Source organism: Erpetoichthys calabaricus, chromosome 4, assembly GCF_900747795.2.
Source record: "Erpetoichthys calabaricus chromosome 4, fErpCal1.3, whole genome shotgun sequence".
Lineage (NCBI taxonomy): Eukaryota > Metazoa > Chordata > Cladistia > Polypteriformes > Polypteridae > Erpetoichthys > Erpetoichthys calabaricus.
This window is the reverse complement of record NC_041397.2, coordinates 171639058-171704057: the sequence shown is the minus strand read 5'-3', so window position 1 is coordinate 171704057 and position 65000 is coordinate 171639058. Positions and strand designations below refer to the sequence as shown.

At 38.3% G+C, this 65000-nt stretch overlaps 1 protein-coding gene across 1 annotated transcript; it reads right to left on the bottom strand.

Moving 5' to 3' along the window:
• Window positions 1-24417: 24417 nt before the first annotated feature.
• LOC114650364 (PEST proteolytic signal-containing nuclear protein-like) lies at window positions 24418-50031 on the bottom strand. Its single transcript, XM_028799944.2, has 5 exons — window positions 49910-50031; window positions 44169-44389; window positions 39427-39501; window positions 36701-36756; window positions 24418-24818 (listed from the first exon to the last, which is right to left on the bottom strand). The coding sequence occupies exons 1-5, from the start codon at window positions 49953-49955 to the stop codon at window positions 24698-24700; spliced, it is 519 nt and encodes a 172-aa protein (XP_028655777.1). The 5' UTR covers window positions 49956-50031; the 3' UTR covers window positions 24418-24697.
• Window positions 50032-65000: the final 14969 nt, after the last annotated feature.

Below are 65000 nucleotides of genomic sequence, written 5' to 3'. Positions count from 1 at the left end.
GTGGCTGTACAGAAATCCACAATCGGTTTCATATTGTGAATTTCCCATTGGGATTAATAAAGTATCTATCTATTGTTTTCGTACTTTATCAATTGTGAAATGTGTTTTTTGAATAGGTTTGATTCATTGAAGTGATCACTCCTACTGTGTTCAGTCACTTCACGTGAGCCGCTGTCTTGTGTGATGTTGCGATGTCCACGGGTTTATTTAATGTTAGCTAAGATCCGGCAGTTAAAAGTTTCTGGCCACAGCAATTTTAACTCTGTCCCAAAGTGATCCAAACTGTCGTTTATACCTCGTGTCTTGTCATTAAACTTGTATCTCGCGAATATGGCATTGCAAACGGCAGCGGGTCAGTTCACGTGCTTACATGGGAGGCGTGATGACGCGATATATTTTGATATATATCAAAATACCCGCGCTTTGCAGCGGCGAAGTACCGCTTTAAAATTTTTATTAAGAAGAAAAGTAAACCTTTTTAAACTGAGGGAAAATGAATCAATAATTATTTCTTAAGGATCTCTTTGTATACCATATTGTCAGTTCACCCTTCCGGTTGTAATATAACCAAGCTGTGTGCTGAGCTTACTCTTGAGCATGAAATCTAACGTGGTTTGTGCCCTTCAGAATGAAAACAGCATTTACCTTTTTAATAAAAGGCGAGCTTTTAAGCCTGAGAAATCACCCTGTAAATGCACACGTTTAATTGCACATCAGTTAATATGTATGCTTACACAGTATTAAAAGACACTCAACAATTAACGTCATTTACCTTTGTTCCCGCGTTTGACTCGTAAAATCTCTTCCTTGTTTTCACTTCATGTGATCACGTAGGAGGCGTAATACGTGATGACGTGATACGTGACTCCGCCTCCTCCATTAGAGTATATGGACAAAAAACAGGTTCCAGTTATGACCATTACGCGTAGAATTTCGAAATGAAACCTGCCTAACTTTTGTAAGTAAGCTGTAAGGAATGCGCCTGCCAAATTTCAGCCTTCTACCTACACGGGAAGTTGGAGAATTAGTGATGAGTGAATCAGTCAGTCAGTCAGTCAGTCAGTCAGTCAGTGAGTCAGTGAGGGCTTTGCCTTTTATTAGTATAGATGAGCAGGATTTTAAAGTCAATCCTGAATGACACAGGTAACCAGTGTAGTGACATCAAAACTGGAGAGATGTGCTCGGATTTTCTTTTCCTGGTTAGGATTCTAGCAGCTGCATTCTGCACTAACTGCAAACGATTTATGTCTTTTTTGGGTAGTCCTGAGAGGAGTGCGTTACAGTAATCTAGTCAGCTGAAAACAAACGCGCAAACTAATTTCTCAGCATCTTTCAATGATATAAGAGGTCTAACTTTTGCTATGTTTCCTAAGTGAAAAAATGCTGTCCTAGTGATCTGATTAATATGCGATTTAAAATTCAGATTACAGTCAACAGTTACCCCTAAGCTTTTTACCTCCGTTTTGACTTTTAATCCTAATGCATCAAGTTTATTTCTAATAGCCTCATTGTATCCATTATTGCCAATCACTAAGATTTCAGTTTTCTCTTTATTTAACTTGAGAAATTACTATTCATCCATTCTGAGATACAAGTTAGACATTGTGTTAGTGAATCAAAAGAATCAGGGTCATCAGGTGCAATTGATAAATACAGCTGTGTGTCATCAGCATAGCTGTGGTAGCTCACGTTGTGCCCCGAGATAATCTGACCTAATGGATACTGATAATGGATAATGATACATTATCATCTGTATTGCTTGATTCAACCAATAGTTCAGTTTCAGTTTGTTCTATAACTGGCCCTACAGCTTTTTTTCTTTACATGTTATTTTGTGCTTTGATTGAAGACTCCACCCCTCTCTTGAATATCAAAGAGTTATCATACAGTGGTAGATCATGACTTTTTTGCAGCATGATGTTATTCTTTCCACAAGGTGGCAGCAGAATGGTGTCCCAAGTGATGTTCGGGCCTAGCACTTTACATTGGATCATAACAGCTCACCCTGAAAGAATCTCGAGCTTTACCATTTTTACCTAGAAATGCTCAGCTTTAACACCAAGGAGGTTAATAATTGTCATACAGTAGCACCATCAAACAGTGCTGCCGGTGCTGTCCCATGTTAATACAGAATCCTGCAGCAATATCCACGTATCCATAATCACCCCCTGCTGGGGGCAGTTTTTCAAATTTATCTATGATCTTCATCACATAGAGTGAAAGCCCATGAGTGATTGTAAGTGTAACATTTTTGATGATTATTGTCTAATTGTGTAGTTGAGATGGCAAGTCGCTTATTGGCATCATCAATCAATAAGGTGTTGGAGATGATTTTTCAAGGTGAAGAATACACGGTAGAAAAATCAACACCCGAGAAAAGCAGTGAGGTGAAGCACTCAGGCAATCTTCTTTTGAAATGGCTGAATCTCATAGAACTGTTCTGCTTAAAACAACTTGGACATGTTTTATGATATGTGTGCAATCTCAAGACGCAGATTCATACTCCAAACTCTTGGCTTGATAGGAATGGATGTAATCAGTAAGTTTTAATGCTTTTTTTTCACATTTGGACCTTTGCCTCTTGGACCCCTTTAAATTTCAAGGACGGGCATGATTTTTGTTTATTAAAAAATGCACAAATTTATGGGACAAATTGATATATACCATGATTGTGAGGAAAATTAACTTAGACATGAAAATTACTGAAGTCATCCTTTAATGCTAAGCAGGAAACGTGGCAGCAGTCCAACACAGGACATACCTGACCAGTTTATTTAGAAATTCTTTAAACTTATATCATGTAGTTTAGTTTGAGGAAGAAAAAAACATTATTAACTGTAATGATTTTAAGTATTTAACTCAAGGACTGTATTTTGTATTAGTCATGCTGCAGAGAGCTATATGATTTTTACTTCTATATGAATTTGTTCTTCAAGCTTGTGCACAGTTTAAAGGACTAACTTGCATTCTTTTAATGAGAAAATGCTGCCCTTTTTATACTAACAGAACAAACTGTGATATTATAAATCAATGTGATAGTTTCTGAATTCTTACTTAAAACCGTAAGAAACATGGCCCTTATGGATTAATAAATAAGGATTTATTAATCTAACCAAACAAAATCTAATGAAGATATTAAAACTATAAGAATGTAATTTCTTTATAAGTAATGTACTATTAGAAACTGCTTTAAACTGGTCTTATGTGTGTGTGCTGATAAGAGCGTATTTCTTAGGAACGTGAGTGCCCTAATAGCTCTTTATTTGGATAATAAATTCTGTGCACTTGTGCATGTAATAATCAGGATGTAACCCTAATTTACAGCAATTTATGTATGACCTTAAAAGGAACTGTCATGTGTTTTTCTCTTTGACTAATGAATAAGCTAGATAATAAAAAGAAAAGAATTTTTCTTTCAGGAGACTGTCTGTCCTGACCAGCCAGTGGCACTGAGCTGTGGGGGGGTGGGCTCCAGTCTCTTTGGAGGCATGGGGGGGCAGCAGTCTCTCTAACTCGCCAAGAATAAAGAAATTGCTTTTATTTTAAATTGGTGTTTTTGTCTCCCATCGTTTTTGGAATTCAGTGTCCACAAGTTCAAGGGCGATCAAAGATGCCAACTTGTCCTCATCACTAGCCCTGTTCCGAAATTCAGAAGGCCCATGACCTTGCTGGCTCCCAGCTGTTGGCAGATATTACATCTAAAAAGGCGCTATATGCATTTGAATTCTGTTGTTAGAGCAGAACCTTGTGTGCCAATGCAAGACTAAGTGAGCAAGGCAAAGTCCACTTGATCCTTCAACAAACAACCACAACAATGTAGCTTTAGGATAATAAAGTGTAGATCATTAAGGAAACTCTTCAGCCAAAAGCTCATCCGGGTGCTGCCTTGGTTTATTGAACTACTATGGGTGTTTCTCCTGACATTTTCCCAAGTGTTTGTTCCAGTTCCTCCAGTACACAAGAGTGAGGTCAAGAGGCACTGGGTGGCTGCTCTAGTGGTCTTCTCCTCACAGCTTACTTTGATTTGAATGATCCTTGACTACCCTTTGTGGTCATGGTCATTGACCTGAGCTGGGCTCAGTGCTGGAGGTCTTCCCAGTCAAAAAGCATTAAAACTAATTCTTCTGTGATAAGTTTAACAAATCCCAAAAAGAAAGAGAGCTACTGTGTATGAAATGGTTTTAAAGTTTGACAAGATACCCCGTCTTATGACAGCCCTAATACCTAAAATACCCAATAACTCTCCAGGGATGGTGCAGCTCACAAAGGAGAAGGAAAAACAAAAGCACACACAAAAGTTACAGCTTATGGCCTGGAATAAAACGAAACGCAGAATTTTTTTTGATCTTGCATGAAATCCAAAAGTGGAAATTGCTTTTATAAATACAAGGAACATAACTCATGGTTTGTTTTTTTTTGAAAACCAAAAAGCCTTACATTAACTGAACCAGTGGTGGAGCCCATATTGTTTTCATATAGGGCCCACAGACATAACAAAATATACATTAACTATTCAACGACATTCTGGTGCATCCTATAAAAATTACGTGTAGTAGTGAGGCACACAAGACATATGGTCTTAAAATAAATGTGGTTTGTATACAGCGAGCTGAAGTTTTCTATGTTGGCAACACCATCTTTTGTTTTCACCATTAAAAACATACGGTATGACGCTGATCACATTGATGATATGTTTGTAAGCAGTGCTCTTCAAACAAACATCGGTCTAAGGATGAAGTTTTGAGTATATAACGGCCAAACTTTTCAATTTTAGCAACACATGTTTATTTTCAGCATTAAAAAAATACAGCGTGGCATTGATCACATTGCTAATGTAACTTTGCTAGGTAGTGATCTTTAAAGAAACATCGATGTAAGAATGTAAAAGCAATGCTTACATATGGTCGGAAGTTTCACGATTGTGCATTTCTGAGTGTAAAAACCAAGTTAAAGCTAAGCATGTTGTGTTAAGACTGTAAAGTAAGAAGGCTTGATATAAGTAAGAGTAAACTTTTGACCAGTTGTTTACAAATATATGAAGTCCTGCTTCCTTCTGGATTCAAAACATAAATGTGACAATCGCATGCATTTCTTCGTCATTCTTCCATTCTGCATACCGTACAGGCCACATTTGACTATTGCATGCATTTCTTCATCTTTGTTGTTCTTGGATTCTGTATCCCACACTTGACAAATATCATGAGCACATGGATTTCTTCATCTTGGTAATTCTAGGTTTCTGTATGCCACACTTGAGGCAGTTGATGATCGCATGCATTTCTTCGTTTTTGTTGTTCTTGCATTCTGTATCCCACATTTCACAATTGCATGCAATTCTGTGTTTGTCGTTCCTGCAAATTGTTTCTTGCAGTTGATGGTCAGAGTATGGCACTGAGCTTCTTCTTCTTCTTTCTATTACTAGGGGGCTCCGCCCCCTGCTCGCTTCGCTTGCCAACCCCTGGTGTTGGGAATGACAAAGAGCGTGATGTATGAATGAGATATAGAATAGTGTGACGGTGTAGATGATGCAAATAGAAAGCAAACAATAAAGTGTGTGGCACAGTGTAAAGGTTTATTGGAAAATGTCTTTTTACACGCCGTTTAAGTGTAAAAGGTAATTTCAGCTCAGAACTTGTAAGGTCATTTAAGATGGTTATTGTTGTGATGAGAGTCAAGTTTGTCAGAGCTTAGAAAGAGTTGTGTCTCTCCAGGAAGTAATGGAATGACTTGGGTATTTATGTTTTCCACATTAATATTTTTTGGACATAATATAGTGCGTTGTGTTAAAAGGGGCATTTGGTCTAATGAGATTGCTGTTCCAAATGTCTCTGTAACTAAGTCGTCGCAGATAAAGGCTTGAGGAATTGTAATAATATGTGGCTGAAGTCCATCTGTATTGGTGAGTGTACCATCTCTCAGTTGTAATAAGCAATTGTTATGATCTGGTTCTGGACATCGTATCTTTTTTACTAACTGTATCTTTTGAAAGCAATGCCAATTGTCTGCGTATTTTAAGGTGCACTGAACAATAGCTGAGTGCATGGCATCTGGAAGAATAGCTAATCACTGTCTAAAATCTCCTCCTAATAAAAGTACCTTTCCTCCAAATCGAATATTATTATTCATAAACGTTTGTAGAAGTTTATGAATGGTGTTGAGTAAGTGACTTCATGCCATTGAACATTCATCAATAAACAACATTTTTTGAAGACGGATGTCACGTGCAGTGCCACCGTTAATGTTCATAGTGGATACCGATTTGTAGGATCTAATGCAGTTGATAAAGATTTCACTTTCAGGTACATCGTCAGTTAGAATCTTCTGTAGATATTCAGTATATGAATGTAAAGAAGGCAGTCTAATTTGACCCTTTTGACAACAACGTGTAAATGTATAACTTGTATTGCCAGTTGTTTCTTCAGGGAAGTGAACTGAATGACAATGATTGCAAATGACATTCATTAATCCGAATGAATTTTCCTGGTGTATATTTTTCTTGTGCCGTTTGAGAGGCGCGTTGTTGTATGTGTATTATTTGGGACGTGTTGTTTTGGAGCTGTAGTCGATTCGCCTGTGCTGTGTGAGAAGCCCGTTGTAGCCTTCGCTGCCATTAACGTATGTCTGAGACGGGAGGTGTTTCGTTTTGAATCCGTGCCTGTTGTGATGCAGCACTTTGATTGATAGTTTGCGTCATGTGGATCTAGGATGTAGATTTGTGCATATTTGCGTTGTTGATTTGTTTCAGGGTGCACTGTTCCAATGCGATGCAGTATTTGTGCACATATGGGAAAGCAGTATGGGCCATTGCCTTTTGGTGGCCTGATATTTACTAAAAGCAAATGAACTATTGTAGGATCTAACGCAGTTCATAAAGTTTTTACTTTTAGGTACATCGTTAGTTAGAAGCTTTAGTTGAGCTTTGCGTTTTTGGAGTCGAGACATTTTTTCTTTTAGAAATATGGATAAGTAATAAGGAGTATTGCACTCACTGTTAATATGGAGCCTTTTCTGCGGTTGAACGGTTAATAGTGCCTTATTGTAATGAGATCCACCTATGCTGCATAGCCGTCTATTTTGTTGTTTCTTTCGTGTTCGTGTGTTTGTTCCTGTTATCCTTTCCTTTTCGTTTTGTACCCGTGACCGTGTATTCATGACTTGTTTCTTTCTCAGCATCCGAAATATGGATAAGTAATAAGGAGGATCGCAGTCACTGTTAATATGTTTCCTTTTCTGCAGTTGAACGGTTAATAGTGCTTTATTGTAAGGAGATCCACCAATGCTGACACCTATGCTGTCTAGTGTGAAGGTGCTGACGTTCACTTTAGAATATGTGGCTTTGGGTGTCACTTCTTATGGATGTGTGGGGGGGGGATTTTGAGGATTGTTGTCACGCGAGCGTCTTCTTTCTTTTTGTGTTCCTGTGTCTTGTTGAATCCCCCTCTTTGTGTGTGTCCCGTCCCTTGCTTGTAGGGTCTGTGGGGTGGTTTTGTGTTCTTTTTTTTGTGTTCCATGGGCTTGTTGAATCCCCCTCTTGGTGTGTGTCCCGTCCGGTGCCTGTAGGGGGGGGGGGGCCTTGCTGTTGTGCGCGAGCCTCTTTTTTTTTTTTTTCGGGTCTAGTTTCGTGTGCAATGTGTTTTGTGCTTTTCCTGTGTTTGACTTTGCGCCTCATTTCTCCTTTTTGTATGTGCTCACTCCTTTTTTCTGTGGTCTTGTCCGCCACTCGCGGCCCCTCATCCGCATTTGTCGCCCTCTTTTGTCCGCCTTACTCCGATTCTCGCGGACTCTTTTTGCGCCTGCGCCTCTCGCGGCCCCTCATCCGCCTCTCTCGCCCTCTTTTGTCCACCTTTCTCGGCTCCTCAGCCGACTCTCGCGGACTCTTTTTGCGCCTGCGCAGTATGTCTTTTTGCAGCTACGGCCCATGGCCGGATGTGCCTGCGTCCATCATCCGGTTTAGCATTCTCAGTTAGTAATATGGATATGGATAGTGCTCTTTGTCACATCATCAGGTTCCACAATCTATTTGATGCTCAGCACATGACACTGGTGTTGTTTTTCTTTCGGCTATGTCATGTAGCGGGGCCACATAGTTAGTGTTGTTAAATGTCAGTTCTGAGTGCGTCTCGTTTCATTGTCCCGTTTGCTGTTTGTATGTATATCAGTTAATGCCGTCCCCGTAAAGGTTGACGGATGATGGAAGGAGACCACAGCCGCTAACCTGGAAAACACCTGTTCACGATTAATCAATTACCGCCGTCACAGGACTATTTAAGCCAGCAGGAGGAGAAAGAGAGAAGAGGAAGGAGAGAAGGAGATTTTTCACATTCACGACCACGAGCCATCTGTACCTGTTATATTCCACATCGCTCATTTCCATCCAGTTTGTTTTTCTATCCGCTGGACTTGCTTCAAGAACCTCATCACAAGAGACCCCAGGGTCGGAATTAATCATCCACCACGCACCGAGGATTCACGGTGAGGCTGCTCCATTTTGTCCGGGGAAAATCAAACGACTCATTTTTCGCTAGTTCAGTCAACCGCATTCAGGACAGTTTTTTATAACCGGACTCAAGTTCACATTCATTTCCGTATCTCATTCAATTTTTGTTATTCGTGTTGTGTGTTTATATATTACAGGGGCAAGGGAGGGTTTTTGTTGTATTTATATTTGGTGGTGTCTTGTTGCTGGGGTGGAGGGATATTTATATTTATATCTGTTTTCTATTTTTTGCATATCTTGTTGTTTCATTTAATACATTTATTCAGTTTAATTTTACATCCTGCTTTTGTGTACTTATATTTACACCGTCGATTGTGGGGAAAAGTTTAATTGGTTAGAAGTACGGCTTGAGAGTTAGATTCAGTCTCAGTAAATTATCCAGGCCACAGGTCTTGGAGGTGTAGCTGCTGGCCGGGTAAAGGGGTCGGCCGTTACAAGTTTGCCAACTACTTTTTTTGTAATAATCTCTTCAGCAGAGGTCATTGTCTGAGGTTGCTGCCTCTTCAAATTTGTTTGCAGTTCCAGTACATGTCTGATCATAAGCTTTAGATCAAGACCAAGATCAGGGTTCTAGACCCAGTAGTTTGCAAGTAATTGAGTGATGGGCGGGCAGACCTTAGTGTTTTATAGATATAGATTACAGAAGTTTAAAACGGGTTTAAGAAGATTGATTGTGTAAGCACATATCAGGTACTTTGGAGTGCAAGGAACTGTGTGAAAGAGCTGTCTTTACTTCATCTTCAATTGTACTCACACACTTATTGCTTCATGCTAACCAACACGTGCACCTGCTGAAAGCTACAATGACATGGCATGAAAAAGAGCAAAGGGGAAAGAGATGAAGAAAACAACTGCAGAAATACCACAGAAAGCCATGAGAGGAAGGATGGAGACAAAGAGCAAATAAGTGACCTTGAAAACAGTGCAATAAACACAGATAATGTGAGTGACAACTGTCACACACACGCACATCAGAGACAACAGCAGGGTCTAGTTACTGTTAAAAGAGCCACACAGGACTGATTATGTGCACTAATACCTTCTCTCATTCTTTGCAGGAACAATTAAGAACGCCACTTCCTATTTCAGCATTAGACAACCCCTGGAATGATGTCACTTCCCATTGATGACCCGCCTCTTCCTCCCTCTCCACCATATAAACCTGACAATCCTCCTGTTCTTCAGTCTGATATATGACTCAGCCTGAAATGATTACTCTCTTTGCTAATCAGACATATTTTGCCTTACAGCAACCCAGACAATATACAGGGTGGATCCATACCCCAAACCTGACCTTTATCTTGTTCCCTTTGTTTTCTTACACAATCAATCTGCAAGAGATAAACAAAATGTCAGCTCCCTCATTTAGGCTTAAACAACACTTGGAGAAGCCAACCCACCGGTCTGCTCTGGATTCAAAAATCAGACGTTCACCCCAATGTCATAAGAGCTTTCATCAACTGTGTGCTTAATGTTTTAAATGTATGTGCGTGTCACATTGGGTGTGCTTTAGAATTCTGGGGTGAGGGGATCCACTTGCATAATGCCTGAGTTCAATAGCCCTGCTCCCTCAGCGCTTGGAACAAACAATTCTGTTCTCTGTTTATTTGTCTTGTATACCTTCTGTCGTCTGTTGTGTTCATGGAGTAGCAGTTATCCTATAGGCAGGTAAGAAAAGTGATATTTGTTTCTTAAAATCATTCTTGATAGATGATAACCAGGAATCCCAATCCACAGGGAAAGGTTTGGGAAAGTAACACAGGAGTCTCCATGTTTTGGCTTTATGAAACATGAAGTGGCTAATTCATTACTAAATAAAATATCCACATTTCCTAAAATCTCAGACTGAGATGGGGATTACTTTTCTAGGATGTGTGAGAGATCTCTGTTTCATCTTCCAGCCAGGACATCAGAGTTACAATGAGATTTGTATAATTTATGAAGAAAAGCATAACAACAAACAGCACAAAACATACACTTATGTTAGCTTAGTCAAACTCTTTTCTCCAATAGAAGAAGACACAAAACTTATGAATTCTGATCTTTCAAATAAATATGGTCAAGATGGATAAGTTCTTCAGCTAGTATTTAACTTTGCATCTGCACCATGAACGTGATGTTGATTTGCTCAAAGCTCCTCTGTGTGTTTGTGTTTGTGAAGTTGCTTTGACCTTTCTTACCAAATTTAGGAAGAGAATCTTGTATTAGCTAAAAACGTATCCACAAAGATTATTACTTTTCTGTTACAGTTAGAACCAATTGACAGAGTCCATTAGCTGGCTTTATTCTAACTACAAATTTAAATTAATAGTTCTTGGGACCACAGTAGGCGTACTTATGGTTTGGTTCTTCCTGACTGCAGGTGCTGGTTGTTGTTTTGTTCCAATCCTTCGGAGATGGTTTTCTTCAGCACACATGGATGGGTGTTCAGCGTGGTTGTTCTTTTTTTGTCTTCTCTTTCTTCACCTTAGTCGCACTTTCTGGATCTGGTGGTACAGCAGTTTTCTCCAAGGTTGCTCACACTGTATCCTTGTTTGCTAGCATACAATTTTATATCTACTGGGTTGCTGGTGATCAGTCTACTAGCGTCTTCAGCAAGATGACCATGTGGCTTTTACCTAGGTCACTCTTGCTCATGTATCTTGCTTTACTTTAGCAATTTTTGCACTAGTGGCTCCCTTATCCAACTCCTTTATGTAGGGTCTTCCACTCTTCTAATCCAGCACCAGTTTGCCCTTTGGAGCAAAAGAGATCACTCCAGCCTTCTTTGCAGCCACACTCTGGGTACGACCAGGCTGAGAGCAAAGAAAGCATATTGAGAGCACCGATCTGGTGCTTGCAATGGGTTAGGAAGTAAGGAGTTTATGTTTGTCATTGGTTTCTTAGGTGCACATTAGCGCAACCTTATGGTTGACAATTGTGTAAAACAGACGATCAAGATGAAGTTCGGAGTGTCTGACATCTACTTCTTAAGCAAAGGACATGTGTGCCAAAGTAAACAAAATGAGTGATGCCAGTTCTACACTTGATGCACACCACTACTGACTACTTAGCTGTGCTTTTGCCCACATCCTTCCCACTTTTCACCACATATTACCTGCCCTTGCCATCTAAACCGTGTCAAAACAGCACATAAGCTGTGACTTACCCTTTATAATGTGTCTGGTTCAAGATGAAGGCCTCATTCTCCACTTTCCAGTTCAGTCACCTCAGGCTGAAGATGTTATTGTATCTCTAAACCCCTTTAGAGCTCTGGGCTAATATGAGTGCTTTGTAAGATGGCTCCATGACCTTGGAAAAGATGTCACCTCATTCACTCACCAAGAAGATCATTGGCTTCAACACTAAGGTGGACCTGCTAAGTGTGAAGCTGTAAGAGGTGGAGGACTGCCAGTGCTGCAATAGCTTGAGACTAGTCGATATAAAGGTTGGCCAGAAAGGAAACAATATATTGGCATTTCCATGCCCCCTTTGGCTGCTTATATTTCTTGTCCTTTCTTATTTCCCACCCTGCACATAAATTAGGTGCTTGACAAGGATAACAGTTCATGCCCTCTACAATTATAATGTGATTTATTGTTTATCGAGATCACCAGAAAGTGTCACACGAGTCATGTAAGATTCAAGACTTCTCCTTTGAAGGAAATAACATTCATTTTTATCAATACTTTATTGCCAATAAACAAATGAATGACCTGTTAGGGTCATCAAGTATAAAAGCAGCTTACTCTTGGAAGCGTGCATAAGTCATTTTTTACACAAAAGTCAGGATTTATAAAAAAACACAAACTTGGCACAGAAATTGGTCGTTCACAGTCCTACGCAGACTTGTTTCGTGTTGACGTTTTAGCAACTCCAGGCAGCAGAACAATGAAGTGAATAGAAAATCTCATTTCACTGCACATTTTAATGATGCATCAATCACATTCCAATGTTCTTGAACTAATTAGATCACAGTTGACTGGCATGTGCTCTCAGTACAGCCTTCTGACATTTGCTTGGCAAAATGATTTCGTTTTTTTACAAGTTCAGTAAGAAAGTCCTTAATATCTCACAGTTCTGTGCATACAGCCTGCATTACTTCACACTGTGAATTGCTATTGCTCTCCCCACTCAGCTGCTCCCACTCTTATTTTATTTTTTTCTTTTCATTTGCAACTCCCACAGAAACCATTTTTGTGATTCTCCACTCAGTAATACATCAAGTTCACATTCATTAGAGTTTCATTTTGTGTTCTCCAATGGTTTGCAGTAAATAACTCACTCTGGAACATGGACAAAGTGAGAGGAAAGGACTGGGCGAGAGAGCATGAACAGGGCATTATCTCCCCAGGAGCTCTACATGACACATCTCAGGTGAGGGGACGCTGGCGCACGCATGTTGTTGCCGCTCCTCCCTGTAAACAACACTTTTCGCAAAATTCGCCTAATTCTACACTTTCTTACGTTGTTTTATTTCTTTTATTGTACGTATAGTTCGTGGATACAGCTGACTCGAATTGTATGGATTTGGCTTATATTTACAGATTTTATGGACTCTACTTTGACTGGGAACAGCTGAGTCTGTGGATCACGGGATGAGAACCTTCAAGCATTTCTTTGTGCCTGGCAATCTAGGACTTCGGGATGATCTGTCTCCGTGATTATATTAAATTCGCTTTGCTGATCTGCTCCCGTTTCATCTTACAGTACTCTACGACTGGGAACTGATCTGATGTTCTTATTAACCTGGCTTTTGGCTCCGGGGCGATCACGCCTGAAATTACCAAGCGTTACTGTTTGTGGCTGTGTATTGGAACCTCCAACTCCTGCTACCTCCTCTTGCTATGCTTTCTGCTGATTGCTATCGCCGCTCACCTACTCTACCACACCCGCCTGTCCTACCGGTTCCGCTGTGCTGTGCTGCTTCTCCACTGCTATTCAGATAAGTATTGCCCAGTATCATGCTAAAATACTCTCATGACAAACTCCTTCTTATTAAACAGTTTGTCCAGAGCAAATGGTCTGACTGCAACATCCTAAAGGACGCCGGTATTTTGCAGCGCACGAAATATATACATCGCGGGTCAGGTCGCCGCCACCGCCGGGTTGCGAATGAAGAGACCACCGGCAGCATTTGCTCAGGAATACGCCGTCCTTCTCATGACCCTGGAAATAGAATTGTCGGTGTGCCAAATTTGCATTATGTGGAAATAAACCCTGATTGCGGCTCTGTGCAGTAAGAAGCCTCATTATGTAATATTGCACTGTTTAACTCGAGGTCTCTTAATGGCAAAGCATTGGTGTTGTCAGAACTCATCACTGACACCAAACTTGATATTCTGTGTTTAACGGAGACTTGGCAAAAACCAAACGAATTTGCGTCTCTCACAGAGGCGACTTCAATTGGTTTCACTTTCCACTCAGAGCCTGGCAGCTCAAGACAAGGCGGCGGGCTGGCAGTAATTATCAGAGAAGACTTAAACATTAAAAGAATCCCAATTGACTGTCCATTGTCTTTTGAGTGCCTGGCTCTTAAACTAACAACGGAATCAGGTCCTGTCTCACTCATTGTTCTCTATCGTCCCCCAAAATACAATGCATCCTTCTTATCCGATCTGATTGAACTTTTGACCCACCTAAGCTCTTACTCTCAGAGAATTATGCTTCTTGGTGATTTCAACATCCATATTGACACCCCCACATCTAAACTGAGAAATGATTTCCTGTCCTTACTGGACTGTTTTGACTTGACACAACATGTTGATTTTCCAACCCACTCTGGCGGTCATATATTGGACCTGATCTGCACTTCTGGACTATCTGTTGCCAACATTTACAGCACTGATTTGGGACTCTCTGACCATAAAGCAGTATTTTTCACTGTCTCATTACCTCTCCCACCTCTTACCTGTAAACGACAAATTTCTTACAGAAACCTTAAAAATATCTGTCCCTCTATCCTTTCTGGATCCATTTCTGATCTTTTACTGTCTGCACCTATTCCATCAACACTAGATAGTCTTGTTGTCCACTATAACTCAGCCCTTCACTCAGCATTAGATAAAACAGCTCCTTTAAAACATAAGGAGGTTTCCTTTAAACGCTCAGCTCCTTGGTATAACTCAGAATTGCGATCTATGAAAGCAGCTGGCCGACGCCTTGAGAGAATGTCACGTAAGACTGGCCTCACCGTGCACATCCAGGCTTTCTCTGACCACCAAAGAGCTTACAGAGAAGCACTAACTTCTGCCAAGAACACCCATTATGGCAGAATAATAGAAAGTGGCCATGATAACCCAAGGGTTTTGTTCTCTGTAGTTAATAAACTACTCGAACCCGCATCTGGTCCAACTACCTCTTCTACTGAAGTCTGTGAGGAATTCCTCCACTTTTTCCGTAACAAAATTAAAGATCTAAATAATTCAACTAACATAAATACATCATCTGTTTATATCTCTCCCTGTTTTCCCACTCCATCCAGCTCCTTCTCTAAGTTCTCACCAGTCACATCTGCGTTTGTTAATAACCTGCTTTGTAAGATGAGGCCGACTACTTGTGTACTGGACCCCATCCCCACCACACTACTTAAATCCTGCCTTCGTGCCATAATCCCGACTGTTACAACAATAATAAACTCATCCCTTGACACTGGCTCCGTGCCGCTCACTTTTAAAATTGCTTCTGTAACCCCAATGTTAAAAAAGTCTGGCCTTGATGCTGACAATCTTAACAATTTCCAGCCTATTTCCCACTTACCTTTCCTGTCAAAAGTTCTTGAGCGTGTTGTAGCTTCCCAACTCACCAATTACCTAACCTCTAATAATTTGATGGAACCCTTTCAGTCTGGTTTCAGGGCGCGGCACAGCTGTGAAACTGCTCTGCTATGGGTAACCAATGATTTGCTTATGGCAGCAGACTCTGGACAAACTAGCATATTAATTCTGTTAGACCTCAGTGCAGCATTTGACACTGTGAGACATGACATCCTACTGTCCAGAATGGAGAACATGCTGGGTATCTCTGGCACTGCCCTCCAGTGGTTCAAGTCCTATCTGACTGATAGGCAAGAGTTTGTTAGTCTTGGCAACAGCAGATCCAACTCCATGCCAGTCACACAAGGAGTCCCTCAAGGCTCTGTCCTCGGTCCTCTGCTTTTCTGTATTTATATGCTTCCCCTTGGCCACATTATCCGTAGTTATGGATTGGGTTATCATTTTTATGCAGATGATACTCAGCTCTACTTCAATGTTAAAAGTGGAACTTCATCAGAGCTTTCTCAGCTCACAACCTGCCTTAGTGAAATTAAAACCTGGATGGAGCAGAACTCTTTAAAATTAAATTGCAATAAAACTGAACTCCTGCAAATTGGGACTAAAATGCAACTTAATAAAATGAGCTCCTTCCCAGTCCATCTTGGCGGTGATCTCATCAGACCTGCCTCTACTGTAAAAAATCTTGGTGTCATTTTTCATTCCTCCCTCACTTATTCCGCCCACATAAATCACATTAAGAAGCTTTCTTACTTTCACCTCCGTAACATATCCCATGTTCGCTCCTTCCTCTCCTTCTCTAATGCTGAGAAACTTGTCCATGCTTTTATCACATCCCGCATCGATTATTGTAATTCCCTACTGGCAGGTGCCCCTTCTAATCTTCTATCACAGCTCCAGCTTATTCAAAACTCAGCTGCAAGAGTCCTTACTCGAACCAGCAGCAGCGAGCACATCACACCCATCCTGCTCCGTCTTCACTGGCTCCCTGTGTCCTACAGAATCGAATATAAAATCCTACTAATAACGTACAAAGCTTTAAATAACCTCGCACCAAACTACATCAGTGACCTTCTCCATCACTATGTGCCTGCCCGCCCACTAAGGTCCTCTGATTCTGGTAATCTTGTTGTGCCCCTCACTAATCTACACTCCATGGGTGACAGGGCCTTCAGCTGTATAGCGCTCAGACTCTGGAATGACCTACCAAAATTAATCAGGTCAGCTGACTCCATGACTTCTTTTAAAAAAACAACTCAAAACTCATCTGTTCAGGAAGGCTTTTAGCTCTACTTGACTTTATTACCCTTCTCTCAGTTTACTTCTCTGTCAAGATGCCAATGTAACCTGTATGTGTGTGTGTGACCATCAATTATGTTGTCTGTTTTTTTTTTTTCAGAATTTACTGTCTTAATCTTCTTTGTTTATTTATCTGGTTTGTACAATGCTATATACTGTATATTCTGTCGTTCTTTATTTATTCTGTAAGTGCCTTGAGCATGGGAAAGGCGCTATATAAATAAAATGTATTATTATTATTATTATTATTACATGGCAGCCCCCCTGGTTTGCAGCAGCGGTGCCTCAGATTCCCACAGGGCAGCATGAGACATGGAGTTCTTTGAGTCAGCCTTGTTGAATTCTGTGGGTGCTGCCAGGGGGTGATGCAGGGACTAAGGAGCCCTACATCATGGATTTTTGTCTCACCTGGAAGTGCTTTTGGACCACATGTATAGAAGACCAATAGTACTTCCAGGCAGAAGATAGAAGGAGTTGCCTGCATCAGATAGACGAGCCAGAGTCAGGTGAAAGGTGGACAATGCTTGCAAGGAGGACTGTAGAAGATGGTGGGAGAGTGACCGAGAGATGAAAAGAATACAGAGTACGCTATCTTGTGCTTATTGCATGTACTTGTGGTTGTGGTCTTGTTTTAAAGAGTTTCCCACAAATAAATACTCTTTGCGCTTTGACCTTGTATCCATGCCTGTTTATGTTGGGTGTTTGGGGAGCTGGAGTGCCCCCTGATGTCCACAAAAATTACATGGTAATTAGGTGAAGAATATACAAAAAAGGATTTTTAAGCCATTAGTGGTTACTGGTGGGAGGTGATGGGAGTAGCTAAATGCGCATGCATGAATACATACTTGTAAGTTGATTTTTAAAAGCTCACAGGGCTTTTTGGGTCAGAGGTCACTACTCTACTGGTTCCTTTCTTGCTTATTGAACTCAAGGAGGCTCTGGACTCCATGCGCAGTGGGAAACCTGCAGGTCCTGATGGGTTACCCCCTAAACTCTTGGTGGTTTTCTGAAAACAACTTTCAGCCCCACTCTTTCATATGCTTAATTCTATAATTTCCACATGTCACCTTAACCCTTCATTTAACTTGGAATTTATTACCCTTTCACTCAGATAAGGAAAGGATTCCACTGACTTCTTCCTATTATCACTGGTGAATTATGATGTCAATTTGCTTGTGAAGGTGCTTGCTGGATGGCTGTGGACAGCATTTTTCAAACTGGTTCATTCAAGCAAACTGACTTTATTGTGTCCCATTATGTGGCCGGCAATTGTTCTACTTGTTCTGTCTCCTACATATTGCTGCTGCTGTCTTCTCCTTACATGCAAAGAAGGCATTTTATAGGATGAATTTGTTCTTTTGTACAAGGTTATGGCTAAAATGGGCTGTGGCCCTGTTTTTATTAATATGGTTTACATTTTCCCCCCTCCTCCTTATTAGTTCTTCTCATGAATATAAAGAACAACCGATTCCATGAACATGATTCCAAGAGTTTTACAGTTACGTTATAGTAGGAATAACTGCAAGAAACCCAACCATGACATGGGAAGAACATACAAAATCAAAGGTGGAATTATTTAAATCCAATGTCCTGGAATGGGGTAGCCCCAGTGCTAAAGCATTGTGCAATTCACCCAAAAATCAATCATCACTTCAAAACATTTTCATTCACATATTATGTCCTGCATGATGGAGGTTTTAGTCCCAAATTTGTTCACAGAGCAACTGGCCCGCTGAGAGTGGGAGGTGTCCTGTCCAGGACTGATTTCTACCTTGCACCCGATGCTACTGGGATAGGCTATATCCCAGGGGTGTCCAACTCCAGTCCTGGTGGGCCGCAGTGGCTGCAGGTTTTCATCCTAACCATTTTCTTAATTAGTGAGCCGTTTTTGCTGCTGATTAACTTGTTTTGCTTTAGTTTTAATTGACGTGACTCAGACCTCTTAGTTGTTTCTTTTTCCTTAATGAGCAGCCAAACAATAATGAGACACAAAATAATCCACCACATGACCAGCTAACATGTAAATAAAGAAAGGTGAAGGTCTCGGTCATGTTGGTCTGCTCAGGTCACCAAAACATCTTGACGGTGGTCTTAGAATAAACAGAAAATCAACAGTCTGCTGTGGCAGAATGAGAGCAGCAACAAGTCATGATATTCAGTTTTAATTAACAGCAAGAATTGGATTCTCATTAAGAAACTGGTTGGAGTGAAATTGACTGGAGTTTGATGTTCCAATTTAGCTGGTCATCTGTTGGCTCGTTTCACATCTCATTTCTGTTTGGCTGCCATTTAATGAAGAAACAAATCAATTCAGAGGACTGAATCCTTAAAAACAGAGCTATTAAAATGAAGGGAAAAGGAGATAATTAGCAGTGAAAACTGTTTGATGATTAGGAAAAGGGTTAGAATGAAAACCTGCTGCCACAGCGGCCCACCAGGACTGGAGTTGGACACCCCTGCTCTACCCTTTCTAAGACACCTGTTAAAAGACACAGAAGGTGGTATAAAATGAACTCCAAAGAATGTGAACGGGTCAAGAAAGTGAGGAAGGATAAAGGCAGAGAGGCCTTGAAAACATCGATCAGTTCTCCTGGGCAAGTTGAATATCTGGTGCCTGCAGTTTGGCCTACTACCCAACTTGATGTGGCCACTAAGTGTTTGTGACACCCACTTCACAACAGTTGAGAAAATGGAGAGAATGATCAGCTCTTATGTGAAGAAATGGTTCCATAGGCCAATATGAAAAAGGGGTATGTGATGGTGCAGGTACTACTCCATGCTCCCTATTCCAATTTTGGGAGTTTCTTGAACCCAACACCATCTATAATGTAACTGGTCAAATGGGGACAAAACCAAAGTCAATATCCACAGTGCCGTCCCTCTAGGTTAAAACCATGGCAGGAAGTTGTCCTTTTTAAAAAACCCGGTGCCTTGTTCATTCTAACTGGCGGCTTCCCTGCTTCTCCCATACAGGCCCTGCAACAGGGGAGTCGCCCTATCAGCAGGTTCAGCTGCCTTCTGCTGGTCTGGTAGCCTTACGTCAACTGGCTACATACAACTCAGACTGGACCGAGACTTGGGTTCCCCAGCGACCAGGGCGCTCACACTGGGGATCACTCTCCCAAGCCTCCATGACTCCCACTGCCTTCCTGCCCTTACACGGCGAGCCAACCACCATCTTTGTGATGAAGCAATTGGGAAAGATCGCACCCTCACATAAAGGAGTGTCTCGCCCCAATTATCCCCTCAACTCCCTGTGATTGCGCGAGTGTGCCCATGGAGACTGACATGGCCAATGGATTATTTAAAATCCAGCCATTCTTTCAGAGTTGCGGACTCGCTTTACCGCAGGGTACTCGAGCTGTTTCTCTCAAGTCTTACAGAGGAGTTCAAATGCACCAAAGCAAGGCTGAAAATGTTTGGCCATCCTCCGTAACAGCCTGGAAAAGGATACCAAGGGAAGCAGCACAACAGGCAAAAAGACAGTCCTTCAGTACAGTGACAATTGTGGGCCATGTTCAACAGGGAAGAGAAGACTGTGTGTTTGTAAGGATAGACCTTTTTGGAAAAAGGCAACCTTGTCTGATCAGTGGAAGTTGGTGCGGCTGGAAATTCGCCAGCAGGGGGCAGTGGTAAGAAGTACTAAGGCTGACTCTCAGACCAAGCAGGGACAGTGGGTGAGGCAGGAGAGTGTTGAGAAAAAGAAACTCAGCTGGAAGGATTTATGGGAGATGGAGGAAAGCAGAATTAGCTTCCAGCAAAAAGCAACCTCTGACACCCTTCCTTCCCTTAAGACCCTCAGTGGCTGGACAAAGACCCATCATGATCCCTGTGTTTATCACCTGCTACACTGAGACACATCCTCACTGGGTTCAAAGTGAGTCTCTCGCTTGGAGACACAAACAAGTACTGAAGAGCCTGGCAGCAGCACTGAAAGCCAAGAGAGCAGCTACCAATGCATTGCCCCCTAAAACATTGTTTGTCCGAGAGGGGGGACAAAGGCAGAGGGAACTTCACCCATCAAACAGGATTAGCTAGAAGCAGTCCCTTCAGAAATAGCTTCTACCGCCTTGAGACCAGAGTTAGGACTGTTGTCCAACTCTCTTTGTAGAGCTGACAGAGCCCCTAGGAGGATGCTGTTGATGAATCAAGTGAGAAGAAAAAGCTGTGATCCGCTGAGTTGGCAGCTGAAGCAGAACAGCAAAGTTGGAGTCCAACAGTCTGTCCAGTGGAGGTCGGTTTTTGGGGTTTTATGGTAACGTCTACGACCAGGCTGATTAGAGACCTGGGAATCCATGGCCAAGCCCTACGTCAGACTACTAAGGAAACATTAGAAACTGCAGAACACTGGAGCCAGTGGATATGGCTGAAGAGGAAGTATCCTAGTTAGACCCCAAAGAGCATGAGACACACACAGGGTCTGATCAGCAGAAGTTGTGTTTTGTGATTAAAAGGCTGAAGCGCCTGATGACACCAAGTTACACAACTGAAGATGTTCCTAAAGTAACATCTGCTAATCGATGAGAAGTTAGTGGTGGGGGTTGTTTAAGGCAGACTGGCTCAGTCTCTTATCATGATGGTGGTAGACAACAGCAAGTTTATTTAGTGTGGTGGACCCTCTTGGCACGAGGGATTATATCATCACATCCTGCGTACTCAAATGACTCTGTGAACCTTGAATTTGATATTGGACAGCAACGAACAAAAGCACATCCAAGAAAAGTCTGTGTTGAGGACTTGGTACTTATATAACATTTAAGTTAAACCTGCTTTCACCCGTTTTTTGGATTAATTACCAACACAAAAATAAAAACAGATCGTTTCATTTTTATTTTAGACATAATTTGCTCATTTCTTTCACCCAAATGCTACACTCATTATTGGTATGCATTGATTTCTGAATATGCACAAATAAAGTTGAGTGGTCCCTGCACAGATCCCTCTGGCTTCCTAATTCCATCTGTCTAGAAGCACCAATGAGAATTATATTTCTTAATCACGTTGGAGAATAAGTAGAATAATATTGACTCTTTGCATAAACTTAACATAATTGTCAATAGAAGCCTTTGAAACATATGAAATACTTCTAATTATACTTCAGTACAGGTGTACCATAGAAATATGACAAAAAGATGTAAAAACATGCAACTCTTACTAGCCAGTAACACTGAAATGCAGTTGGGATTTGTCCAAGTCTGGATCATATATTTCAGCTTTATTTGTAATGTGCTCACTTTTTTGTACATTTTATTCACAGAAGACCCTTTCTTGCTTTTTTCACTCCGTCTGTTCGTATCAGACGTAAAAACTGCGGCATTGAATAGAATCCAAAAGAGGATATCGATACCCATAATACCCCAATAAATGAACTTGCCAAGTTCTTTCAACTTAAATAGCATTCTAGGCTGCCCACTTCCACCTTTCGTTTATCCTCATTCTGGCTTTTTGTTCTTGCCAACGTTGGATGCGCTGTTCCTCTGATACATGGTGAGATAGCTCCTTTACTGATAGCACTGCTGTCTTTACCACCAATCTGCCTTACTATCTGTGCCCCAGAACATCCCATGGTCACAGATATGAGTTCATCACAGACCATCTGGGGACAGATGTTAAGACGACACAGGGAAGGACTTAAAAAGCATGGCAACTCTCCTGCTTGTCAATCTCCTCCTCAGGTAAGAGGCCTCTGACCCAGAAGCAGGAGGATGAAGACTCTGCCTATCCACCCACCTTTAAACCCTGCAACACAAAATCAGCAACAACCAATGAGATGTTTTCAAGTTACAGACCAGTGTGACAGAAGAACATTATAGTTGGCCAGAATCTTTTTTTTTGGTGTGAAGAGAAACATTTTCACATCCAGGCAAACAGCAAGAAGGAGGGTGCACTGATTGAACCCCAGTCCTCTTTTGACACCACATAGGTTTAATGATGTCTACATCTGCTCTTTGTGGTGGCCAAGGTTGGCGTTTAAACTCATGAAACTGCTCCTTAATGAATTTAGCAGTGTGTATCATTCTGGCATTGGACAACTGTGCTTGCACTCCAGTGTGCCAAGTCCTGTAAAATGTCTTCATATCAGTTGCTGTCCTGTTTCCACGCAGAACAAATCACTTGGCTGCACTCCAAAGAAATGGCCGTCCATACCATTCTAGACTACCAGATGCAGCATGTTTACCAGTTGTTCTTAGGTAGGTATTTTAGGTTGAAGGAATCCTTTGGCTGTCTTAAAACACAAATCTGTTCACATGTATAAAACTGGGGACTCACCAGAGCGCATGTATTTTTTCATTGCTTAGGTACCCTGGTTTTCTGCTCCAGATACTACATTATGCCTCAGTATGTTGGCCCTGGACATAAATGGTCTCTAAGTGGCAGCTATGCCATAAATTCCAGCTTTGTGCAGGTACAGTCTGTGTGAAGTCTGGGGTACAGAGGTGCCGATTCAACTCGGTGGTACTTGTCAACTATCCAGTGAAGTATCATAGAGCAGATGAGGTCCTGTGGTGGAAGTTAGTGATCTTGTGTAGCTTCAAAATACTGGACTGAAATGCAAATGGCAGATAAAAATCTCAGGTGAAGATTGCTATAGATGATGATAACCATTAGCTTCTCAAGCATAGAAACATTTGTGTACATCTCAATGCATCCGTTACTTAAAACAAAAATAGGTAATAACACAATGAAAAAAAGTTTATTAAACAAAACATATGCCTAATGTGGCGAAAAATAAAAAAAATGCAGTAGACAGAGAGGCAGAAATTGTAAGATTCCAAGTCATGGATATTTTACTTCTTATACAGTAAAGATTTACAATTTTTTTTTTTTTTTTAATAACTGAACAAACATCTTAAGCCATTCAAGGGGTTATTATCTGTAACTCACATTCATATACGCAAAATACAGCGGGAAAACTGAGTAGAATACACCTTTTCAAGTACAGACCAAAGTTGTCCATACAACAAAAAGCTTTTTTTAATAATGTCAGCTCTCAATGTCAATGAGCATCACTTTTTAACAGCACTAAACAATTCACACAATGCAACAAGCAGGCATATATGTATATATATATAAAAAATAGTCTAGTGATTTAAGCAAAAGTAATTTTCTTAGTGTGATGGTTGTCAACTAAGGAGTTCAGGCATTGCTGTAAAAATCTTAACCTAATGGGGCTCAAGACTAACAAGTGAACACGCTAGATTGTAATAGTCTTATACAGCTTTTCATATAAAAAAAATTGCACATACTATTTATTCAGTTCCTCAAAGAAACTTAACTGAAATAAAAATGTTTAGCTAACTGCCGATTCAAATCGTACAGCAATACTGTTATTTAAATCTTGCAAATAAACAGCACATTTTCTTAAAAAAGAAATTAAATCAAAACCATGATTCCAAGGTTTAACCCGATAATATATAACAATAAACTAATGCAAGGGAAATAAACCTTTTCATTTGAATGCAGCAATGCTCACATCACAAGAGGTACATATAATCAAACATCTAAAAAAAGTTAGTGTGGTGGGGGGAAAAAAACCTGACAAATACAACTCTGGATAAAATATGAATCTTACATAACAGCAACAGAGATTCCAATATCAAAAAGCCTGAATTACTCACCAGTCTAAAGAGAAATACATACACAATAACTTTACATACAAGTCCCAGACATGAGGGAAAAATGGAGGAAAGTAAAATACTTGACACATATTAAAGCCTTTTTTTTACCTAAAGGCTTGTACTGATGTGTTAATAAATAGGTTTGATTTTCATAGTTGTTATATGTACCTTCTACACGTTATTGAAATCACTTTGCATTAACAGATTTCAACAATACTCCACAAATGATATTAAATGCCATGTTTACTAATTACTGCATTTATGGAACTTGGTAGCATGGACAATTGCAGATGAGTGTGTCTATAAATCATAACCATTCAATGTAAAATCTAAGCCTTGTGAGTTGCAACTGAAATATTATCCATATGATGTATCAACAGCATCCAACAAGAAACTAGGTAATAATAAAGTCTTTATGTATTTACATAATTTCAATTAATCAAATTTGCATTTTAAATGTGACTATGGGTGGGTCATGGAGGCAGGGAGACGGTATCCAATCCAAAATGTCCTCCAGTGTGATGCTTCTCTTATTCTTGGGGCACTTTATCCATCTGTTTTTTAAGTTTTCTTTCCCATAACTTTTGGTGATCTGAAAATCCATGCTTCCCCTTGTTAAATGAGTTGGGTCCAGCAGATGTAGGAGTATCTCTGAACAGGAGAGAGAACACACATACACAAAAAATGTAAATTAAAAAAGATCCAAAATGGAATTGGTTTCTAAAAACATTACCACATGCAATTTACACATGCATTGTTTCAGCAAGTTCAATTAATGTAAAGCTGAATGGTTGTTTAACTAACACACCACCCTGTCTCAAGACAAATTCTGTTGGATGGATTTTAGCTGGATGCATAGTAGGAAACGGAGTAGGAAAGTAAAACTGAAGTATCTGAAAAATGGTGCAGTATAATTGCAAACAGGTGTCTTTGGGTGGTAAAGTATGAAATGTTTTAGTTTCTTCTTCCCAAAGAAATTTTGGAAAAGTTTGGAAATGCGCCTTCATAGTCATTTATTGACTCATTTTCATTCTGTATTTCTATTAAAAAAAGTTAAATCTAGTGTCTCATTTTCATTCTATGCATACCTGTATTTCCATTTTTAAAAAAGTTACATCTAACGTCTCAATTTCAAATAAAATAGTTTTTGCAGTTTAAGCAGCACTTTTTTTTTTTTTTTTTTTTTTAAATATAGCTTGGGTCACTGAGTTTCACCAGAGCAGGGGTCTCCAACATGTCACTCGAGAGCTACCGGTAGCTCACAACCCCTTTCCAAGTAGCTTGCCAACGGGTTAATGAATCCTACATAAATTTGAAAACTTGATTAGTCAAATTAGGGGTGGGCGATCTTTCCAAAAAAATCACGATCCACAATCTGAATTGCAATCTCTTTTCAATGTGGCATATACTTAAGAGAATATCCAGCCACAAACTCATCAAGACCTAAGTAACACTTTATTTTAAATATCAAACAAAGTTGATTTCAATTGTTCTCTTGTTCGGTAGCTAAGCGGAGTTAAGGTACACGACCCGAAGCTGGCGAGTGAGAGAGGAAGGCCCCTCCCCCCGACCCACTGCATGGATCCCGGAATTCGCGCAAATAAAAATCGGTACCACAAGCGAACTCTGATACATAGTGAAATGAGAGAAGTCGCAAAATCAACCGGAATGTTCAAGCAAATTATAGAAAAAAAAAATCTAAATCCGTTAAGTAGTTCTCTCGTGAAAAGCAGACAGGCATACAGACAGAGACATTGGATTTTAAATATTATACACTAATAAACCTTCTAAATAATGTGCAGTTAAAGTCTCAACAGCATTCTCAGCATTTCTGGAGCTTAGTAGAGCCAGACAACTATAAGAATCTTCACCAAGCAGCTCTGAAAATGTCTGCTTTGTTTGGGTCTACGTACCTCTGAGTCTAATTTCATGACATTCAGGTCAGAAAAGGCAAAGTTCAGAACAAGACTGACAGATGAATATTTAAATGACTCCATAAGAGTGAATCTAAGTGGCTACACTCCACCATACACCTCTCTTGTTGACTCCATGCAGTGCCAGTCACCTACCTGACTAAAAAACACATCACACATGCAACTGGACATGTGAATACTCTCGTGACGTGAAGCAGCGACATGTAACAAAATGACAAATGAATAAGTAATATCTGTGTATTTGTAATTGCATTGTTTTGTTTTGACAGCATTCATGTTTTAATTCAATAGTGTGAGATACACTAGAAAATGCTTACAGACATAGAAAATGTGCAGGTGAACTAAATACTTTTTGTGATGTTTTAATGCAAAATGTGAGCTGTAGACACCAACATTTTGTAAATGTTCAGGCAAAACAAGCTTATTTAGTTTGTTTGGGTTGAAATAAGCTATGAGTATAAACGTCAGAAAACATGAGTAGCTCTCGGCCGTTTTCATTTTGTAAAAGTAGCTCTCAGGGGAAAAAAAGTTGGAGACTCCTGCACTAGAGACAAGAAGCCGAGTCCAACTTTTCAAGGAAAATATACATGTGGTTTATTACTGTAAAGAGAAGGCAGGTAGTGTCAAGACTTCAATTCAGAATAGAAGCGGTTAGAAGCCGCAGCACAGGCAATTGTCCTGCTTTAGCTCCCATCATCAGACTAGAAGACCACCAGCGGCTCAGAAACACTGCTTTGGCAGATGTGCTCCTGACAGATCATGGGGAGTTTGAGGAAGAGCAGATTAAAGCCTGGTGTTAAATGGTATGCGGTAACCCTGATTCTGCAGAGGACAACCAATTTCCCTGCCCATGGCTTACTGTTTACCAGACGCAGCAGAGCAGCTATGCAGCTGTCCTTGTGGCGCTGCCATTAGACATGGCGAATCACCAGTGGCCCCGGTCACAGTACTATACGTATTTTCCTCATATTTGTTGCAACAAAATATTTCATTATAATGGGCTTCCCACATGTGTAAGCAGTTTGAAATAGTAAAAGAACACACAAAGTCAAACACAATGTACTATGGGTAAAAAAACGTGTCACTACATTTTTACAGTTTCAAAAGCTGAACTTAGAGTTCTGCTAAATGACAACAAAATATTTAATGTAATTTAAACCACTCATTTATCATTGCCCAATGTTTCTTACAAGAAATTCAGCTACATGAATGTCACAATGTTTTAAATGATGAAAGCAATGATACTTTTTACAACTTCCCCAGTAATACTCTGACTTTGTTCAAACACTCACTCACATGGAACATTTCTAGGGCACCTTTCATTAGACTGCACTATGGCTAAGTATACACAGCCCATAATCATAGACTACTTCGCCTGAAAACCTGACTGTATTCAGAGCTCACAACTCATCGGCAAATAAAAGGCTAAGAATCCCGTAAGACTTACAAGACTTCAGCTGCTGCCTTGACGTGCTCCTTTGATTCTACTGTGGTTTAGCATAGTGACCTGAGATCGGTGCAAGTAGTGTATACTGTGCTCTTAGAAAGTTTCACTGCAGAGTATTACATTAGCTGGTATCTGAATGACTATTGTGCAGCTGTTCTCTGCTCAGTTTCATTTAATGAATTCAACAATGTTGAGCTGTTTTCCACCAGTGCAGACTGTATAGTCATTTGTAACCAAAACATACTTGTTACATTTGGCAGTAGTATTCCTTTAATGCCACTTGAATTCCAAATTTTGTCTGCAGAAAATAAAAACAGCTATTTCATATTCGTACTACCCTGTCACATCTCAGAATAATGAGACATAATATAGCCTGGACTATTTTTAACTTTCCTAATACATTTTCAGAGTCTATAGTGGGAGTCTAACTTTTTAATCCAAGGACTTTTTTTTTTTTTCTTTTTTTTTTTTTAATATAAAAACAAGGCACTGCGGTGGGTTGGCACCCTGCCCGGGATTGATTCCTGCCTTGTGCCCTGTGTTGGCTGGGATTGGCTCCAGCAGACCCCCGTGACCCTGTGTTCGGATTCAGCGGGTTGGAAAATGGATGGATGGATGGATAAAAACAAGGCATCATACTGGGATGCAAGAAGAGAATTGTTACAATAACAGCAGAATCATACATGGAGAGATAACAATGGCCATGTAATAAACACTAAAGGATTTTTTTTCCCTGATTTCAGTATCAATCATCAATATTCATCAATATTACTAAAAAAAGTGAAACACCAACAAACTGTTAATATTTATTCAAAACAGGGAACATCTGATATCTTAGTTTAAAGTTTAATAAAGCTGGAAATAGGGATATTAAAATCCAAAAAATTTGCTGAATGTTTTTATAAAGAATGTGAAGCGTGTAAACGCTTACATGGAAATATGTAAATTAATGTTAGCCTTTTTCCTGGCCATTTCTGTCAAGTATTGGAAGATCACGTGGACCACACTGTGCCTCTAGGATATATGCCAGCATGACACCAAGTCTCTGCAATTTATTCCTTGCTTTATTTTAATGTTCTTCTATGAGATATCACAATCTCTATTTTTCTGGCCACTTGCTGTGTGGGCTCTCGCTCACTCTCTCCTGCTCTCTCCCTCATTCTGTGCTAGGGCAAACAAAGTGTCTGATAAAATAGCTTGACTCAGTATGGTTGTTTGTTTTTAGCCATTTCACTTCAATGTGTAAAAAAGGGAATAACACAAAAATGAATATAAACAGTGGATGGGGCTGTTCCTTATTCAACACCTTTTTACACAACACAGAATAAGACAGTAGTTGGTTCATAATGCATGGTGCTTATGAGCACCACCATTAACAAAGCCTTCTTCTGAATGAGCTCACTAACAACTCAACATATTCTGGTTTTCATTTAACAAACCAATGAACCGAGTACAAAAGGTTGAGTCATACAACAAAATTATTCCTACAAATTTAGATTAGATAAACTTCATGCACTATTTGTACTTTATATGGGTGGCAGCATAAATCTTGAAGAATTTGGCCAATCCAGTTTGAACAGTCGAGTTTGAAATATTTAATGCCGCCAACAGATATCATGCTCATGCCTAATGTCAAAGCCTGCTCTATACCCTGTCTCACCCTTTTGATATTTTCTGCTGTTTTCACGATTCTCAATGGTCCAAACTGTCCTTTGTACTATCAATAGACTGAAATTTATTGACCCCGTTTCAAATAGTGTTAAGGAATTAGTCCTTGCCATGGCATATTAAACATAATACAAAATGTTCTGTGTACTTCTCTTACAGATTTAGACTCTCTGTATGCCACAATGGCAACACACAGTGAAGAAATGGCCTACTGTACATTACCACTGGAACTGCATTTAGCACTATGTGTATACTGTACCCCAATACTTGTGACTCACTGTTTTTCATTTTGACATTTCAAACTAGCAAGTTTAACTGAGACATTCCCTTTGCTTTCCCTGTTCATGTCTTTGCTTTTCTGTCATCTCAGTATGGTTGTTTTATAGGTTGGTGTCACAGGGAGAATTATATTTTCGTATCATAAAAACAAAAGCTTGTTTAAAGTACATGGACAGCAGTTATACTGTGCAATGTGGTTAGTCATCATTTTGCTAGCAATGGAGACCATAACCAGGGAATAAGCATGTGTCACTCTTGATAACTAAAATGCTTGCGTCACACAGATACACATGGTATACAATGCTAGAAGCAAGTCTACATATGCCAAAATGAAAAAAGTTCAAAGAAAAAAATGAAAAAAATAATGTCAAGGAGGGGTGTGCAATATTAATCATCTACTATATTTATGATTGTTTTAATAATGTACAAGCTGACAGTATTGAGTATGACTGATATTGTTTAAAACGATAAAAAAACATGCCTTGAGAGTGCACATATTCCCTGTATCACGTAGCCTAGTCTCACAGGGCCAAAAGTGATTCTCAAGCAAAAATAAACATCTGAGGACAACCTGTTAAAACATTTGTAGTGAGTAGATATGAAGTCCTGTGCTGCAAAGGCTACAACCACGGGACTTTTCCTAAACACCAAAGCCCAATTCTCAGACTGTGAAGTTTGAAGCAGGTTCAGGGAGACAGTAAATGAAACTGAACAAGAGACTCAACACGAAGAGAAAATAAAAAGCTAAAATTGTTGTTATTCATTCAGGAGGCTCAGCAGAATGGTTGCAACTAAAGCTTAATGTTTTCATTTGTACATTTTAATGAGCACTGCAACAGAAGAGGCGTGTTTGAGAAGTGCTTCTGTCTGCTACAATACCTTTGACCTTTTGATGATTGTATCATTGTATGTCTTAACAGTGAACAGAGTCTAGATAAACATTGTGCTCTATGGATATACCATGTGTTAAAACGCTACAGTTATTCTGGTACAGCTTGTTTGCATTTTCGATTAGACAGTATTGTTAACTTACTTTATTCATTTAAAATGTGCTGCAAGACAGTGACTATCCTCACAGGTGGCGCAGTGGTAGTGCTGCTGCTTTGCAGTAAGGAGTTTGTGGGTTCGCTTCCCGGGTCGTCCCTGTGTGGAGAGCGCTTTGAATAGTGAGAAAAGCGCTATATAAATGTAAAGAATTATTACTGTGCAGCCTCCTGCATGCATCTACTGATGTCATTAGGCAGATGTGTGTCTCTTTTCTATTAACTCTTTTAGGGCGGATGTCGACTTTTGTCGACAGGAGGGGTTGAAGGCGAATGTCGACATCCAGGGGGTAGGGGGCAACAATCAGCTGTTAATGGCGACAAATCTTACTGTAACGTCACAGGCATTCCCTCTGTGCTTGGAGGAATGCTAGACTCGTTGACTCGGCAACTAAACCTTGCGTGTGCATGAGTTGCGAAATGTAAACAATGGCAAGATGGCACCGACGTGAAAAGGCAGCGAAGCAAGTGCAGAAAAGAAAACACTCGGCAGACAATGTTTTGCGCATTATCGCGGAGTTGGACTCTTGATTTTTCAGAATCAGATTTTATTGGCAGTGATCAGGAGATCGAGCAAGAGAGTGAGAAGCAGGCATCAGCTGATCAGACACCAGCCGATGCCGCACCAGCGGATCTGCTGCCAGTTGAGTGCCTTCGCGCAGCTGATGCATCTACGGCAAGGTTCGCATGGGATAAATACACAGACATTGATCCGTTGAGAGCCGATCTGGCTACCAGAGTTTACAAGACGGCATGGCTTGCTGTTGGACACGACAGATCACCAGCTGCTGTACTTCAGGCTGCTCTCTCCTGATGCTGTTTTTCAGCTACTGTCAGACGAGACAAACAGGTAGGCAGAGATTTTTTTTTGAATCGCGGGCTGCCTTTGCATTGCATTCTCGTTTTTCAAAGTGGAAACCCACAACGAAAGACGAGATGAAGCGCGCTGTGGCATTACAAATAGAGATGGAACAGAACTGGTGATATAACTTCAGGGAGCATTGGTCCAAACGTGTTTTGTCCCCTGGTGGCTTAGGTACGTGCTGCTGCAAAGTTTTATTCACTTCTGTAATAAACAGAAGCAAATCCCATGTGGTGAGCCAGGCTATAATGCCATACATAAAGTTCATAAAGTTTCAGAAGATGAAGAGGTGACAATACGGTTTTCATGCAGGCAGAAAACTTGGTGGCAGTGGCATGGCACGATGGCAAATGGGTGACTTGTCTCTCTACAGTACACACTAACAATATATGTGAGAAAGTGCAGCAACAGACAATTGAAAAATAGGCACCAAAGCAACATATATTGTAAGGAGTGCAATGTGGCAATGACTGAAATTGGCTGCTTTGAGCAAGATCAGACTTTGCTGTGTAAAATGTATGTGATATGTATGTGAAATCATAGAGTATGCAGGCTCATACAACATGCAAGACAGTAACATTTGTCAAAAGTAAATATTTTTTGTTGATTTGATATGTTAAACAATTGCTTTGTGTTTTTTTTTAAAAATGTTAGTTTTTGGAAAAATATTCAGCCCTGGGAGAAAAGAAACAAAAAAAAAAAAATTAGCCCTAAAAGAGTTAAACCCTTTTCACCTCCTTTTGACAGGGCATGACAGTGTTTACACAAAGCTGCTCTCTGTCAGATCAAATTAACGAGGGCACCTCTGTTCTTTGCAGTTCAAAAATCACCACCCCACATTGAGACCACCTTCACGAGGCATTAGATTGGTTTAAAAATGTTACACTTGGCAAGCTGCTTAATTGTTTAAAGCAAAATTCACTCTTGGTCATCTTCAAATATTGTCTGATACACCAAGACTATATGAAGCCTAGTACATAGACTACTGTGTGTGTGCAAGTATACAGGTGCTGGTCATAAAATTAGAATATCATGACAAAGTTGATTTATTTCAGTAATTACATTCAAAAAGTGAAACTTGTATATTAGATTCATTCATTACACACAGACTGATGTATTTTCAAATGTTTATTTCATTTAATGTTGATGATTATAACTGACAACTAATGAAAGCCCCAAATTCAGTATCTCAGAAAATTAGAATATCAATTAAGACCAATGCAAAAAAAGGATTTTTAGAAATGTTGGCCAACTGAAAGGTATGAACATGAAAAGTATGAGCATGTACAGCACTCAATATTTAGTTGGGGCTCCTTTGGCCTGGAGTCGATCTGTCTGTGGCACTGCTCAGGTGTTATGAGAGCCCATGTTGCTCTGATAGTGGCCTTCAGCTCTTCTGAATCGTTGGGTCTGGCGTATTGCATCTTCCTCTTCATAATACCCCATAGATTTTCTATGGGATTAAGGTCAGGCGAGTTTGCTGGCCAATCAAAAACAGGGATACCATGGTCCTTAAACCAGGTACTGGTAGCTTTGGCACTGTGTGCAGGTGCCACGTCCTGTTGGAAAATGAAATCTGCATCTCCATAAAGTTCGTCGGCAGCAAGAAGCATGAAGTGCTCTAAAGCTTCCTGGTAGACGGCTGCGTTGGCCTTGGACCTCAGAAAACACAAAGGACCAACACCATCAGATGACATGGCACCCCAAACCATCACTGACTGTGGAAACTTTACACTGGACCTCAAGCAACGTGGATTCTGTGCCTCTCCTCTCTTCCTCCAGACTCTGGGACCTTGATTTCCAAAGGAAATGCAAAATTTACTTTCATCAGAGAACATAACTTTGGACCACTCAGCAGCAGTCCAAAGGCGAGACGCTTCTGATGCTGTCTCTTGTTCAAGAGTGGCTTGACACAAGGAATGCGACAGCTGAAACCCATGTCTTGCATATGTCTGTGCGTGGTGGTTCTTGAAGCACTGACTCCAGCTGCAGTCCACTCTTTGTGAATCTCCCCCACATTTTTGAATGGGTTTTGTTTCACAATCCTCTCCAGGGTGCGGTTATCCCTATTGCTTGTACACTTTTTTCTACCACATCTTGTCCTTCCCTTCGCCTCTCTATTAATGTGCTTGGACACAGAGCTCTGTGAACAGCCAGCCTCTTTAGCAGTGACCTTTTGTGTCTTGCCCTCCTTGTGCAAAGTGTCAATGGTCGTCTTTTGGACAACTGTCAAGTCAGCAGTCTTCCCCATGATTGTGTAGCCTACAGAACTAGACAGAGACCATTTAAAGGCTTTTGCAGGTGTTTTGAGTTAATTAGCTGATTAGAGTGTGGCACCAGGTGTCTTCAATATTGAACCTTTTCACAATATTCTAATTTTCCGAGATACTGAATTTGGGACTTTCATTAGTTGTCAGTTATAATCATCAAAATTAAAAGAAATAAACATTTGAAATACATCAGTCTGTGTGTAATGAATGAATCTAATATACAAGTTTCACTTTTTGAATGTAATTACTGAAATAAATCAACTTTGTCATGATATTCTAATTTTATGACCAGCACCTGTAAGTGCACATGATCAACACTCCACAAATTAAGCTAGCATAGCTATTTAAAAATGAGTGGACAGACAGTACCAGGAGACAAAATACAGACAACCACCAGCCACACAATCTACATTGTTAGATTTGATTGCTGGATCATCTTCACTTGGAGGTGGTTTGACTTTGAAAAGTTGGTAGCTGCTCAAAAGACAGAAATGTACAAACTATATTGGAAACCAGTCGCCATTAAAGACAGCTCAACAACTTGTTTCACCATTTTTGAACTAACCACAACAAAGAATATGAAAAGCTTTAGGAGTCAGCTGTGATAGATAGATAGATAGATAGATAGATAGATAGATAGATAGATAGATAGATAGATAGATAGATAGATAGATAGATAGATAGATAGATAGATAGATAGATAGATAGATAGATAGATAGATAGATAGATAGATAGATAGATAGATAGATAGATAGATAGATAGATAGATAGATAGATAGATAGATAGATAGATAGATAGATAGATAGATAGATAGATAGATAGATAGATAGATAGATAGATAGATAGATAGATAGATAGATAGATAGATAGATAGATAGATAGATAGATAGATAGATAGATAGATAGATAGATAGATAGATAGATAGATAGATAGATAGATAGATAGATAGATAGATAGATAGATAGATAGATAGATAGATAGATAGATAGATAGATAGATAGATAGATAGATAGATAGATAGATAGATAGATAGATAGATAGATAGATAGATAGATAGATAGATAGATAGATAGATAGATAGATAGATAGATAGATAGATAGATAGATAGATAGATAGATAGATAGATAGATAGATAGATAGATAGATAGATAGATAGATAGATAGATAGATAGATAGATAGATAGATAGATAGATAGATAGATAGATAGATAGATAGATAGATAGATAGATAGATAGATAGATAGATATATAGATAGATAGATAGATAGATAGATAGATAGATAGATAGATAGATAGATAGATAGATAGATAGATAGATACTTTATTAATCCCGATGGGAAATTCACATGAAGCACATTATATATTATATGTATCCTTTTGGGTGGAGTATTCCTTTAAGTATGTTGTTTTCATTAATATCATAAGTAAAAAAAACAGATAATATCCTATTAATAGCAAGCCAGAGCTACTACAAGACTTTTACAAACATTTTTGAAGGAAGCAAAAATAATAGCTACTTATTGCTATCAACAAAATCCCAGAAAATAGAGATAAAATGTTTGTCCATATCGCACACCCCCTACTGTCAAGAACGAAGTGTAGTGCCTTACTACAGTACCTTTATGTAAGGTATTACGGTAGTTGAGTGAGCGCACAACTTTTACTTCTTCCTGTAAACAGAGGGCAGTAAAGCAGACTACCACAGTGAGAGAAGCCCCGAATATTAGCCATTACATTAAAGTGGAATAATAAACTGAGAAAAAAAAGAATCAGAGGAGTCATCCTACACAATTAGACAAACAGCAAGAAAAGCTACCATAATGAATTCAGAAATTTTTATTTTGTCCTTTAATAAAAACCAAACACTGCTTGTCCAAGTTGAGATGGTAAACAAGTGGGTGTTAAATGCAGCAGTTTCCATTTTCAATTAAAAAAAGATTAGATAAAAGAAAAAAATAAAATAACTACTTAGTAAACAAAAGGCTTGTGAGCTTAATAGCAAAATGTTTTTTACTTGAAAACCTATAAGCATGTTGGCCTTATATCTTCTTGATAAACACCTTATAATTAAAACAGTAACCCATATTTATAATTACTTCCCAAGAACGAGGACTGTCAAGCTGGTACACTAGGGGAAAAAAATACATATAGTAAATGAATATTTTAAACAGCCAGCAGAAAAAGCTTTAGTGCAAGTAATGATTAAAAAAATATTAATCCATACAAGTGCATGTAGATTTACATTTTTGGTGGTCTAAATATAAAAACTACAGTAATATAGAAAATAATGCTTTTCTGTGTCTGGTTATGCAGGAGCTTAGTGTCGAAAGTTGATTTAAAAAAATAAATCAGAAACAGTACTGGAATTAGCCGAGCCAGTAACATAAAAACATTTAAAAAAATATTATGAAATATTAAATTCTCTGCAACACAGTAAAACAGTGTCTCACAGTAAGGAGACTTGGGTTCGCTTCCCGGGTCCTCCCTGCATGTTCTCTCTGTGTCTGCGTGGGTTTCCTCCCACAGTCCAAAGACATGCAGTTTAGGTGCATTGGCAATTCTAAATTGTCCCTAGTGTGTGGGTGTGTGCGCACCCTGCGGTGGGCTGGCGCCCTGCCTGGGGTTTGCTTCCTGCCATGTGCCCTGTGTTGGCTGGGACTGGCTCCAGCAGACCCCCCGTGACCCTGTAGTTAGGATATAGTGGGATAGATAATGGATGGATGGATGGACAGTGAAATAGGAAAAAAAATGTTCCACAATCATTGTTTTTACATGAATTTACACCGAATGCTTAATAAACAAAAAGTATTATAAATAGTATGCAAGCTGCCAGTGTGTGTTCGATGTACATACTAATTGGAAACATTTCTGTAACAAACAAATGTTCAATGGGTATGGCATATAAATAACTGATTTTTAGATATTGTTCTTATACTCCTATTAGAAAAAATATAATATTGATTTACCAAGTCCTAGTTATTTAATTTGTATGAAGGAAGTATTTGTTTTCAATTTACAGCTCCTACCTGCCAATATTTTTCATTCTCATTTTTGCTTCTGGTGGCATTTCTTCTGGTTCACTCTATAAAAACAAAGAGTCATGTTAAAAAAGCTTACTAGTAATATTTAGACCACAACCCTTATTATGAAAGTAATGATGCAGGACCTATTAAATCTGCAGTAGTATGTGCACTGTCTCAAACTTCTTTCATTTGAACAATATTACTCTATGGTTCAGAGCCTTAAATATTTCTTGAGGATGCATTCCAAAAGTAGTAAAACATTTTTAGAGATTTTAAGAAAGTTGTTCAGTGTTTAGCAAAGATTGACTCTACAGCTTAAACACATACAGTAAAAACAATGAACGGGTACTTTTCTTTAAAAAAAAAACCCACACGCACACAAACACGCAGCATCCTAACTTCCCTCACTCCCCTAACTTGACACCCGACAAAGACATTTTTCTGAAACACTGGAAAATAAAATAAAAAAATCAAGTGCATCCTTTCCCAAGACTGGCCAACACAGACCACCTCCATCCACTACTAGTTCTGTGTGTAGGAAAGCAAAGGAGTAAATACACAGCATCAAAGCAACAAGTCCAAAGTGATCAATGGATCACTCAGCACTTTACCACTTTTCATAGCTGTCTCCCTGGTAAGCTGCACCATACACCACAGCGAAGCAATAATCTTCCCAAATGATCTTCCGACCACGCCACACTTTACCCTGCATAACTCTTCCTTGCATATCACATATTTTCCATAAAAGTTACAGTTCCTGTCATGTGCTGGAAACACACCACACAAATTGGCAAGGGACCACAAGTGTCCCAGTTCCTATATCAAACTTAATGGTTCCAGAAAAAGTTCCTGCAGTTGAAAGTGTCTAGCGTGACAGGAAACAGCCTGTACCAATAATTGCACTTTATGGCTGAAGTCAAAAATGACAACTATTAACAAACTGAGCTGTGTTTTCAAAGTTTCAGTAAAATAAACTGCATAGATGTTGCAGCATACATAAAATTATGCAAATCACCCTTTATGCAACAGAAAAACTAATGCAATCTGAACTAAAGCCAGCACACACAAGATTGTGCTTTCCCAAATAATTATAACACTAAAAGCCAAAGGCTCTTCAACACAACATACACCTATATACTCCATTTTAAGGACACATTAACTCTACATCTACAGTATTAAATATTTTAATTTTGCTGCAACAGATTAAAATGTGTTTTTACTCTTCAGTTAATGCAACACTTGCTAAATCTGAAACTGTGCACCTCTAGTTATGTCCAACTCAAGATTTCTTCAAAGGTAATGCCCAATTGTCAATTTCAGGCACTGCTCCATCCACTAATGCCAAGTGGAAATTAAGTATACTGGGAGATTATAAAATTAAAGTTTTAAACAGTGACACAGTTTTTGGATGCCTGCAGTACATCTTAACTGACAGTAACACTGTATTTAATAGAGCTGGAAAAACTGATCCAATCATTGATTTTGTTTTCCATTTTTAACTACTTTTATTTATTACATCCAAGTTTGTAAGTTTTGGGAGGTTTGATTCCCTCACCTTCCCCAGTCCCAACCACCCCTTCCCAACAATATTTGCGGAGACCTTCCTAAAAACAGAAATAGGAACCACGGTTAAATGTATTTGAAACCTGTAGCATCTGCTAGTAATATGGGATCTTTTTATGATTAAAAAAAAAAAATGATTTTCAGTCACTGGCAAGGGCAGGAAAAACACTTAAAAACATCACCAAAGCAAATGAAGGGAAACAACATGAAAAAATGCACATGCAACTAAAGCAAATTTATTTTGCAATTATTGACAGGGGTTGGTTACTTTCTTATTTGGGCAGGGTAATGTATACTATTCTGAAGAAACATTCACAGAACTTGGGAAGTTTACTTAATTTTCAAACTAACACAAAGGCAGAGGGAGGAAAGCCATTTTCATAACATTTGCCCTGTTACACAGAGGCAAGTGCAAAAACAGGCAATATCACAACTTCAGTTGCTAGAATTTCAATTAAATACAAGTTTTCAAGTTCATATTCTGATACTTGGTCACTCGTACTGGATCCATTTTATGCAGTTTTTCATCTGATTATGGTTTTTAATTGGACAACTTGGTTTAAGATGCTGAACTATTTAACATTTATTTGTAGGTTGTGGTACAGGTGTTCTATTTTTTGGACACGAGTTAATGAATCTCTGTTCTGCCCTTGTGATGCTGAATTTGATAAAGGTGGTACTGCTAATGGAAGGATGAATTTTATTTCAATGATCAATCTGAATGTACAACAACATATAGCATTGATCTTCAACCTCTCTCAGGTAACGGATCATAGCATAAATTAAAAAAAAGCGCTACGGGGCTGCCAACAACTTTCAATTTTATAAGGCTCAATTCCATACTCTCCACACAATACCTCTGACCAATATCAAATTTAAATGGCACCCCAGAACAGAAAAATGTGAAGTATATTTAGCATAAAACGTACTGAATTTTTTACAGGGCAGACAGCCAAACTATTCTGAAAATACTGGATGAATTTTCACTAGCATTTGTAGAATATTGTAAAACATGAGCCAGCTATAAACAGGACATGATTAAAAAAACACATATACACACTTGTGCTTAACCAAGTGAAAATTCACTTTCACATTTGATTACCATTAATTTCAGGATAACAAAACAGGCAAGTTATAAATGTAACTTGTATTTTAGACATACTCACATCATCATCATCATTAAACACAGCTGCTAACATTGGCTTCTTTACAGGCAAATTTGGAACAGTCTCTTTAGGTTTCTGTTAAATAAAAACATATATAAAGCAACAGAAGTAAAAACTTTTACCCCAGAAAAATAGACAGATTATGCTTTATTGTCCAAAAGGGCCACCACCCCATCCCCAGACCCCAAAACACACAAAACATTTCTGGTTTGGATAATAGAAATCTACTGCTGTTGTCAATAACAGGCTTATGCCACAGACTTATTCCCAAAGGCAGGAATATTAGGACCTACTCTATCCAAATATTAGTGAATTAAGTATAATATATGAGAAATATCTAGACTGGGGTTTCCAACACCAAGCCTAGAGGGCCACAGTGGCTGCAGGCTATTATTCAAACCATTTTCTTAATAAGTGACAAGTTTCTGCTGCTAATTAACTTCTTTTGCCTTATTTGTAATTGACATCCTATTTAAGATGCAGACCCTTTTATTTCTTTTTTCTTAATTAGCAGTCAAACAATAATGACACAAAGTGAGCCAAGACATGACCAACTAACCTGCGTCCATCATACAATATCTGAAAATAAAGAAGGGTGAAGGTCTCCGTAATGTTCTGCTCAGGGGGGTATTTTCCATACGTCGCTTAAATCATCCGAGATCAGATGCCTCATCTTGGACGAGTTAATGCCGGTGAAACTCATCCAGGATAAGTCGGTTTTTCAAACGCAGCCGTGTAGTAGATAGATTAGTCTAGCTCAGGGGTAGGCAACGTCGGTCCTGGTGAGCCGCAGTGGCTACAGGTTTTCATTCCAACCCAATTGCTTAATTAGAAACCAATCATTGCCAATCTCAGACCTTATTTAATTTTATGGCTTGTTAGTCTGTGCAATGTAAGGCTCTTATATCGTAGATTTTTTTCCTTTCCAAGGATATTATCCAAATGATATGAAGCCTAAAACAGATCATTTTCAGTCTGTCACATTTTTATATTAAGTGTTTTATTAAATCAAACAGTGCATGATGAACACACACAGATGTAATTGGAAAAAAGCTAGCTGGAGAACTGCTGGCTGCTTTGTCTTTTACATCTTATTGCTAATAAGGAGCAATTAAAACACTGAATGCAGCAGTTTAAGATTGAAATAAGCAATTAAGGTTGGAGAACCTTAACAAGCGAGACCACTAAAATGAAGCATCAAAATGTCACTTAAGCAATATGTGCTTCATCAGCAATAATTGAGTTCTCGTTAAGGAACTGGGCTGAAACAAAAACCTGCACATACTGCGGCTCATCAGGACCGACGTTGCCTACCCCTGGTCTAGCTGGATCTAATCATCCGAGATGAATGCGCGCACCCGCACTGATTGAAAAGCCCATATATATTGAGTCTAGAAAACATGATCAGCGAGTCTTTGATAGGCTGTAACAAAATGACGAAAGAACGGGTGCATTTTTTTTTTCTTCACAGAAGCGGAGCAAGACCTTTTATTCGAAGGACATGAAGAATTTCAAGATTTAATTGCACAAGGGGTAACACTACAAAAGCAGCCCAAACCAGAAAATACGGCTGGCAAAATGTGGCCGACAAATTAAATGCGTATGCATTGTACTTACTGAAAGCAGCGTTTCATTTCCTATGTGTCAGATTAATTATTATTTAATATGTCATAATTCCAGATAAAACGTAAGCACAAGGAGAACACGGGAACAGGTTAAAGTGAAGTACAAGAATATACTTCAAACTGGTAAATATTGGTATATAACTAAAGAATTGTTGACATAAAGAATCGTATATAATGTGAAGAACATTAATTTTAAAGCTAATAACAAGGCAGATAAGCAAAACAGAGGTGGAGGTCCACACGGTCCAGACCTAACCCCTGCAGAAGAGTTGGCTCTCCAGCAAAATGCCCATCGCCCAGTTTCTGAGGGCATTCCAGTGGGAAGCTCCTCCTCAGAACCAGTGGCAGGATGCAGTGGTCACTTCATTTCAGGGAAAAGGATGGTCATTGCATATATTTGTCCTCAATGTGTGCCACAGGTAGGTTCCATATACAGTAGCCCTCTTTTTTTGTTGGGTCAGTTGCAGGGAATGTCATATCCCTAGAAGTTCTGTCTGACCAACAATATATTGACGAAGGTCAAATATTTGATGAAGACATTGTGTCTGATTATTCATTGGGAGGAGAGGTACATTTTCCAAATAATGTTTGATCAAACTCCACTCTGATCAGTCTCATGTGTCCCAATCACATTTGGAAACCCTGGGAAATAAGAATGTTTGGCTGATTGTGAAATTCTTTATGGAACTGTGGGTGTTTTTGCCTGTGTATTACCTACCTGCAATGGCATGAAACGCCTCTTTTATTGTCTGCACACGCAGGTGTCCAGGAAACACTATGAAAACCCGAAGGAAATATTTCACAGCCAAACAGACTTTACGAATTGCTTGGCAAACTGCACTTCTGCATTGCCTACAGTATATATAAAAAAAAAAAGTGCCGCTTGCAAAAAACCTCAAAGCAATGCCTACTGTCTGTGTGGTTGTGAGAGCCCGACTTCGCCGAGTTTGACTTTGAATATAAGGTCCTAATAAATTTTTGAGGTACAATACTCCCATCTCAGCTAATGCGGTATCTTTCGAAAAAAATTTCCTCTGGGAGCAATAAAGGATCTTGCTGATCGCGCAAAACCCTCTCTATATGAAATTCTCTTCTTATGATTTGCGTACCGATATCAATTGGTCGCTCATTCATGAACGGCAAAGTCATGACTGAATGAATTCCATGCACGGACACTGATTAAGTGTGTGAGCTAATCCTTGTTTACATAGGACAAACCTGCTCCGAGCAGGTTGGAGGATTAGGATGTGTTGATATGATAACACTTCTAGCAAGAGTTTCGAAAAACCGACAGATCCAGGATTATGCCAAATCGTCAACAATTACATCAGGCTAAACAAGTAATCCACATACAAAAAATACCCCCCAGGTCCATAAAACATTTTGATGGTTCTCAAAAAAAAGGAAAATCAACTATTTTGTAAATGTCAGCTGTGGCAGGATTACAGCACTAGCAAACCATGAACTTAACGGGTATAACAACAGGAATCGTCTTACAGTAATCCCTCCTCCATCGCGGGGGTTGCGTTCCAGAGCCACCCGCGAAATAGGAAAATCCGCGAAGTAGAAACCATATGTTTATATGGTTATTTTTAGAATGTCATGCTTGGGTCACAGATTTGCGCAGAAACACAGGAGGTTGTAGAGAGACAGGAACGTTATTCAAACACTGCAAACAAACATTTGTCTCTTTTTCAAAAGTTTAAACTGTGCTCCATGACAAGACAGAGATGACAGTTCTGTCTCACAATTAAAAGAATGCAAACATATCTTCCTTTTCAAAGGAGTGCAAAGCAAGCAGTCAAAAAAAAAAATCAATAGGGCTTTTTGGCTTTTAAGTATGCGAAGCACCGCTGGTACAAAGCTGTTGAAGGCGGCAGCTCACACCCCCTCTGTCAGGAGCAGAGAGAGAGTTAGAGAGAGATAAAAAATCAATACGTGCCCTTTGAGCTTTTAAGTATGCGAAGCTCCGTGCAGCATGTCCTTCAGGAAGCAGCTGCACACAGCCCCCCTGCTCACACCCTCCTACGTCAGCGCAAGAGAGAGAGAGAGAAAGTAAGTTAGGTAGCTTCTCAGCCATCTGCCAATAGCGTCCCTTGTATGAAATCAACTGGGCAAACCAACTGAGGAAGCATGTACCAGAAATTAAAAGACCCATTGTCCGCAGAAACCCGCGAAGCAGCGAAAAATCCGCGATATATATTTAAATATGCTTACATATAAAATCCGCGATGGAGTGAAGCCGCGAAAGGCGAAGCGCGATATAGCGAGGGATCACTGTAATTAAAAAACTCTTGAGAGAAATAGGTTGGAGTTAGCTGGTGATCTGTTGGTTGACTTCAAATCTCATTTTTATTTAGCTACCATTTATGGGAAAAAAAGATCAGTTCTGATGGAGTCTTTAAACATGGCAAATAAAATGACAGAAATAGAAGTCAATTAACAGCAGAAATTGGTCCCTGATGAAGAATGCGGCAGGAAGGAAAACCAAGCAGCCCCTGTGGCCGTAATCTCTTCTTTAAATGCTTATTACAGAATTTCTCCAATGTTACGCACTGGAATATGTAGAGAACCTACAAACCTATGGGAGGTAGTTGGTTATGCAGCTTCTGCATATTGTCTGTGGATTTCTTTACTTAATTACAACAAGCAGTCACCCTCAATTGAACTGTTTAAAACTAGATTGAAGACACATTTCTATGCTCTAGCTTTCTGTAACCTTCAGTGATACTGATGGCTCCTTCCTCAGTCATTTGTTTGCTTTCAATTTACTGCTGGTTTACAGTATATTGTGTTTACTGTATTTTATTCTATTCATTTTATTTATGTTGTATATTTTATTGTAAAGCACTTTAGCTACAGCATTACTGATGTTGCTTTATATGTGCTCTGTAAATAAATGGACATTGACAATCTGTTTGGAAATGTTGTTATAAATACACTAAAATGTGCAAAAATGATGATTTCCCACTCAACTTTCAAAGAAACTTGATTTTTAAAACTTTACAACACACCACTTGCTAAAAATCTACTCATAACATATACAAAATGAACTCTGTGAAAACTACAGCACACATCTATTTAAAACAGGGACATACACAACTCAGAAATACTCACATTAGCTCCTAGCTTGATGGAGATTGGAGCGGGCTTCTTTGATGCAGAAATTTTAACGGCAAATCCAGTTTTGCAGACTTTCGGTGGAGCTGGCTGAGCATTGGAATCTCCTGCTTCCTCATCCGCCGAACGCTTGTCCGCGCTTCGGCCTGCGCACTCTCCTCCATTGCTGGAAGAGAGTGTCTTAGTTTTCACATCTTTGTCTTCCTTCTCTTCAGGTCCTGGTGGAGTCGAAACAACTTACCAAGGTGAGCTACTTTATACCAAGCAGGGGAGCCGCAGCAGCAACTTCATTAAGTACTCGTTTTAGGGAGCCTCTCTCTGCCGCCTGTGCCCTTACTGACTCTGATGGCTTGTCCGCTGTTTGTTAGATACAGTAGATAATACAGCAGCAGCTAAGAACATTATCCACAGCACATGGGCCACTTAGCAGTCAAAATGAAAAAATAAATTCAACATATGTCTTTACTGTATTTTTCCTCTGGCAAAGCCAAGCCCCAGACACAGAAAGCACAGAAATAATAAAATTCTACAGCATCACGCCTTCTTTTGCATGACACTGAAGGATTAACTGATTTTCACTCTTGATAAGAATAAAAAAAAAAGTTTGTAAATATGGGAATTTACAATTTACAAATGAGGATTTGGAATTTTAACCTATCAAGCTTGATTTGAACTATATAAAAAAAAACTACCAATGACACTAAAGTCTAATTGTTTAAATTCCTGTACTAGGGCTTTGCACTGCTAGGGATTAAGTATGATTTTATTTGACATTCTGCCAAACATGCACTTCACCTGATATCTTTTAAACATGCTACATGGACTATATTTTTTTTGGTAAGATCTTCATTATTCAGTCTATAGTCTATTTTGATCATCTACAGGAAAACATAAAACTAGCATAAATGTACGAAAAAATATTGTGAACGTTAATTGGATTAAAATGGAGAAATGGATAACTGACTGTTTTTGGTATAACCCGAAGACACCTCTATGAAAAAAGAAAATCAAAACAAGCGCTAATTATGCATTTTTTTCAGCAGGCATCTGATTTAGTGTGCCCTTAGTCAAAATGGATGAAGCACTAAGACTTACTTAAATTGTCAGAGATTTCAATATCAGCAAACACTGAATTTCTCAGATTTCACTCTGAAATAATTATATACTAAATACAATACTTTTTGTAGCTTTTAAGCGGCCAATTTAGCTAGAGTTCATTGAGTTCTCATTTGTATAAAAACATTCTAGCACTCTACACTTGCCACCATTGATGCACTTTAATCAGTGTGAAAGAAAGTATAGGGGGATATACAGTTTAGACAGGCAAATTAAATTTAGCCCACTGTTAAAGAAAAAACAGCAGCCCAGAATTTCAAAACACTTGCATTCTGAGCTAGTTTCAATAGTTGAAAACAACATCTATTGAACACTTTATATATTAAAAAAAAAATAATAATAAAAAAAAAAAAAATACTGTAGCACACACCAAGATAGATAACAAAACATGATTTGTGACATATGACTAAAACGTAACATATGACACATAACACATGTCCGTCACACAATCACTTGCTCAAAACATGCAAAAATGTATCTCTTGATGAGACTCGTGACCAACAAATGATGTGGAGAGATGGGTCTTCATGTCAAAAAGTCACTTGCTTGAGCTTTAAGGTTTCCTGTTTATGTATGTGCTGTTAATACTGGAAGCAACTATTTACCAATATTTTAGCAAAGTATACTTTTTGCGCATTTAAGCAAACAACTCAATCACAGACATGGATTATGCGACACAAGAAACATGACTTTCTCTCCATGGACATTTATCATATCATTTGCTCAATATTGACTTCTGTTATGTCAAACTCTTGCTCAATCAATTCTGCATGAACATATACATTGGGTAAGCAACAACAAAAAGAAAATACCAGTTTTGTGTGGAGTATTTCTTTAACACTAGCCTATGTTCGGTTGCCTTATTTAACATAAGTAGCACTAGTAACATATCAACACACTTTTTAGAGCTGTACAATCAAATTTTTTCCCTGAAAAACACCACACACTATGGTCTTCCCTTCCCTTAATGTATACTACTGAAGAGTTCCTTCAAGGTCAAAGATGAAAAGAGTGCTACAGTTCTAAAAACTTCCCCTTAAAAACAAAGGTTGGTAAAGGTTATCCAAAAAGAATTTCCCCTCAGGGAATAATATAAAGTATATCAAAACAAATCAAAAAACTCCTTAAACAAACTTAAGCTGCCAAATGGAAAGTACAGCTCATTTGTATTTTACAATTTCTAATTTAATGGATGGATGTGTACAAATGTAAATAAAACTGTGGGCTTTGGCTGCAAAGTGGGTGATGCTACATTATGAAATACAGTGGAGGTGATTTAAAATAGTTCATTTTGAGACCTTGCCAAGCAAGCAGCAGACATGTAGCACAGTGAAGTTCTACTCAGTAATAAAAAGGGCCACATTTCAGCACATTTTAATCTCTGCTTTCTGATGTATTGTTGCAACACACAGTATATCAGACATTCTTTCTTTGAAAACCTTCATGAGCTTTTTCCACTTAGCTGACCACTGCGTTAATTAATATTACTTGGTGCCGATGGTGGCAAATATAATTCCCTACTCCAGAGCTATGTTTTCTGGCAAGCCTGACGCATACAAAGTTCCCCTTTTAGTAACACAAAAACACCAAAGGATTTTACTAGTGTATAAAATCTGAACTGTTCAATGCTGAAACAGAAAGGGTGGTTTGTGTATAAAGTGAATTCAAATATCAAGGATTCAAAATTATTAACAGGAAAAAGTGGCAATGATGCTATTTTTTAAGAAAACAAAAGACCTGTAAAGATTATAACAAAGCTGACAAAATGAAATCAAAACACAAAGGGGGAGATCTTCACCTGACATGTTCCTATTTCTCTGAAATAGGACTTGAAATAATCATAGCTCAAGTCACAGTGAACACACTGCACAGTACAATTGAAAATACCTTACGAAGTTATCGGTTATTACATATTTAATAAGACGACCGTATAATTTTGGTAGAATTAGATGTCTGGAAATTGTCTAAAAATACATTTTAAAATGTTACACAAATTAAGACTTTACGCATGTAGAATTTAAGATGCGAGAGCAAAACATACCTTTCTGAAGCAATAGTATACTTAGCACTTACTGCTAAAAACCTTATTTAAAAAAAATCCTACTCTTCTCACATCATCAAAATGCACAGGTGTGGGCAAATGGTAATTCCAAATTGGCCTCATGTCAGTAGATTGGAACGTTTTATAAAATGTGAGGAACAGGCCTCAGACCGAGACAGTTAGGTGAAACGACCAACCAATGAAGTCAATTGAGTGTGTGTCTTCATATCAATAGTCTATGAATTTTATGCTAAATTAAGGCATTTTCCAATTTTTTTTTTTTTTACAAATTATTAAAGAGAGTTATGGAAGCTCACTGTTATTTATACAAGTACAAACCAGAAATCAGGCAGAGACAATATAAGCCTAGTTCTGGTTCTGTATTTGTCACATTTTTTCCCTAAAGTTTCTTGAGATTAACTATAAATTCCTTCATTTTGGCTGGTTACTATTCTGTATATGCAAACTGTGGTAGCCATGTAAACCTTCAACGTGGTCATATTGACACTGTAGTTGCCGACTAGTTGACAGCTTTTTATCACCCTGAAGATGGGATGCCTTTGGAACCATGATTTGGATGATTTTTTGAATAAAATAGTTTGTGTCAAATGGTTTCACAATTATTGGACCACAAAGTGCAAGTAGCTGTTTAAAGTATTCAATGCATTATTAAACCATCAGTCCCTCACACATTGCTGGGCGCACCTAAATACCAAATAAATGTAGTATGTCCCAACTGCACTCCAACAATATACATATATTTTAACACTTCCTTCAAAAAACAAACCCGTTCAATTTTTGCACTCATTATACAACATCACCACCACTTTTGAGTTCTTGCATATAATGCTGAGGAAAACAAGAAAAGGGAACAGACTTATTGTCCTCACTTGATCCTAGTACTTGTGAAACAACAAACAAACAGGCATTTTTAGAACTGCAAAATTACCAGACTAGTGTATTGGCAAAGTTTGACATAAAATAACTAAAATGGCAAACAGGCATAAAGCTGAACTTAAAATTTCAATGGAAATTAATCTAAAAATATTCTCAAAATAAAAGCACCCCAAAGTTATGGTTCCAAATAAAATTCAAATTCAAAAGTTAAACAAGGAAAAAAGTAATTTAATGACATGAAATTAAAATTGTATACAGTATTCAAAATACTATGTAAAATATTTATAATTTTTTTGGAGGTTTACTCACTTGAAACAACATTAAGAGAAGAACCTTTTCAGAACAAACTCAAAGTTAACAAAAAAAGTAATCTAATACTAATCCGTGTCTTTAATGCCATATATATTATTCATAATTCAGTTGACTGCAACCATGTATTAAACTTAACGATTCTAATGAATGCAAACTAAGGCTTATAAAGCGTTGTTTTGTCTGACGCCGCCATCTAAAGACAGGTATTCTCGGCGACAGACGAACAAATACGTCGAAGGGAAACGTAGTAACAGTCGATAACGTAACGGCAGAAATTATGATAGGAAGATATAGAAATAGAAAATGAGTACACGGAATGGCACACGTCTATATTAAACAAGTCCTTTAAAAATTCAACTCAACTGGTTAACCAAGTCATTAAATTCAGATAACTAATCCAAACAGATACTGCATCTGTCACAATGAAAATTGTTGCAGTTAATGCAACTAATTATTTGTACAAAGGTTTATTTAATTACGACAAGAATCAAAATGTATCGCTTTAATAAAAACAATTGATTTAGTTTACAGGGTATTCGATTCGTTCTGGAAACGAACACAAAAATGTTAGTAACTATTTAATAAATAGTGGCACGGCATTCAAGCTGTATGGTTTATAAATAAGTTACCGTGCCTTACACTGAAGGCCATTGGGCCTCACCTGCTAAACGCCGTTTACTGTGCTCTTACTTAAAAACAAAACTCGCCCTGTGAATTAATCATGGCTTTTACAGAGTAAACTCTGTTTTACATTTGCCCCCTTTTACCTGGTTGAGAAATAAAACGTTAAACTGTGTACAGATCTGGACTTCGTACATGATACTTTCACTCATTTAAGGGCTAACGCCGTGCGTCAGAAAAGACTAGAAAAACAAACCCTACCGTGTTAAAGTAACACCAAAATAATCAACAACAAAAGTAGCATACGTTATGAATGATCAATGTCTCAGTGCTGCTACTGCGATCCCAGGCATTACGCTATGGGTCTGCGCTTTCGAAATCCGCATTCTGCTGTTACCAGCAGGCACACTGGCCATTATTTGCATTCAATGGCTCTCTGCCAACTATGCGAAGCGCTCTGGAGCAAAGAAGTTTTTATTAACTCAGTTGTTGAAAAATAAATTAAAGCATAACAAAACCACTGTATTCGACTCTCTAATGCTGCTTTTTCTTCCCACAATAAACACTGGGTCTTCTTGGGGACACGGACACAAATCAGGCCTGGACATGCAAACAACAACTTGGATTACAAAAAAGCTACAAATAAGTAGCATCCTGCATGAAACATTAACGATACCAAACCCGGGTTGCTCTGCATTTGTAGTCCTAGAAAGAATCTCTTTCTACACACAAAAAAAAATACTTATTTCACCTCCGTCATTTACGAGCTGATCGTCTGTCTGCTTTTCGTCCGCCATTTTCCTTTACGGAGGGCGGAGAAACTAAAGCCCAGGGGAAGTCACCGCATAACCCCTCCCATTCAACGAGTGGCCGCGCCTTCCATCTTGACAAAAGGCAGCGTTTCGCATCAAGTTAGGTTATTTTTTAATGGATTTGGTGGAAGAGGACGTACTGCCATTAGGAGTTGCTCTGGATAGTTTATATTTTAATAAGGATTTTTTTTTTACTTTCCAAAAAGACCGAAAAGCATTTCCCGCCCATTTTACCATACTTCTCCCCTTGTTTCAGGCAATGAATCTGAATTAGCATAAAGCCACGCCCCATCCTCTCGCCAACCACCCCCAAGACACGAAAGTCATGGGTGGCAGCGGGGCAAGGCTTTGGAGTTTAAACAGAATGCAGGGAAGAATCCCAACACCATACCGAAAGAAACGTAGGAGCAAAACGTGAGAAAAAGAAAACAATCAACTACTTTTCAGCCAAGCATCTCGCCAACAAACACGATGAAGAAAATTTACTGATTTTAAGGAAAGTTTTGAGCGGTTTCTGTGGATTTGGTCATTACTTAATCCCTCCTTGCTTTACCGGGCGATAATTTAGCGGTGCTTCATTAAATCATAATCTGTACACAATCATATTTTATATTTAAAGCCTATTTACAGGTACTTTACGAAATATTTTGAAAGATAAACATTGAAACACACGAACAGTCAAAATCGATTACTAATAACATTGAATACATAATAGATTTATCCATGATGATAGGTAATACAATAATAATTATAATAATATTATAAGATTAAATATATTTATGTTCTGTCTAGATCACGTCTTGTGAGATGGGAATGACCCTTGACCTTTCTACAACACTGGAACTTTTTAATTTTTCCCAGTAGGGGCATTTAAAGGCTGAAAGCCCTTCTCTTTAGAGCTGTGTAAAACAATTCTATATTATAAAAGGATAAATGTCACAAATTAGGTTTCTATCAACAACAGAAAGGATTACACAACTACATTGTCGAGTTTAGTTAAGGACAAACCAATCTGAATCTTTTTTAAAATGTTCAAAGTATATAAAAGTATGTTACTGTAAAATTCCATCAACAGAATACAACAAGGGATGTTAAGAGATTGTAAGTTATAAATTCCAGGTGGTCTACTCATCTGGTATCCCACTTAGCAACATCCACAGCAATGATTTTGGACCTTTCACACCCTTTCGTTGCAGTACCCATCACTCTTTTTGTTTGCAATTGTAAGTATCACATTTTGCCAGAAACCTTGTGGGGAATCTATCTTCTCACTTTCTGTACACCTCCCCAAGAAAATGTTCTTGGTCTTGGTAATTCTACTTCCCCAATATCTGACACTACTTAACTTAATAATGTAATATTCTCACACTTCCTCAATCTGTTCACACTTATGGGTGACTGAAACCTATCTCAGCAGCACTAGGCACAAGTCAGGACACAGTTCTGAACAGGGCACCAGTCTATTGCAGTTCCCACTTACTTTAATAAGTTTTCAACATTTTCATCAGGCCCACATTTATGTAATGGATTCCACCTCTGCCATTGTGTCATAGTGGTGGCTGTCTGCGCAATTATCATTACATTTATATTTTGCTGTCTGTGTGTCTGCTGGTTTGAAAATCACTTCTGTACACTCAAACTTAAAATGGTAATCTTTGACAGTTTTTGTAAATGTATTATTATCTCTAACTTTCTTTCTAAAGGCCTTTGGCATAATATGACTTCTCACCTCATGAATTATTTAGTATATAATAATTTTGATGCCGTCTTTTGAGTCAGGATTTAGGGTTTAGCACATCTGGGAAACAGTTCTGCTCAGAGTAATTTATTTATGGCAATTTGTTCTAGACTGATTAGAATTTTATTCAAATTAGCCCTCAGTGCATCATTTCATTTAGCTGAACTAAATATTTTACTGTCTGGAATGAAGGGTTCTCTGTTTGTTCAAGTCCTACCTCGGTGACAACGAAATATGTGTCAGTATTGGAAACTGAAGTACATCAGCAGCATTACCCTCCAGTTTGCCTAGCCTGGTGGCTTTGGCAATCTTGTTGTGTCCCAAATCTCCCCAAGTTTCATATGTCATGGTGTCTTCATGTCTGTTTCACAAAGACTTTGGAATGGCATCCTTAAGGTATGAGGTTAGTTGGCTCTTAAAACCCAACTTAAAACCTCATTTGTTTCAGTTTCTGTCTGTTCATTCATTTGCCTTTATTTTTATTGAACTTTGTACAAGTTTTCTGTTGTAAATAAAATTTGTTATTGTTTTTATTAAGCATGTAGCTAAGGTATTTTTATAAGGTAAATTTAAAGCAAAATAGGAAACTAATTAAAATGTTTTGGGAAACATCAGGTGTGGAATACCAAACCAAGTAAAATTTCCTTAGAAATATTAAAATATTGTAGTTCAGATCTGACAAAGTATATTTGGATTTGTCCAAACTGGGCACTCACGTCAACATTTTTAGGATGTAGTCCTGTGAAAAAGAAGACATGCAAGAGGCATGTCATAATTAAATCCTATTTCCATACTTGCACAAAGAGATGTAACATGCCTATCAAAACTTACTCTCAGATGTTACTATTGAGAATTTGCATTTGTCTTTTTTGTAGAGTTGAGAGAAATATAATTTCAATTTTTTACATTTGTTATGAAAACAAGCTTCAACTTTGTGATTGATATTAATAGTCCTAAGAACATCTAGAAGAAGCACATTGAGAAACTTCTGAATTAGGAGAATGAATGGGATAATAATTTTCATTGTGAGAAAAGAGAATGACTGAGGTGTACCTTTTCAAAGTAGGAGGTAACAAATGCACTGAAAAAGATAAAAGCAAGTTGAACAGCAGGCCCAATTAGGGTGATATAGGAAATGTTGAAAGTGGTGTAAGGTCCTAGAGTTGAATGGTTGGCAGACACATGCTATGTGACTGTGTGAAGGGAAGATTTCTATACACTGGTCAAAGAAGTACTGTTCTTCTTTCAGTATACAAATGAAAGGGTGGTCCTTTGGAATGTGGATGATACCAAGTGATCAAGAAGGTGGTTAGGAGAGTGCTAGAGAAAAGAATAAGGGATCAAGTGGAAATTACCAAAATACAATTTGGTTTCATTCCCAGGAAGGGAACAATAGATGTGATCCTTGTTAGGAGAATATAGGAAAAGCATTCAGTGAAGGAAAGGAAGCTGTATTATGCATTTGTAGATTTGGAGAAGGCAACTGATAAGGTGGGACAACAGATGGTGAGGTGGTTATTATTGCTGAAGGCAATAAAATTAAAGTAATTTTAATATGAAAACCAACAGTGATTTTAATAAGAATTCTAATTTGTGTTAATATTTGATAGAAAAAACAAAGCAGACACACACTTAAGGCATGTAGTTAAGCCATAGGTTCTTAAACAAACTTAATGTAAAATAATTTGGAGGAAGTAAACATGTAGAGATTAGTACAATTGATTAACAAAGGAGTACATTTGAAAGAATACCTAAACAGAATAATTTTACATTGGTGTAAGAAATACAAGGTTAACTAATATTCAATAAATAAAGACATAAGACACAAATGATGTAAATACAGTTCTATACAACCTTCAAGAATAATGTGAACTCTCGGTTCTTTGAAAACATGAGAGCAACTCTTTAGAAGTGAAATTGGAAATGCAAAAAAATAGCCAGAGAAGAATATTGAAATGTCAATGCTGTATACAATTTTAACACCTATTTTTTGGAGTTTCATACATACTGGGGATGGCACAGTGGCTTGTGCTGCTGCCTCACAGCCAAAGACTTCTGGGTTTGAATCCTGAGCCCAGGCACTGTCTTTGTTTAACTTCCCTATTTCAAAGATATGTTTATTCTGTTAACTTGCAATTCTATACTGGACTGATATGAGTGAGTAGTGTGTGTGTGTGTGTGTGAGACAGAGAGCAAGTGAGTACTGTGATAATCAGGCACCCTGTCCAAGGTGGCTCCTGCCTTGCACTCTATGTTGCTAGAACAGGCACCAATTCCCCATGATCCTGAACTGGACAAGTAAGTTAGAACATGGAAAAATTAATGAAATGACTACAGATTAGCAGAATTTCCAAAATTGCGAAGCTTACCTGGCATTGTATCTTTTTACTGAATAATAAATGTTGTCAGCCCAGGATGCACACAATGTTACCTTAATTTAGCATACTATGCACAAACTATAAAATAAGAGATACATATAAGTGCAATAAAATGCAGTAAACTGCGATTTTTATTTATATTAATTTTAAGTAGAAACAGATAATATTCCATACAGACAAGTCAAATTTAACAAATCAAAGCAAAATTCAACCCCCAGCCAAGAGAAAGAGAGAGGGGCCAGCAACCAAAACTACTCTATTAAAGGAACAAGAAAAGAAAGGTGTCCTTTTCCCCGAAATGGAAGCTTATTCTAAAATGTTATTGATTAGATTCTGCCATATTTTAAAAAAGTTTTGAACAAAGTTTTTCCAATTTCAAGTAGTATAGAACATCAGTTATTCACTGACTTAAGAGTGCTGGAGTGAGATTCTTCCAGTTGAGCAAGATATTGTAAGTCTACTTGCTAGTAGTGTAGTAAAGGAAATTACTGTTTGTCCTTCTCCACTTTATTGCCGCCTGGGAGTACACCAAACAGGGTTAGGAGTGATTATGACATCAAGGCTGTCTGATAGCCATGCAAAGATTTTTGTCCAAAATGTTGCTAATTTGGTGCACACCCAGAACATGTGGCCCAGTGATGCTAGATTGAGCTAGATTGCAATGTTCCCAGGTTGAGTCTTGCCCTGGGAACATTTTGGACAATTTTAAACGAGATAAAGGCTCTCAATAAAATATTTTAAGTTGAAGGACTGAATGCTTTGCACATATGGAGTTCAAATTTATTCAGTGCATGACTGCCTTCCACTCCTTTTCTGAAATATTAAGTGACAGATCCTTTCCCCAATGTACTTTGGGGTTTTTGAAAGGAGGAGACTTTAATAGCTATATGTAGAGATGCTAGTGTGATTTTAGTGTGAATTCTTTTTTTTTTTTTTTTTTAATTTTTATTGATTTTATTGAAATCACACAACATTCCATACAAATAGATCAATTTTACAAGAATAGGATTGAAAACAAATCAACCCCCACCCCTGAGAAAGAGAGTGTGGGCAGCATAATAAAACTTAAACCTAGTAAAAATAAGCAAATAGATAAATTATTAAGTGAATATAGATAAATGGAGAAGAAAAAGAAAAAAAGAGAATAGGGAGAGAATCTGCTTCCTCAGTGCTTTAAAAGCTTATTCAAAAATGTGATTGATTAGATCCTGCCAGGTTTTGAAAAATTTCTGCACAGATCCTATAAGTGAGAATTTTATTTTTTCCAATTTCAAATAATATATAACATCAGCTACTCACTGACTTAAAAGGGAAGAGTTAGGATTCTTCCAGTTGAGCAAGATAAGTCTACATGCCAATAGTGTAGTGAAGGCAATCACAGTTTGTTTGTCCTTCTCCACTTTAAGCCCATCTGGAAGTACATCAAACACAGCTGTTAGTGGATTAGGAGGGATTGTGACACCAAGGCTGTCTGAAAGGCACTTAAAAATCTTGGTCCAAAATTATGTTAATTTGGTGCAGGCCCAAAACATGTGACCCAGTGAGGCTGGAACTTGATTGCAGCGTTCGCAGGATGGATCTTGCCCTGGAAACATTTTGAACAATTTTAAGCGAGACAGATGTGCTCGATATATACTTTTTAGTTGAATAATTGTATGCTTTGCACATATGGAGCTTGAGTGAATTCTCTGCATTGCTACCTTCCACTCCTTTTCTGATATGTTGAGGGAGAGATCCTTTTCCCATTGTCCTCTTGGATCTTTGAAAGCGAGGGACTGTAAAATGGTTTTATATATTGCAGAGATGCTGTCTAAGTCCTTGAAACTAATGAATATATTTTCCAGCATAGAGGGAGGTTGGAGATGAGGAAAATTCGGCAGGTTCTGTTTAACAAAGTTTCTAATTTGAAGATAGTGAAAGAAATGTGTTGCTGGAAAGTTAAATTTAGAATGTAATTGTTCGTAGGATGCAAGGACGTTGTCTATGTACAGATCTCTAAGTGATTTAATCCCAAATGTTTTCCAGACATTAAAAACTGCATATGTTTGCGAGGGTTGAAAAAGGTGGTTCTCATGCAGAGGTGCCACCGATAAAAGATTCTCTATCTTAAAATGTTTACTACATTGGTTCCATATTCTGAGTGAGTGAAGCACTATTGGGTTATTACTATATTGGCGATAATTTGCATTTATTGGGGCACAAAGCAAGAAGTATAAAGATGAACTGCAGGATTATATTTCTATTGCAGACCAAACCTGCATATGTTCATCTATTTGTGTCAATGTCCAGGATTTAATATGTTGTATGTTTGCTGCCCAGTAATAAAACTGAAAGTTAGGTAGAGCCATGCCACATTCTACCTTTGGCCTTTGTAGGGTCATTCTTTGGATACGTGGATGTTTTGAATTCCAAATAAATGTGGTTATGGTTGAATCTAATTTCTTAAAGAACAATTTATTGATGTATATTGGAATAATTTGAAATAAAAAGAGAAGCTTAGGGAGGATATTCATCTTAACAATGTTAATTCTTCCAGCTAAAGTGAGATGAAGGGTTGACTATTTATGCAAGTCTTGCTTGATTTTTTCCATACAGACAGCGAAATTTTGTTGATAAAGAGCTTTATGTTTACTTGTGATGTTTACCCCTAGATATTTGAACTGATCTGCAATGATAAATGGGAAGGTGTCCAATCTAATATTGTGTACTTGAGAATTCACTGGAAAGATCACAGTTTTAGTCAAATTAATTCTGAGACCAGAAATCTTTTGAAATTCTGTTAGTGCTGTTAGGACTGTAGGCACAGTATTTTGTGGGTCTGATATATACAGTACCATATCATCTGCATATAGAGAAATTTTCTTTTCAAGTCCTTCTCTGATAATCCCCTTTATCTCATAAGCATTTCGAAAGTGAACTGCCAGTGGCTCAATGGCGATTGCAAAAAGTAGTGGTGACAAGGGGCATCCTTGTCTGGTACCACATTCTAGTTTAAAGTAGTCTGAATTAATGTTGTTAATACAAACTGAAGCTTCTGGATTGGTATACAGTAGTTTTATCCATGCACAAATGTTCGGGCCAAACCCAAATTTCTCCAATGCAGTGAAAAGGTAGTTTTATGCACGGCATTATATATGAGGCCCCAGGTCTTTATAGGTTGTATATTTGCCACCCAGTAATAAAACTGAAAGTTACATAGTGCCATGCCCCCTTCTGCTTCAGATCGTTGTAGAGCTGCCCTTTAGATGCGGGTATGTTTTGAAGTCCAAATAAATGAAGATGATTGAGTCTAATTTCTTAAAAAATGATTTATTAATGTATATGGGAATACTTTGAAATAGGAAGAGCAACTTGGGAAGGATGGTCATCTTAACAATGCTGATTCACCCTGCTTATGTAAGGTGGAGGGTAGGCCATCTAGTCACATCTTGTTTAATTTTTTCCATGCACAACAAAATTTTGTTAAAAAAAGAGCTTTATATTTACTTGTAATATTTACCCCTAGATTTTTTAAATGGATCTGCTAAGATAAATGGGAAGGTGTCCAATACGATATTATGTGCTACAGAATTCACTGGAAAAAGCAAACTTTTATTCAAATTGATTTTAAGTCCAGATATGTTTTGAAAATCTCCTAATGCTGGCACAGACTTTTGTGGGTTCGACATATACAGTACAATATCATCTGCATATAGTAATATTTTCTGTTCAAGTCTTTCTCTGAGCCCTTTATCTCTGATGCTTTCAAATGTATACAGCCAACAGTTCAATGACAACTGCAAAGAGCAAAGGTGATAAGGGGCATCCTTGTCGAATATCACGTTCTAGTTTGAAGTTATCTGAAATAATGCTGTTTACGAACTGAGGCTTCTGTACTAGTATAAAATAGTTTGATATAGTTGATCCATGCACATATCTTAGGGCCGATCCCAACTTTGTGCAATGTGATGAACAGGTAGTCCCACTCAATCATATCAAATGCTTTTTCTGTGTGTAAAGATAATAGGATCTCTGGGGTGTCAGATATAATGGGTGAATATATTACATTAAACAAACATTGAGGTTGTCTTCCTTTAATAAATCCTGTTTGGTCCTGTGATATTACAGAAGGAAGCACTTTCTGAGTCCTCCTGGCTAGAACTTTGGAGAGTATCTTAACATTGTTATTCAGAATAGAGATTAGTCTGTATGATGCACATTGTAGTAGGTCCTTGTTCTTCTTAGGAAAGATGGTAATTAATGCTTGGCGAAGTGTTTGAGGTAGGATTTTTTGTCTTTAGCTTCTTTAAACGTTGCTACTAACAGTGGATCTAACTTGAGAATTTTTTATAAAATTCCACTGGGTAGTCATCAGGCCCGGCTGCTTTCCCAATTTGAAGTGAGTTTATAGCATCTAGTAATTCTGAAAGTGTCAGAGCTTTATCCAGTTCCGCAGCACTAAGGGTATCTAGCTGTGGTATCTCTAATGAATCAAGAAACCCATTAGATTGTGTCTTATTTTCTTTAAACTGAGTAGAATAGAAGGACTTATAGTACTCTCTAAATGTATAAGTTAAATTTTTATGGTCAATAATTTTATCTTCCTGTGTTGTTAATTTCTGTAATTTCATTACGGACTTCCTGCTTGTGGATGTGTTGGGCCAAGATCTTATTGCCTTTTCATAATAATGATGTCACAATTTAAAGATAAGTTGTTTTGTTTCTTTAGCAGTGAAGAGGTTAAATTGTGATTGCAAAACCTGTCTTTTCCTATAGAGTGCTTCATTTGGAGACCTGGTGTATTCTAGATCTATTCTGGTAATTTCACTGATTAACTCAGACACCTTCTTGGTTTCCAGTTTATTATTGTGAGAAAGATATGAAATAATCTGTCCTCTTAAAATGCCTTCAGAGTTTCCCAAAGTATATACCTGTAGAGACCTCTGAGGATGCATTTGTCTCAATAAAATAATCAATTTGCTTGTATATGAATTCTGTACAGTTCTCAACAGCTAATGACAAGAGGTTAAGACGCTCGTTATGAGATGAGTGTGTAGGACGTAGTAATTTAAGCTCCATAATCAGAGGGGCATGGTCAGAGATAATAATAAGTGCTGTACTTACAAGATTTGATAGTGGACAAAAAAATATTTTCTATGAGGAAATAATCAATTCTTGAGTAAACATTGATGTATGGGTAAGAAGAAGGAGTATGCTCTTAGGTTATGGACCTTGTTTAATAAGCGAGTCTCCTATAAAAATACTATCTTGGCATTTAGACTTAAGTCTTATAATACTTTATCTTTAATTCATGACTGAGACCCTTGACATTCAAGCTCACAAAGTTCAAAATTTGGTCATGGAAATATTTCTTCTGAACTTTTGTTGACATTTTGTAGTCTTTGGTTAAGGTAGTACATTGTACATATGATAGCTTTGACATAGAATTCATATTATTGCCAAGTGATACATCTGTGGAGCTTATTGTTGTCACTAACAGTTATCTATACTAATTAATAAAAGGCAAAGCCCTCACTGACTCACTGACTGACTGACTGACTGACTGACTGACTCACTCATCACTAATTCTCCAACTTCCCGTGTAGGTGGAAGGCTGAAATTTGGCAGGCTCATTCCTTACAGCTTACTTACAAAAGTTAGTCAGGTTTCATTTCGAAATTCTACGCGTAATGATCATAACTGGAACCTGTTTTTTGTCCATACACTGTAATGGAGGAGGCGGAGTCACGTATCGCGTCATCACGCCTCCTACATAATCACGTGAACTAAAAACAAGGAAGAGATTTACAGCACCTTTCAAACGCGGGAACGAAGGTAAATGACGTTAATTTTTGAGTGTCTTTTAATACTGTGTAAGCATACATATTAACACGTGCAATTAAACGTGTGCATTTTCGGGGTGATTTCTCAGGCTTAAAAGCTCGCCTTTTATTAAAAAGGTAAATGCAAACTGTTTTCATTCTGAAGGGCACAAACCACGTTAGATTTCAGACGTTAAACGCGCAAAAATGTCGGTACACCAGATAAATAAGCGCAACATATTATCAGTTGTATTGTATGCTTACAATACATATAGAAATGTGTTAATCGTTAACTAATATTATGGGATGGTGTTTTTCGACTCGCGCCTTGATTTAAACGATTGCATTTCTTGGTGGGTTTGTGTAGCTTATTGTCAATATCTTAACACCTCTTTTTAAGACTTAATTTAAAAAGGTTTTCTTTTCTTCTTAATTAAAATTTAAAAGCAATACTTCACCGCTGCGAAGCCCCTCTAGCGCTGACGTCTGAGGTTCGATTACCGTAAGCGACTGCAGTGAGTGTGTACGCCTGATGAGCCAAGAATAAGGGGGAAAGACGTGTCGCGTACTCTTTGCATTATTTGACAGTAAACTATTTTCAACCATTCTATGATCTGCTTCTCACAACTGAAGGCACCGTGGCTGATGTTACCTCACTTGCTGGCCAACCATAAGCGTTACCTGGTAGGTAACCAGCCACTCACTTCACTCCCTTACGGGAATCGAACCTCGGACGTCAGCGCTACAGGCGAAGCCCCTAAAATTGCGCCACGGCGTGTGGTTCGTTTATTTGACAACATGTAGATCGGGGTAATTACATTCATGGCATTCGTAGTCTGATTCACAATCTGATTGTATGGGTGGTTACCTACCAGGTAACGCTTATAGTTGGCCAGCAAGTCAGCTCGAAGTGATCACTCGAGTGAAGGCAGCTTCACAAAAAAACAGATCCTTAACAAACTGTTATTAGTATATTTTCCCTCAATTTAAAAAGGTTTTCTTTTCTTCTTAATAAAAATTTAAAAGCGGTACTTCGCCGGTGCGAAGCGTGTGGATTTGACCGACTGACACATACAGACATATTCATGAGTGCAGGTACTTCGGAAAGAAAGCACCGTGTAAACCTAAAGTTTAAATTAAGTTCATAGACCTACAAAAGGTTGCCATTGATTTGAGGCAAGATTGCTTTTCTCCTGTACAACTATACGTTGCATTCTCAAGAGTGTGCTTGCACGGCTTCGGATATAGATATCTATAATAATAAAAGGCAAAGTCCTCACTGACTGACTGACTCACTCACTCACTGACTGACTCATCACTAATTCTCCAACTTCCCGTGTAGGTGGAAGGCTGAAATTTGGCAGGCTCATTCCTTACAGCTTACTTACAAAAGTTAGGCAGGTTTCATTTCGAAATTCAAAGCGTAATGGTCATAACTGGAACATATTTTTTGTCCATACACTGTAATGGAGGAGGCGGAGTCACGTATCGCGTCATCACGCCTCCTACGTAATCACGTGAACTAAAAAGCAAGTTTCATTTCGAAATTCAAAGCGTAATGGTCATAACTGGAACATATTTTTTGTCCATACACTGTAATGGAGGAGGCGGAGTCACGTATCGCGTCATCACGCCTCCTACGTAATCACGTGAACTAAAAACAAGGAAGAGATTTACAGCACGAGTCACACGCGGGAACGAAGGTAAATGACGTTAATTTTTGACTGTCTTTTAATACTGTGTAAGCATACATATTAACACATGTGCAATTAAACGTGTGCATTTACGGGGTGATTTCTCAGGCTTAAAAGCTCACCTTTTATCAAACGCGGGAACAAAGGTAACTGACGTTGTTCACTGTCTTTTAATACTGTGTAACCATACATATTAACACATGTCCAATTAAACGTGTGCATTTACGCGGTGATTTCTCAGGCTTAAAAGATCGCCTTTTACTAAAAAGGTAAATGCAAAACTATTTTCAATCATTCTATGATCTGCTTCTCACAACTGAAGGCACCGTGGCTGATGGTAAATGACGTTAATTTTTGAGTGTCTTTTAATACTGTGTAAGCATACATATTAACACGTGCAATTAAACGTGTGCATTTACGGGGTGATTTCTCAGGCTTAAAAGCTCGCCTTTTATGAAACGCGGGAACAAAGGTAAATCACGTTCTTCACTGTCTTTTAATACTGTGTAACCATACATATTAACACATGTGCAATTAAACGTGTGCATTTACGGGGTGATTTCTCAGGCTTAAAAGCTCGCCTTTTACTAAAAAGGTAAATGCAAAACTATTTTCAATCATTCTATGATCTGCTTCTCACAACTGAAGGCACCGTGGCTGATGTTACGTCACTTGCTGTCCGACCATAAGCTTTACCTGGTAGGTAGCCGGACACTCACTTCACTCCCTTTCGGGAATCGAACCTCTGAGCTTTTCTTTTGTTCTTAATTAAAATTTAAAAACAATACTTCACCGCTGCTAAGCCCCTGTAGCCCTGACGTCTGAGGTTCCATTACCGTAAGCAAGTGCAGTGAGTGTGTAATTACATTCACGGCATTCGTAGTCTGATTCACAATCTGATTGTATGGGTGCTTACTTCCAGGTAACGCTTACACTTGGCCACCAAGTCAGCTCGAAGTGATCACTCGAGTAAAGGCAGCTTCACAAAAAAACTGATCCTTAACAAACTGTTATTAGTATATTTTCCCTCAATTTAAAAACGTTTTATTTTCTTCTTAATAAAAATTTAAAAGCGGTACTTCGCCGGTGCGAAGCGCGTGGATTTCACCGACTGACACATACAGACATATTCATGAGTGCAGGTACTTCGGAAAGAAAGCACCGCGTAAACCTAAAGTTTAAATTAACTTCATAGACCTACAAAAGGTTGCCATTCATTTGAGGCAAGATTGCTTTTCTTCTGTACAACTATACATTGCATTCTCAAAAGAGTGTGCTTGCACGGCTTCGGATATAGATATATATATATATATGTATGTCTATATATAAATATGTAAGCTTATAAGTACTGCCTTACTTCTCTTTAAGAAAGGAAGATGTAATGATACTTGATTTAAACGATTCCATGTCTTCCTGGGTTTGCGTAGCTTATTGTCTAAAAAGGAGAAACCCTCATTTATAAAACTTTGCTGCAGATGAATTAGCTTATTGTCAATATCTTTACACGTTTTTTTAAGACTTATTGACTGAAACGTGCTTTCACGAAAAAAGTTACGGCTTTGCTACAGGATACACCCTCCACAAGTTAAGCAAGTAAAAATAAAATATATATTTCTGTTTTATTTAAACCTTTTAAGTTCGTATGCATAGCCCCATTTGGCTGTTTAATTATTTTTTTTTCTTTCTTCAGTGATATTTAATCTCCTTAAACAAAAAGAACATATCCATTTTACTTTTTTTCTATCTCTGTAGTAATATTTTAGTGTAAAAGAATAACCAGTATTTAAACTTTTTATGTTACTTTATACATTTATTTTACACAATGTTGAAAAATTAATAAAAAAGCTACATATTTTGGCAGCTGCTGCTTTCATTTTCAATAAAATGAAAAAAGCTCTCCAAGAGAAAACGTCAATAAAGAAGAAACAGTTTGCACTATCTAAAAATCAGAAACCCTCATTTATAAAAGTTTGCTGCAGATGACTTAACTGAAAATAAATGAATAGTTCCTATGTGTATAATACATATTTATCTATTTTACTTATGCCTTTATTCCACCAACTTACAACATCTGAGGTACAATTTGTTACATTACTTTTGTTTTTTGCACAACATGCAGGTGAAGTGACTTCCTCAGGGTCACACAGTGGTGTCAGTACCAGGATTTGAACTGACAAGCTCCGGGTTTGCTGAAATATTACTGAAGAAAGAAAAAAAACGAAAACGGGCAAATGGGGCTATGCATACAAATGTCCATCCGTCCATTATCCAACCTGCTATATCCTAAATACAGGAGCCACTAAGTAGATATGTATATATACAGTATATATATATATATATATATATATATATATATATATATATATATACAGTTTATATATATATATATATATATATATATATATATATATATCTATAATAATAAAAGGCAAAGTCCTCACTGACTGACTGACTCACTCACTCACTGACTGACTCATCACTAATTCTCCAACTTCCCGTGTAGGTGGAAGGCTGAAATTTGGCAGGCTCATTCCTTACAGCCTACTTACAAAAGTTGGGCAGGTTTCATTTCGAAATTCAAAGCGTAATGGTCATAACTGGAACATATTTTTTGTCCATACACTGTAATGGAGGAGGCGGAGTCACGTATCGCGTCATCACGCCTCCTACGTAATCACGTGAACTAAAAACAAGGAAGAGATTTACAGCACGAGTCACACGCGGGAACGAAGGTAAATGACGTTAATTTTTGACTGTCTTTTAATACTGTGTAAGCATACATATTAACACATGTGCAATTAAACGTGTGCATTTACGGGGTGATTTCTCAGGCTTAAAAGCTCACCTTTTATCAAACGCGGGACCAAAGGTGACTGACGTTGTTCACTGTCTTTTAATACTGTGTAACCATACATATTAACACATGTCCAATTAAACGTGTGCATTTACGCGGTGATTTCTCAGGCTTAAAAGCTCGCCTTTTACTAAAAAGGTAAATGCAAAACTATTTTCAATCAGTTTATTGAAACGCTCCCGTTAAGGATTGCAATAACATATTGACAAGATAAAAGAACGAAGTAGGGGGAAATGGAGGAACAGCCGCAAACAGCGAAGAGCAAAAAATTAATTAAACAATTGAGAACGGAGCGAGTTAAGCATACAAGCATGTTCATAAGGGAAACAAACCACGGTGTAAAACGTAAGTTTAAATAAAGTTTATAGAAACGCTCCCGCTGCGGATTGCAATAACATATTCGTGAGATAAAAGTTTAATGAGAAGACACGAGGTATAAATGAACCACACGCCGTGGCGCAACGTTAGGGGCAACAGTTTCAACCATTCTATGATCTGCTTCTCGCAACTGAAAGACGGCACATGGCGGATGTTAGCCGACTTGCTGACCGCAACGTTAGGGGCT

Coding starts and splice junctions, on each gene's coding strand:
- LOC114650364 (XM_028799944.2), bottom strand. CDS start 49,955: ATGGCGGACGAAAAGCAGACAGACGATCAGCTCGTAAATGACGGAG. Junction 44,390..49,909: donor TCAGCTCGTAAATGACGGAG/GTGAAATAAGTA, acceptor CGACTCCACCAG/GACCTGAAGAGAAGGAAGAC. Junction 24,819..36,700: donor AGAATGAAAAATATTGGCAG/GTAGGAGCTGTA, acceptor TCTCCTGTTCAG/AGATACTCCTACATCTGCTG.